Source organism: Notechis scutatus, chromosome 5 (genome assembly GCF_049901735.1).
Source record: "Notechis scutatus isolate UNSWTSFEM ecotype Mainland chromosome 5, rNotScu1.2, whole genome shotgun sequence".
Lineage (NCBI taxonomy): Eukaryota > Metazoa > Chordata > Lepidosauria > Squamata > Elapidae > Notechis > Notechis scutatus.
This window is the reverse complement of record NC_142013.1, coordinates 21,658,604-21,728,914: the sequence shown is the minus strand read 5'-3', so window position 1 is coordinate 21,728,914 and position 70,311 is coordinate 21,658,604. Positions and strand designations below refer to the sequence as shown.

Here is a 70,311-nt window from a genome sequence, read left to right as displayed (position 1 = left end):
ACCCAATCTGGGGCTGGAAGCTAAGGATGATACAGCTGGTTAGTACTTGAATGGGGGATCTCCAGGGATTATTGATGCTGTAGGTTGATTTGGAAATTTTTTAAAAAAAAACATCCTGAAAGGAGATGGCAAACAATTTCCATCTTGCTGCCAAGAAAGCAAAACAAAGCATCGCCCTTATGTGTTTCTCAATCTCAGCAACTTTTAAGATGTGTGGATTTCAACTCCCACAATTCCCCAGCCAGCATTTTAAAGATGCTGAAATCTTGGCCTATATGGACATCTCCATGAAGTCACCAGGAGCAAAGCTTATACTGAAGGAAAGTTGATTTCACAGTTTTAGCATCTATATGTATTACCAAGCAGACTAAAGATGGATAAGTAGATCATTGATAGCTTGAGATACAATTGCAATGCGCCTAGACATGGACTGAATCTACCTTGCAAGGAACCAAACATTCCAGATAATTCCAGATTATTAGTGGTGGTATTCCCTCTCCCTGCACTTTTTCCAGGGCCCCACATATACCTTGAATTCAAGAGTACAAATTTAACCATCTGGCAGCAAATGGTATCCCTTTTTAACCACTCACTTCCACACCAAGAGGAACAATTGTACTCATTTCAGCTCCAGTGGCAGTTCATGACAAAGTGCCAACAAGATTTCCATAGGAAAAAGGTTTGGTAGTTTACGTGATCTTGCCAGATGCTGGCTATAACATGGAAGAACATAAATGATTTGGATGTAGTGGGGACTTACAGCTCAGCAGCTTTCCACGAGAAAGTTTAGATATTAATTCAGCCAGGAAACTAGCACATTAATTAGGTCAGGGGCTCCCAACCTGGGGTGTGAGATATTCCAGGGTGTGCAAACACTTGGGTTTAGAAATTTCAAAAGCATAGTGTATATGCATAATTATATGCATATATTTATTTATTTTTGTAAGGGGTGTGAGAATATATCAGAAGTGTTCTAGGGGGTGCGGGATATAGAAAAGATTGGGAACCCCTGAATTAATTGAATGCTTCTTCAAGTTAAATGCATACACACATGCTTGAACACCTTGGCAGATGAGCCTTGAGAAAAAGCTTTTATTTTATCACAGAAATCTCATGTTCCAAAGGCTGTATTTTATGTTTTGCTTTGCATTTTCCAAAATTTCTCTCAGAACTTTGTATGATTCTCCATTCTTGAATACTCCAGCAGCAGTTTCTTACTGGGCTGCAAAATTCCATATAAGCACTGGATGGCATCAAAGAGTTAGGGTCTTCAAACCTGGCAAGTTTAAGACTTGTGGACTTCAACTCCCAGAATTCCTGAGCTAACATGACTGAAGGAGAAATTCTGGGAGTTGAAGTCCACAAGTCTTAAAGCTGTCAAGTTTGAAAACTTGAGTTAAGGTTTGAAAAATGGGTAGCAACAAATAGCAAGGAAGTAAAATTCACACCATAAAATATTTATTATGAAACAAAAGGTTTTCACTTGTAAGAATCACTCAAATGCTCTTTAAGAATTTTTTAAAAATTAAACAGAACATTAACAATATTTTACTTATTTTACATGACGTATAAAACACCACACCACAAATCATTTTTATTACAATTCAAAGCATTTCCCTGTATACACATACATACACATTATGTTATTCCCTTTCAGGGTTAGCAAATTATGCAGAGCACAGAAAAGACCTTATAAGTCAAAGAGATTAAAAGAATCACATAAAAAAAGGAAACACAACTAAAAATTAGCTTACATCAATACTATTCAGTTCATGTTTGCAGGCTTTCTCTTTGCATAGCATCTTTGCTTGCTTTATAATCATACGTTGCTTCATACATTGCCTTTGTTCCTTATACTTCATGTTTTTCTGAAAATCTCAATTCCAACCTAAGACAATTTTGTAGGAGCCTTTCTCTCAATCATTCTTACTTCATAGTTCATTCTGCAATTGGATCCTCATTAATTCTCACTATATATACATACCACCTCAATATACTACGTTCATACTGGTCACTCACTTTCATATTCAATAACATTCATTCATCACTCATACATTTAATTTCTTTTCTTGCTTTACCACACAGTTCTTCAGTTCATCACTCCTACCATATCGCGCATCGTTGAGGAAGATTTTATTTTCTGCTTAGTGTTGAACCATTTACTAAATTCCATTTATTCTCACACATGCTATTCTTCTATTGTATAACATTACTGTGACATTCAGAAACAATTTTCAATTCCACAATTCAAGCCTTTATCACATTTAATCTAAATCAACAAATATACAATGAACTTTCTCACATTCATACATTTCTCAACGAAAAACATTTCTCCCAAGTAGTTGTAAATTAGTTTCTATAATACTTTTGATTTTAACTTGTTTTTTTCCAAACAAGTAAACAAAACATTCACCTGATTTTCACCTAAGTTGCAGGACATGTGCAATGAATTTCAGGATGAGAAAGTGCAGCTCTATGCACTTAGAAGGAAGCCCAACTGATGTCAAATTGTACTTACTTCTAATTCTGTATATAAAGATTGCAGCCCAAGACCTTCAACTTCCGTTTCAGCTAGGAAAACTTAATCTACCTCTGAGATGATCGTGAATCTAATCCAGTTAGCTCCAAAGCACGGCATATTTTTAAGACAAATTGATCTATTCAGACCAAAAAGGTATTTTCAAGCTAAGGGCTAATTTATTAATCAAACTAGCTCGATACCCGTGCTTCGCCATGAAACTATATGGTCGGGCTTAGTTTTTGGGGAGGAAAATAAGGGGGGAATTCTGCCTCTGCCTACCAGCATCCATCCGTATTCATCTGGTTAGCATCCTGTCAGTGTCTGAGAGTTGAGGGCTGTTTGGAAAGTGAAACAGTATTTGCTGTGTGAGCAAGGAGCCCGCAAGGACCCTGGGCGTGGTTTAGCTCAACTGTTCTGTACTAAAGCTGCTTGGTGCTGTGAAACTGAAACTGAAACTCCTCTCCTCTGCTTGTATTTTGCATTTGGAACAGATTTCTTTTCAGCTGGGGTGGAGGAGTAGAACTCCTTAGCATCAGAGCGTGTTAATAATAATATGCTGTGATGGTCATTTCGAAAAATCCTTTCTTAGCGAGCACCTAGAAGCCAAGAGGAACATATGTGCCAAATTTCAAGTTTGTAGGCTTTACAGTTCTGGAGATTTTGTGATGATGCGTGAATGGCATTTCACTTATATATATAGATACAATAATGTCACTGCTACAATACAATAAGTCTCTATAGGAAATTATTAAGTATACTGTAATATTAGATAGATGAAATACTGTAGACGAGATTAGTTGGTACGGGGAAATATAGTTTTGATTTAATGTTGTTTAAACTTTTTAACTTCCATAAATAACTATCCAATTTATCAAAAATATTTTTACATGGATATCTGTGGACTGTTACATTCTCATTGTAATGTTTTATACTGTTATTGTTAATTTCTAATTATTCTTGTGGTTGCTAATTTAAATCTTCCTCTGCACTCCAATGTTGAAACTTGTGTAGGATTTTCCAAGCATGTGATTATTTGGCATGTTTTTATTCATATTAAATAGGAATTCCCCCTTCTCAGGTCCATGTTAAGTGTTGATATAAATGTGACTTTTGTATTGCATTCAAATACAAAAGGAGTTAGGAACATGTTGAATGAAGTATTGGCTACAATCAACAAACCTCACTTTACTGACATATCCCAAATGCAGTTTTCAAGGGATGCAGGAGCCTTTTGTGTCCAAACACTGAAATTCACAGATTAATAAAACAGATATTGGGGCTTTCATGGGTATTTTAATTAGAGTAATTTACTGTGATCTGAAAATGCCTGAGATAAAATAATATTTCTGCACTGACCATGACCATAATCCAAAGGACTGCACAGACATATTCACGCTCTTGAGGAGATATGTCACAGTGGCTGATTGGAAAGGAACTTTTATGGAGTAATGAGGACTTGCTATTTGGAAAAGAAGGTTATGAAATAAATCCCAGTTTCCTTGTTTCTGAATGAGCATGGCTGGTTTAGTTCCTTAAATCCCAGTCTATAAATCAAAACTTCAAGTCCATTGGAAAATAAATGTTATATGGTTAGGAAAAGAAACCATATGAAGCTGCCACGTGAACTCAAGATTATTTGCCCATTTTTATGGCTTTCCAGATTCTCCAGCAGAAGGTTTCTCGAATCAACTGCTGCAGAACTCAAGAGAAGTGGGGAGGAAGATGGAATTACTACATTTTTACCACTGAGCTAACCAATAAGTTCCTAGGACTGACACTAACAAGCATTGCACCATTTAGCCTACTACTGTGAAGCATGATTGTCGGTACAGCAATATGAAGAGTCATTGTACCTCGGACAAAAAGGTAAAACAAGACACTCCTAAAATATTGTCTTGTCACATTACAAAATGTCTTCTATCCACTAGGCAAATACTGCTGACTGGGAAGTACCTGAGGGGCATTTAATCACTTATTTATTGGTAACAGAAATATCAGTACCTCCTTCAGCATAATTCTTAGCCATTATAAATTATACACTGGAATGGAGGCATTACACCTAGAAATACCACTTCTAGGTATGAAGGTATCCAGTGAAAACCAGGAATAGACACTGTCTGAAGCACAGGTTTTCCAAAATTATTTACAAATTGTTGCTTTGTACAGTTTGTTGTTACTACTCCTTTGCTTGATGCATCGCTGTGACTCTTGGTTTCTTCCTTCCCTTCTTAGAGTTACACAGTCACTGCAGGATACATTTTCTGTTCGTTATTACTGTGGGGATATGGCGACTGAATTGGCCTGTACCCGCTCTGCAGGCTATCCAGGAAAGATGGGACGGAGGCCATGGGCATGGAGTCATGTTGCACAGCATACCCCACGTACTGGGGGTGCAAATACTGCCCTTGATGAGGCACTATCTGTGTGGCCTGTTGGCAGTTCAGTACTGAGAAATTAGTTGGCATGTTGACATATACATTATTCATGGTCCCCTCTGGTAAACAGCAGTTAGCTTGTGATCTGGTGGGGGCAGCCCTGGCACCAGAGTTGGCACTTGAATTGGAGCTGGCAGCTGTGCTTGATTGACGTGAGGATGATCCACGGGAGGTGCTGGCACTTGGAATCATGGGGATTGTCTCCATTATCCGATTCCCTCCAGGAGCCCGGCTCTGTTGCGGTTCTTGCTTGGGTCGCAGACATCGGCAACAGCAAGCAGCCACGAGGGACCCCAGAATAATGAATGCCACGAAAACAGACCCCACAATAAGGAATGGCACATAAATAGGCACTGCCAACAGAAAAAGAAAAAAAAACTTGTGAGGATTTGTTCTACCAGGACAAAATATAGCGTATACAATCGTGAGACATTTTTGGCTACCTTTTCTTACCTCCAACAAGACAACAACAAAAAACCCCAAGGAATTGGTAAAACAGTCTTCCCAACCTAGTGAACTCCAAGTATGCCAAACTAGAATTCCCAAACTAGCAAAGCCTGTGATAATTAGGGGAATTCAATATACCTGGAAGGTTTGGAAAAAGGCTAGCTTTTTGAGTTGTTTCACAAAATGCAATCAGAAGTGCTGGCAAAAATTGCAACAAGCATGACAAGTTCTTCTCTCTTTCCTCCCATCACTTATAAAACTGAAATAAATCACACAATATTATGCACTAATTTTCCTCTTACCACCTCATCTTATTGTTATTCCTACTGTTCCTCTAGCTCATGGCAAAACTCTTGGAGGTCTCATTTCATCTTTGTTTACTTTGTTTGTCAAGCATGTATGAGAAAACAAGCATAAGTATGAACATAACATATAAACATATAATTATAAACAGGTATGAGTATATACATAATAAATTCAGTACAAATAAATGGGAACAGTAGTAATGAGATTGGTCTGTATGTTGTGTCACCTGCAAAGTCATGGAATCAATCATTAACCAATCCATTACCCTCCACTTAAGAGTCTATCAACCTACTCTCTAATGAACAGTTTGGTTTCAGGGAAAATTTGTCCTGTAATCTACAACTCCTACACTGCAGAAACATTTGGACTACACAACTATATATATAGTTCGGTGGACATATCTATAATTGCATTATTCAAAGCAAAGATTAATAGTTAATAGTGATTTTTTTAAGTGGACTCCTGTAGTATGATCTCGTACTGACAATGACTTGGACATATATACAATTAAGTTAGGTTGATCCCCACTCCTCTTGAATCTAGAGAAATTTTACTTTGTTGTTACTAATGGGAAGGGGTTTGTCATTGTCTTCTTCCAGATTCACCATCAACATGAGTGTAAATGAAATTAATCACTTCTTGTAATATGCAGTTTTTTCAGGAATAGAAGAAATAAGGTCAAACACAGTTCCTGTTGACAACATACACAGTATCAGAATGGGTTGCTTTGGTTTTCTTCTTTTATTGGTTTCCCAGTTTAGTATACATTAAATGTTACGGTTAATATCTGAGACATTTTTGTAGCATGTTCATGCGACATTTTGTAGCATGTTCCATTTTAATCCATGGAAACTGGGCCATATCAGTTTCTGACATGTTTCTTTTAGGCTGCTCTGAGAATTGTCACAAATATTGTTGGAAAGTGGAACCAGATAATAACCTGTCCCTTAGTTTTTGAAGGATGAAATTTAACCTGAAACAAGAAAGCTTGTAATTATTACGCAAACTTTCACTCCAGCTAATACAGATATAGCCTCAGCATTAATTTTGTACTTTCCTTTTGGTATTCAACAAGGCTACTATTCTGGATTTTGTTTTTTCTTACTTGTTTATTTTCAGGTAAACAATGAATGGAGAGAGTCCATGAATAAAAAAGGAAGAGGAACTAGTTTACACATGCACACACTCCAAAAAAGATGTTTCTATCCGACAGACTCTATCCCAACTTTCAGCCAACATGGTATCTTCCAACTGTGGAGGAATAAAAATTCTTAAACCAATTTGTTGATGATGAAACATGTGATTGTTCAACCATCTCTTGAGTCAGACTTCCAGAACAATCAGGTCCCAAGAATATCAATTTTCTCCTGTGCCTAGTTACATAACAGTAATAGGATGACCTTAACTAGGCTTACAAAATAAACTCAGTCAAGCTTAGTTAATACTTTGATGGGACACCATCAAGGAATGTATACCACGTCCATATAATTGCCAACCCTATAGAGTTAGGATTAGGGTCAGGGTCAAGGTTTGCATATGGGATATTGGTGGCTTAATGTGAGGTCTCTGTGAAACTGCTAGCAATTGGAACTGTGGAAGGCATAGCTGAGAAAAAACCCAGTTGTTAAACCCCCTAGTCAGGATGGGTAGGGAGAAAGCAATTAGTGTTAAGTGACAATGTGAAGTTTCTGTGGCTGAAGGATTAAAACCTGACTTCTCAATCATACCTTAGCCAACATTCCACAATAGTTAATTACATTGTTACGACATAGCTAGCTTCTGCTTAAAAGTGTCCCATTCCAAATCTCTGTGACTTTTACTGTCTACTATATTCATAATTAACTGCATAATCCAGCAAGGGAGCATTCTTTTATATCTATGCCCTAACAGAGTATTACTCGTTTTGATTTTAGCCCGTTTCACTGACAAGTTGTTTTTCACTTTATCTTCTTAAAAAAAAGAAAGAAACCCTCCCACCATCACTTCTTTGACAATATGCAGTTTACTATACCAGATCATTAATATTACAGCAACCACTGTGGCATTCTCATGGTCCTGTGATCAAAATTTGGGCATTTGGGCATGCATTTAGGAAAAGTATTTACAATAATTGCAGCATCCTGGATTTATATAATCACATTTGTGACCTGCCCATTGGCTTCCAATGAACAAAGTTAATTCACTTAATGACCACTTGATTCACTTAATGTCAGGTGTGAAAAGACCAGACCCACAAGTGAAGATTCAACTCCTACACACAGGTGGAAACCTGCTTAGAGTTAGATATGGGTCAACAGCACCGAAGGGCCAGGGGCTTGGACTGTCTGCTTGTGGTTACCTAAGGATTCTAGGCTGAATCCCCATTTTCATTCCACCCCCAAAATTATGCCATCTCTTCTTATACACTTAGCAACTTCAGTGAATCACTTAACCAGGGCAAAAAAGACCATAAAATTGGGTGCCTTGCTTAGAATAGAAATTCTGGTCCCAATTGTGATAATAAATTGAAGATTACCTGTACTTTAAATATATGGTCCAGTCTGTTTCCCCAGTGAGGTAGTTTCAATAAGCTCTTAATTACATTTTTGCTAAGAAAAAAAATCAGGGGATGGCAACAGATCTTATACATACTAAAAATTAGATGAATTGGGTAAAATGGTACTAACTTCCAACTAAATGACTGCACCTTATAGGCATTTAAAACTGTGACATCATCAACTCAATTAATTGCCACCTGTGCTTATACCTATGAAAACTTTTTCATGTCTCTTTTTATGACTGAACCTTTTTCAACTCCTGCTCTTAGCACACAAAATTATAGTAACATTTTCAGTTGCCTTCTGCGTCATGATAATCTACATGCTGTTGCATTGCTCAACCCTGAACCTTAAGTTTTATTCCTTATGCCATCCATCTTATTAACTCGTAGGATTCTGGTATTTTGTTTTGTTTTTGCCATGTATATGTATACATTCGAAATAGACTACGATGTTTCTCAGTGTCATATATGTGTGTGTATGAAGGTATATGCATAATGATTATCCTTTGAGAACTAAATGCAATGAAATTTCAATTTAATGTATGCTGATTAGTGTATCAGTACATTTAAAGTAACAATATTCTGTTCTATTGCAGTCCTATTCCTATTGTATTTCTATTGTATTTTGTATTGTAAATTCAGAAAACATCCCAAAATAGTGACTTCTCACAGTGAAAAGTCTGCTGAGTATAAGTGTTGTAGAGTGCACAGACTGTTTTCTTGGGTTATTCGGGTCACAAAAATTTAGGAGCAATAAATTCAAAGCAATAAGTAGAGCTTTGTATGTGGATGGATGTTTTTTATGCACTGTGACGATGGTACAATAATTTTAAGGGATTTTGAGGAAAGCAGCTTTGGAAAACTTTTCTGGAAGTTTCAAAAGTTCCACAGGTGGGATACTTGTAGATATATATCACAAGAGGCTTGTTTTGAAACTACTATTCTTAAACTCTACACAAAGGCAAGTATAAAGGAATTCCTGAACTTAGGATAACTATACAAATATTAACATTGAATGTATTCGGCAGAATGCTCTAAACCTCTCGTTATGTGAATAGATACAAAGAGGCTAAATAAAATGCATTTCAATTTAAAGTACATGTTTTACACCTCATCGATACCCACATGCATGCAAATAACTCAAGCACTTTGTGTTAAATGAGAACCTGTTCTTAAGTCAATTTCAAGTTCTCTACATTTAATAACTTGAGTTTTTTAAACAGTGTCATTTTCCCCTCCATCCAAGAAATTATAATTTCTGTGCCACAACAAATACATGCACATGTGATATGCATTAAAAAGCTCATGTAAGACTCTGGATATTCTCCAGAGGAAAATATCCAGAGTCTTACATGGGCTCTTACTGCTGACTCAGGTAAACAGGTAGGTCTGCTTTGCTTGCAATAGCCCATCCTGGGCCCCAAGGTGGAGCTAGAGCTGGATCTAAACCTTGAAGTCCAAGATCCCCAAAGAGGATCAAGGACCAGAGCAGAAGCAGGATAATCCGGATATAAGCCATTATAGCACCCAGCCTGAAACATCCAAATTATTCAACAAGTTAAGAGTCCTAGATTGACTGACTGGGCAAGTACCAGTGATGAATACCAGAATATGATGGGTATTCTTATCATTTTTCTTTATTATAGATAGAATAGAATAGAATTCTTTATTGGCCAAGTGTAGTTGGACACACAAGGAATTTGTCTTGGTGCAAATGCTCTCAGTGTACATAAAAGAAAAGACACATTCGTCAAGAATCATAAGGTACAATACTTAATGATAATTATAGGGTACAATAAGCAGTCATATCTTCCATAATAAATGCATATTCCAAAGCAACACGACTAATGCAGGTAGTATTAGGTACAGGTAGTCCTCGACTTACAACAGTTCATTTAGTGACTGCCTGAAGTTACAACAGCACTGAAAACAGTGATTTATTTAAAGAATGATTTATGAGCATTTTCTACACTTATGACCACGACCGAGGCACCATCCCCATGGTCACATAATCAAAATTCAGATGCTTCAATATTTATGACCATTGCAGTGTCCCAGGGTCCCTTTGTGACCTCTCACAAGCAAAGTCACTTAACAACCAATTATAATAATAATACTTTATTTGCGGTCACAGACCAAAACACCTGCCGCACTGTCTGGCAAGTCTTTGTCCGGCCAGTTACTAACTGAGCTGCAGTGATTTACTTAACAACTGCATCCAGAAGGGTCATAAAGTGGGGGAAAACTCACCTGTCTCGCTTAGCCACAAAAAATTTGGGCTCAATTGTGGCCATAAGTCAAGGACTACCTAAACATAGGCTACGTAAAAGAAATACAGGCAGTGCTCGACCTATGACCACAATTTGAGCCCAAAATTGCTGTGGTTAAGTGAGACCTTTAAGTGTGTTTTGCTCCATATTAGGACCTTTCTTCAACCAGTTGTTAAATGAATCGCTGCAGTTGATTAGTTCATTGTCAAGTGGTTTTCCCCACTGACTTTGCTCTTCAGAAGGTCACAAAAGGGGATCACATGACTCTACAACGGTCATAACTATGAATCATCAGTTGCCGAGGGTGTGGATTGTGATCACATGATCACGTCGACACTGCAAAGGTTGTAACTGTGGGGGAAAAAACGGTCATGAGTCGCTTTTTTTCAGTGCCGAACGGTCACTAAAGGAACTGCTGTAAGTCGAGGCCTACCTGTGCGCACACGGGTCAGATCCAAAGGAAAAAGGGGGTAACTCGAGGGAGAGATCAGTGGGGGAAGAGCGGTGCAATCGTGGGGAGTATCTCAGGCTCCCCGCTCCGTACCTGCCGCGCTGTCTGGCAAGTCTTTGTCCGGCCGGCCGTGCTCAGCTCCGCCGTGTTGCCGGTCGTTGTCGCACGTGCCCTGATCCAGGCGGACCTCCGGCCGAGAGCAGCAATAGCGAAGCGCGCAGGTGCCGCAGCAAATGGTGGCGTCGCCGTCGTCGAAATGCTCCGGACACTGGAAACCTTCCCGCCACGACGCCCCGTCCTGCCAGCCGTGGCAATACTCGCCGCTAGCCAGCGCCCCCCGCGCCCTCAGTCCCACCAGCAGGAACAGCAGCACCAGAAGCCGCCCTCCCGGCCCCGCCAGCAGCTGCCAACGCCGGCCCCGCCACATGGCAACGCGACGCGAGCAGGCGGGAGAGCGGGGTGGGGTGGGGTCCGCGGAGGCTCCTGCCCCTGATTCGGGCGCTCCGTCAAGCGATGCAAGGCTTGCCCGTCCCGCTCTCTCTCTCTCTCTCTGGACGAGGCCACAGAAGTTCGTGCGCCCGCGCGCGCGAGAGCAAAAAAGAGAGACGAAAATTTCGAGAGACAGAAGCCGGCCTGAGGAAGGCGGGCTCCGCTGGGAAGTCGGGCGTAGCGTGCCAAAGGGAGGGTGGGGTGTTGTTGCTGCTGCTGCTGCGAATAGACGACCCCTGAACTAAGTGCCAACTGGTTGTCACCTCGCTGCAGCAACTGGCTGGGAACAGGGGGTCTGCGTTCGTGTGTGTGTGTGTATGAGAGTGTGTGTGTGAGAGAGAGAGGGGTCAAAGGACAAGATAAAGAGCCTGCGGTCTGCCGAAGGGTTTGGGGCTGAGGTAAACAGCCCGCAGTCCACCCGCTCCTGGCACCAGCGGGAGGCGGAGAAGCCCTGTGGGAAATCCAAAGCCGTCTTCTTCAGGTTTCCCCTCCTCGGCCAAGTCCCTGGGCGACGCCGGGTCTTCTAACCCCACTTGGTCGCCCCCGCGAACTCTTGGCCGTCGAGGAACTTCGGCATCTCGCGCGGGGCTCCTTTTGTCATGGAAGTCCGACGGAGACCGCAGACGCTGGAAACGCGGGCGCGACTAAATGGGGAACCCCGAGTGGCGCTGCTCGACGAAGCTACCCCGCTGTCCCCAGCCGGGTGAGGAGGGGGAAACGCCGCCGCTTTGACCGGGGAGGCAGAGCCCGAGACGACGAGCCCCTCTTAACAAACGGAAAGCCGTCGCCCCCCCCAAGACCAGTGGGACTGAACGAAGGACTCCGGGAACCATCACACGCCCGGAGTTCCCTCGGTGCGCGTGGCTGGCGGAGGTCGGAGGGAAGGGGGCTGAGGGGCCGACCTGGCGGAGGGCGAAGAGACACCGCCCCCTCCCCTTTCACGAGCGCCCGGCTTTCCCCTCGCAGCCGCTTCAGGGCCACCTTCAGCAGCTCATCTTCTTAGCCCCTCGTTAAGTCCGGAGAGGGAAGTCCCCATATCCGAAAGTCGAGATCCCGCTCGAACTCCTTGATGCCCATGGAGGAGCTTCTTCATGGAAATGTCCAGCAGCTGGAATAGCGGAGAGGGGGTCGGGAAAGAGCCCCCCCGCTGGAGCGCAATCTCCCGCTCGGGCTCTCTCTTCTTCCCCAAAATGCCCCGCACGGTTCCCAATTCGCCGCTGTTTTCCTCTGGTTTGGAGAGCGCAGCCGGAGCCCGGACGCAGCTCTCGCCGGTACTTTTCTGCCCAAGGGCCACTCTGCTTTCCGATCCTCCCAGCCGGCGAGAGCAAAAGAAAGAAAAGAAAAGAAAGAAAGAAAGAAAAACTCCTAGCGGAGGTTCCCGAGGCCGGCAGCCGCGGCAACCGCAGGAGCTCCTGGTGGTGCGCGCGGATCTCTTTCGCTCCCTCGCGTTCCCTGTTGTTATTATAGGCAGCCAGACGCTCCCCGGGCGCGCAGGCGCCCTAAGAACCAGCGCTTGCTCTCCAGTTCGCTGAGAAAGGAGGGGGTTGGTGTTTTTTTTTTTTTTTAATGCTCTTCTCACCTCGCCGAGCCGGGCGATTGGCTCACTCCCTCCCCCCCGCTCTTCCCAAAGACCCCGAGGGCGGGAGGGGGCGGGGAAGAGAGCCCGGTGGGGTTGCAAAAGCAGCGGCGGTTCGCTCACGAGATGGAGGTTGATAGCTTTCCAAGGGTTTTCGGGACAAACCACGTGCTCCCGGGTTGCGTTGCGTGGGAAAACCCAAAAGTGCTTTCCCCCCACTTCCCCAAGAGGCAACTGGACTTTCAAGAGCTGGTTGACTGAGAATCTCCCTAGGGATTTGCACGGGGGAAGGAAGCCTCGTCGGCCTGTTGCTCTGAGAGCTTGGTAGATTGGAAGGGGAGGTTGCAACTTGCTTCCCGATCGATCTTCTTGCCTCCCGATCGATCATTTCGCTGGTTGGAGACTCGGGTCATGATAAGGAAAAAGTGGGCGCTCATTCACTCTGCTGCTAAGAAGGGTGGCTTACTCAAGCTGATTTTGGCAACTGAGCCAATAATGGCGGTTGTAATCTCTCGAATCTAGAGGGCAACTTGAATAAGGCTGGTTTACAAACAGCTGCACAGTCTTTTTCTTCCTTCTTGGGCTTGTCTCGCCTAGGTAGGGATGTCACACAGTACCACAGTGAAGCTTTGATCCAGGCATAGGGAGTCAACCCAGCACACCACAACCCTGCTGGTGAGAGAAGAAGCCGAGGGGAACGTTAGTCCAGAGTGCCTGTTTGAAAGAATAAACAAAAGGAACCCATGGAGGTGCCATGATCACACCAAACTGGGAAGAATTGGGCTCATTAGATACAGTTTTGGGCTGCAAATATGATGGCTTCTGTAATGGCTACAGGTTCAGAAACGGTGAACCCTAAACATGGCATGGACCTGACCATCCATCTATCTATGGATGGATCTTTGTCTGTCTGTCTGTCTGTCTGTCTGTCTATCTATCTATCTATCTATCTATCTATCTATCTATCTATCTATCTATCTATCTATCTATCTATCTATCTATCCATCCATCCATCCATCCATCCATCCATCCATCCATCCATCCATCCATCCATCCATCTATCTATCTATCCAACTATTTATCCAACTTATTTGCTTTCTGTCTTTCCTACCTGCCCCCAAAATAGCTGCCAGAAATGACAAATTCCTGGTTGGGGCACCCTTCATGTTTTTCTAACCTCTACAATAAAACAAGAAAAGGGAGATACCACAGCTAATGTTTACTACTTGATTGCTTCTCAGCAGTAACAGCTGCTAAGTAGCTTCAAAATAAACAAAAGTGTTAAGCAGGATTACTCCCTGCATAGTGTTTTATGTAGTTTAACTCTGTATATACATCCATGTCCCAAAGATGTGCAAACCTATTAAATGGGAAAGATAACACAAGTGCTTTTTTTTTTTTTTTTAATCAACACAAATATCTGTGGTTTCTAGAGCAGCCCTGCCAAGTTTAATTTGCTTTAATGGAAAAGCACAGGAAATATATTGCAAGTTGATAGTATTTGCTTTGAGGTCCTTGGTGTTCTCTGAGCTTGCTTGGTTTTTGGTTTTTGTTCAAAGGGCGCCAAGAACATCACAGTTCAAGTATTCTCTTCTGTTAGTATTTGCTTTATTTAGAATCTGCTCTGTAAAGCATAACAGAAAAAGGTGCTCTTGTAAAACAACATTCTCTACTCCAAGGGTGGATAAAAAGTAGTTCAGAGTTAGTAGAATGGTTGCAGTATTAGGAATTCCTAAAATGATTTTTTTGTATTTAAGAAAATAAAGTAAACCCAGCTCGCTTCCAGTGCTCAGAATAAATTCCTGTTATCTCTGAGAGGGAACAAAATCTTTAATTATAAGGTATATATTTGACACCTGAATCAAGTGATTTATAAAACAGAAAACAGATCATGTCCATCCCAGCTTTCATTCCTGGGGAGTGGGGAGTGTGTAATAACCCAAAATGTTTCAAATTCAGCAGGCCTAGAATTCTGTCCCCCTTCCCTTCCTCCTCTTCCTAAAGCTTCACACATAATCCACCAGGCAGATTATGCCCTTTCCCCCTTGGGTTAACTGCTTATTCACAGCAATGTCCACAGCCATTATGAATCATTAAGATTCTTTTGTCAAATTCAGGACTCCCTTGCACCATTTGAGCTAAAACCAAAAATGACCTATTCATTAGTGATCAGGTATCCTGGTTGTTCCAGCATCAGCAGGTATGTTTAAAGCCTTTGTTGAAGGTGATGACCACTTAAGAGATTATTTTACATAGACATTGCTTTTTTGAAATTGTTACTTAAATCTCATTCCATTTATCCTCCAGAGAACTGGAAGAGACTCCCTTATTTTTATCTCTCACTAGTAGCAAGGTTGATGGTGTGCCATCAAGTCTTTTTTCAAGATTTCTCTTTTCCATGACAACCTATCCCTAATCTGTTCTTTCAACTCTCCTAAAGGTGTGATCATCACCATTATAATTGAGCATAAAGCAGGGAGAATGAGAAATGTGACTGATCCATGATACTCAATGAGTTCAATGACTCAAGATCATTCTGGGATGAAATTGGACAATAAAAACCATAATCTAATATACATTTGTTACTATTGCTAAATTTACAAGGGTTGAAAAGTTCACCTGCCTATTAAACTTTGACCTTTGATTGGGGATTGTTGCTTGGACTCAATCCTTCCACCAAAGGGATTTTTTCCCCTTTGGGTTTACACCTTCAGGTTATGTTAATGCAAAAGACAGCTAATTAATTCTAGTTCTGCAGTATCTAGGTCCACCTTGATGTCACCATGATGTCAATCTCTTAGCTGATCTCAAAAATCCTAAGTAGAATGAAAGTTGGTTATTATTTGAATGGGAACTCATCAGGAAATTAAATGGCAAATAAGCTATATTTGAGGATGGGGAACCTACCTGACAGAAACAATGGTCAACTCATTCAAGAAAACTACATGGATATGTTTATGAACTCATCAGTTCATGGTCAACTACTATAACTGTGATGAGTGAAAAATTACATACTCTGGAGATGTAATGCAGTACATACAGTGTTGTTTCCTTTGGAACATTTGGTGGGTGAGTATTGTGCTATATTTCAAGTCCTCATTATTGCACTTCTGGACTTCGTTTATGGTTTGGTACTCATGGAAATAAATGTGTTTAGATGATGTAAGAAGCTGAAATAGAGGACACCGTTAGAGCAAAATGGAAAGCAATAAAATTTTGCTAGATAAAGGCTGCACTATTTTGATGTGCATAGGCATTTTAAGAGATCCCTTCCCAACCCGGGCTCTCTAAAGTTGATGGTATCCATTCAACCTTTCCATGGGTTAGTGATAACTGCCACTGAATAATACAGTTTTAATCAACTGTCAGGTGTGCTTTTCCATTCTTCTATTACAGAGGTGTCAAAACAACGCTGCCCGTAGGCCAGATGCGTCCTGCGCTGGCCACTCCCACTCCCGGTTTAGCGAATGGGAGAAAAGTAGTCATTTGTCAGGTGACAACAATGTGATGCAAGTTTGATACCCCTGCTCTATTAGGTATTCATAGCTTGCTTTTAAATACATTGAGTGAAGGGGCACAGTTTAGCTGCATAAAAAATATGATGTAAAAAGTGGGAATATTTACAAAGCAAAAAGAATGGCAAGATTCACATATGTGCATTTCACTCAAACTGGAATGCTTCCTGCTCTGTGTACATAGTGAAACAGCCACACGTGCATTTGCAATGTGCACAGGGTTGATGTTGAAGAGGACTATTGTACAGTTGTAACCATGGTGGGAATGTTCATTTGGAAGGATACTGCAACACTCTCATCTTGCAAAGAAAGTACAAGGCAGTTCCATGTAGAACAAGGGTGCGAGCTTCTCTTCTTTTGGGCCAAGGTTTGGAAGAGTTTTCAGGAATTTCCCAAGTTTTGTATGTCAGGAATCCCAGCTTACAGAAAGTGAGTAAGTAAACCTGAAGTGATTGTGTCATCCTGCACTGTGACTTCCTCATCCAAACGTGTGCAGTCTTACACACACACACACACACACACACTATTCATGCATTTCTGCATAAGGGAGAAGCCAGTTTTCTCACATAGCAAATTATGCACACATAATACTAAACATACTAACTTTTAACCACATAGAGTTTAGCACACTTATATTCCATATGTTACACAGGTTCATGTACTCATACATTCCTACACATACTTCAATTACAGAATTCAACAGTAAGCTTTTTCCTAAGCCTAATTGCAGCTAGTTGGAAGAAATATTTGAAAAGAGGAAGATTAAACATTCCCTGGGCAGCTCTGCTGCCACACTGCATCACCCAATCCTTTTTCCCATACTGCAATTTACATTTGAAAAAAGACTGCCATTAGCCTTACTTTTCAGGTCTAATTGCTACATAGTTGGGAAGAGAATAGGAAGAAAAGGAATGGAGGTTTGGACTTCACTCCTAGAATTCTCCAACAAGCCATGTTGAAATCCATACATTTTACATTTATTAAAGTTGAGAAATACCACATTAGAATCAGCGCAGGTTATTTCTTGCTAATAGGTTGAAGTCTCTCCATTTCCCAACCTAGTGTCCTTCAAAGAGCAGTGAACTTCAAATTCTCAGTATCTTCAGCACATCTAGAAGGGGTGCCAGAGAACTCTCCATAGTTAAATCACAACCATCACACTGCCTTTATGCCACAATTTGTGTAAGAGTCAGAAAAAAAAAAATACAATTGAAGCCAATGAAAATTCTTTAAATGTTATGCATTGCACTTCAGGCACCAGCACAATGTCTTTTCAACACTTAAAATAAGTTCCAAGTGCAAGCTGATAGAAAGTTGTATGGCACTAATTATCACCAGTTTCCTTGTGAGTTAAGATGGGTGAAGGATCTAAACCAGTGTTTTGCAAACTTGGTGAAATTACCCAACATTGGGTACAGTCATTTTTCTTTTAAACAAACCTATTGCCCAATCACAACAGGAATATTTAAGAAGTTTAAGAAAGCATAAGAACTTTCTGATAAGCAGTTTAAAAAAAGATTTTTTTGATAGCAGTTATGGGTAATGAAGGAAAAAGTTTGAGAATTATTCATCTAAACTACCAGATTCTTGGGGTATAAAAACAAAGACTTTTATTTTTGGAACAAAAAAAGAACAAAAGGCTCTTGTTTATGCAAATGTTCATCTATTACACCTACTGCCCAAACCCTGTGTAATATCATTGTTCTCCATCATTCCTTCTTCCTAGCTGGCTGAGTTTAATTCATGTGTGATCTTGCCCTACCAGTAATCTTCTAATAAACATAAAGTCATAATGAACTTTAATGATGATTAGACTGGATACCAGCAAATATTATGACTGCCGATCAAATTTGGCAAAGTCTAATCAGATTAATTAATTAATACATTTATTTGGCTGTTCAACTCATACATGGTGACTCCTAGTGGTGTACAGCTTAAAAATCAACAATATAAAAACCCCAGGCATCCCCATCCCCCACAAACAGAATCATACAAGACACTTGATCAGCTCTGAAACAACACAGGGTCCCCAGGCCCACTGGAAGAACCATGACTTCAGGGCCTTCTGGGAAAGTAACAAGACGGGGACTTATTTCCAAGGAAATGATGTTCCAAAGGAACCCCTACAGAGAAGGCCCTTTTTTTAGGTCCCATTAGGTGTCCATTCTTAATAGATGTTGTGGACTGCCGACAGCCTGCAGAGACGGTAGCAGAGTTGGACAGTGGGGAAGAACATGAGCCAATCTGGGGACGACTCAGACGATGGTCCTGCGTCCGATACAGAGATGGGGCCAGGGCCATCTGGGAGTTGTGTGCTGACTCCGGAGCTTCCAGAATCTGACAGCAACGAGGCAGATGAACAAGGAGAGCCTGTTCCCAGTGCGTGCGTGCGCAGAACTGCCGGAAAGCAAGAGCAGCTAAGATAAAAGGGGTTACTCGGGAGTAAGTCTTGGAGGCGATTGCCCCTCCCATAATATATAAAGGAAGTACAAAGGGACAGGAACCTTTGCAGGAAGCAACGTTCGCTCTGGTCAGTTTGGAATCTGAAAGCTCTGTGGTGAATTTGTGCTCTGGTTTTTAAAAACTAATTGGTACTTTAGTCTTTGGCAGCACTTCAAGAAAGATAAGGTGGGTTCTTACCAGACTTCTCCCAAAGAACTTTGGCAGACTTCCATGGGACTATTTATAACTGGTTGAGACTCATTATGGACTGTGAATGATGATAATTCACAGTCGTTGAACTAATATAAAAGGGTTTTGGATTTAATTTTTTGTTTGTTGGTGTCTCAGGAAGCCTTGGTCAGAACAATAAATGGGATCCTCAAGATACCCTACCTTCCCACCTGGTGGGCTGGATAGATGTAATGGGGAAGAGGTGGTCTTTTAAATACCCTGGCCCCAAGCCAGGTAGGACTTTAAAGGTGATAACTTTAAAGAACTTTGAATTGCACCTGGAAGCAAATTGGTAACTAATACAGCTCCGACAGAAGAGATGAGACATGGGCTTCTGGTTTTGCACAGAACTGTGTGGGATGCTGCATCTTGGACCAACTGAAGCTTCTGGATACTCTTCAAGGTCAGCATCATTACAGTAGTCCAATTGGAGGTGATAAGAGTATAGCTGATTGGGCTTGTTGGTCCAGGAATGAGTGCATAACACACAGATTGTTGGTTGTCAGTGCCTATTAGATACAGACAAACACAGTTAATATAATAAAGAAGAGACGAGAAGACTTTAGATTATTTGGACCTGTTTCGTTATCTTAATAGGTCCCCTAGAACTCTCAACTAGAGCTATTTGACAAAACAAACTCAAACATAACTGAAAGTTAAAATAGGTCTGAGCCTACCTCTTTGCTCCACATTAAACATCAAAACTGAACTGCTTTGGAGCCCTTCCACAGGGTATCCCTACTCACCTTAAATAAGCAGGAATATCCTGTGGAAGGGAGAGAGATTATTCTGTTGCTATTGCTCAACAATTGAGAAGAAAAAGTTCTACCTAACACATCGCAACTTATTCACAGCAATACTTGATGTATTGGTTTTCCCTTTTTAAAAGTTTTATATAAAATTGATTTTCTCTCTCTCTCTCTCTGTCTCTCTTCCTGCCTAGAAGATACTGAGGTACAGGAGGTGAGACTGCTTGACTTTGAAATGGAAAATATATTAAACTTTAATTACAAATAACTCACCAAAACCAAGTTCAGTTTTGTTGTGATTATAAAAAATATTGGACTTGGATTTGTGGTTCTCTTTTGCCTATGGAAGGCATGTGCCTTCTGTATAAGGACTACCTATTCATGCCCAAGGCAATATTAAGAGTTTGAGACAAGACTGGGCAAAATGTTAATTTGAGCCTAGCCTCCTCTATATTCCTCTCACAACATTTTCTGTCAATGTAATTTTTTCTTTCTTTTCTTGTACATTGAAGTAAGTGGTCCAGGGAACAAGTGTGTGAAGAAATGAAAAATACTGAAATCACTTTGGGGATTAATTTTAATTTATGGTTCATATTGATTGAATTAAAAGCATCTATCTAATCGTTTCAAATACTGAACCATAGTTTGGAAAGGATCCTATCCATTTACAGCACCTGTGGGAACTGATGCCATTGTAACTCCATATCCATATGTTCCATTTTAAAAAGAAATGTAATTATTGTGCAAACTCTTACACAAGGGGACTGCTGTAGTAATTGTCTTGTACCTACTATCTGGATCAATGTAGCTCAACCTTGGCAACTTTAAGATGGGTGAACTTCAACGGCCAGATTTCCCCAAGCAGCATAACTGTTTGGGGAATTCTGGGAGTTAAAATCTGCACATCGTAAAGTTGTAAATGATGTGTGTGAAAACAAGATACTTTGCTTATGAAATTAGTCTGCTTTGCTTCTATTTTGTGGCAAATGATAATAAAGGGAATTCTCCCACATTATTTTGATTTTACCTGGAGGAAATATGAAGGAATTGTTATCATGCATTTTGTAAAACTGACACAGTGACCTGTGGCTAAACTAATCCACTTAATATGGATAAGTCTAGTGCTACAACAATGCTTGCCCCAGCCCTGGCACAAGTCACATAATAAATTGGAGTAGTACAAGATAAAATACGATGCTCTCACTTGGGATACTTTTACTATATTTGTCGCAGAATCAAAGAATTAAGTCATCAAATATAATGTTAAGAAATAAGTGTTTTTTTACACACACACACTCACGAGAGGGGGGGGGAATTATGAAGAAATACTACATACAAAAATGAGAAATATCCCAGTTTCCCCAAATCATTTCAAGTACTCAGTATAAGGACTATTAATATATAATAGTAATCAAATTGTAATTGAAATGTGCAAGAGTAATATTTGAATAATACAGTGTGTTTCACAGTTGTTCCAAGGATGGACACCCTGCTAGATACTTGGGTAAAATGCACCAGACATGCAATTTACACTTTAAAAAATGTGTGAGGTTTGTGTAAATGAGATTACAGTGAATTAAGTTCCATAACAACCCAGGGACATTTCTATATGCAATATAGATATATACAATCTACATAGACTTCTGTAAAGCCTTTGATTCAGTGGTACACGACAAACTACTCCTAAAACTAAAATCTTATGGTATCTCTGGACACCTGCATAACTGGATAGAAGCATTCCTGTCAAACAGACAACAAATGGTCAAAATTGGGAGAGTCCTATCAAATTCTGTACCTGTCAATAGTGGTGTCCCCCAAGGCAGTGTTCTAGGACCAACTCTTTTCATACTCTACATAAATGACCTCTGTGATCATATCACGAGCAACTGCGTTCTCTTCACGGATGATGTAAAGCTGTTCAATACCACAGACAATACTGCTACCCTTCAAAAGATCTTGATGATGTATCAGAATGGTAAAACAAATGGCAACTTCAAATCTCAACAAATAAATGCTCTGTCTTACATATTGGCAAAAAAGTCAGAAAATAAAATACAAGCTGAATAGTCAAGACCTTGTTGATGATCCAAGCTCTGTAAAGGACCTTGGAATACTCATCTCTAATGATCTAAGGGAATACTCTACCTGACTCTGTGGTTTCTTCCCCAAACCCCAAAAACTTTAACCTTAGACTGTCTACTATTGACCTCACACCTTTCCTAAGAGGTCTGTAGGGGGCGTGCATAAGCGCACCTACGTGCCTACCGTCCCTGTCCTATTGTTTTTTTTATTTTTCTTATATGTACCCATTTCATGTATTCATAACTATGTATATACTTATACCTATTATTTTGTAAGCAATTGACAAATCAAATAAATAAAAATAAAATAAATAAATACATAATAAATAAAGCAGTGTAAAACTAAAAGCTCTTTTACATGGAATCCAGCACGCTGGAAAAAGCTTGAGATATGGTTGTGCACATTTTCATGGAAGTAGTGCCTTTGTAGACCTGATCAATAAGCAACAGAGTTATGTGCCTGACTGTAGAATCTTGATTCATTGATGAAAAGAACTCCAAGGTGTGGGGAGGACATATGACTTTTAAGCCAAGATCAGAAGACTTTGAGATAGGAGCAGAATGTGTGCATGGATGTATGAAATGAACTGAATTCAAGAGAAGCTGCACTTGGATTTTCATAATCAGCAAATGGATTTTGTTATATAATTCATGGCAACACATGCTTTTTAAAAAATTACTTTTATATGAAAAATGCAAGTCTAAGAAATCAGTGTAATTAGAATCCTTCATACTATATTTATGTTTCAAAAAATGTCCAGGGTATAGAATTAAAGCAACAGATTCTGGAATCATAGGGTGTCTTTGTCATAATGCAACACAAAGGGACTGTCTCAAGCTCAAATTTATGTCATCTATGTCATCTTATCACAGACTGACTTTGGGGTAAAGTGTTAACTCTCAACCTAACCTATATTCAGTGGTGGGATTCAAATTTTTTTACTACTGGTTCTGTGGGTGTGGCTTGGTGGGTGTGGCTTGGTGGGCATGGCAGGGGAAGGATACTGTAAAATCTCCATTCCCACCCCACCCCACTAACCTGCTTTCCAGCTCCAGTCTCCTGTGCTGGACAACAAAAGAAGACACAGCCGATCAGCTGGCACTTGGGAGGCAGAGAACAGATGAGGGCAGGGCCAGTCAGAGGTGGCATTTGCCAGTTCTCCGAACTACTCAAATTTTCTGTTACCGGTTCTCCAGAACTCGTCGGAACCTGCTGAATACCACCTCTGCCTACATTATACAGTTACCATTATTTCTGGGATTGAAAAAGAATTCTACATAAGCTGTTTTGAACTTCTTTAGGTGAAGAGAACAGAAATCCATCACTTCATAAATAAGCAAGAAGGCAGTTCTGGGGAAGAAATGGCAAACTAAAGACAGCTCCATTAAAAACAAAATGTATGACTATAACAAAATAGAGAATCAGCAAGTAGACCAGGTCTTTGTAATTCCCTTTGGGACAAAGAAAAGACTTAAGATTCCCTACAAGTGTTCTGTACAGTTGCTTCTTGAAATATAGTGGTCTCAGATAGATTTAGAGCTCTGGGAGATGAGGGAATAGTCATCTTTTTCCTCAGATCATGGGAACAGCCATCTTTTTCCTCAGATCATGGTCAACAACCTTCAAGAAGACACTGGAATCACTTATTTCCTTTTCACTCTTGGAAATTGCTTGCTAACTGCTTTTCAGCTATTAGCCTTTGCATTAATATGATTTACAGCACTGATTAGTTTCTTTCAATCCTTGACAAAACAATTTTTAAATACATATTTAAGGATTTAGATGAATTTGAAGTATGATTTTTAATTAAATGTAAAAATCTTTCCCATGAGGATTTTTGTTTTGTTTTTAATTCTCTCTTTAAAAAAAAAAGATAGGATGCAGTTTGAAGTGTGGACACTAGCAGAATCAAAAGGAACTAAAGATTACAATTAAAGGAGAAGAACATTTAAAACTTAAATTTGACTTACAAATTACAGAATGAAGAAAACTATTTTAACATCAGATGTATTGAAGGATGCTTTTGAACAATGAGCCTAGAAGTTAACTTTAAGAATGTCTGCCTCTATAGGTAATGCTTAAAAGGTATTATAAAAGAGGAAAAAATTATATCTGAGAAGATTGAGACTGATCTGAAAATGGATTCAGAAATGACAGGCTACAAAAGTGTTTTAGAAAAATACGCTAACTGGATAAAAAAAATAAGCTGGCTGGTGATATACAAATAAGAGATATACAAATAAGAAACCAAGAGAGTGATCAGGACAAGTTTTCTATACTGAATTTACAAAAGAGGCTTGTTAAATCTTTGAAGAATTTTGTGAGAAAAGACAAAGAAAAAAATAAAAAGAAATCAAGTTTTAGGACTGTGATGGTGAACCTATGGCACTTGTGCCAGAAGTGGCACGCAGAGCAGGGGTGGGATTCAAATTTTTTAACAACCGGTTCTGTGGGCGTGGCTTAGGTGGTGGGTGTGGCTTGGTGGTCATGTGACTGGGTGGACATGGCTTGGTGGTCATGTTATTGGCTGGGTGTGGCCAATTCAATATCACTCACATCGAGGCATGCATCTCCTCGCCTGGCCTCTCATGATTGTGGGGATGTTGCAACAGTCGTAAGTGTGAAAAATGGTCATAAGTCACTTTTTTCAGTGCCATTGTAACTTTGAATGGTCACTCCACACAAGCAAAGTACCAGCAAAGGAGGGGAAAAGAACTCCAGAGACGTTCCAGAGACAGGAAGTCTAGTCCTGCCAAGAATACAATAAGGCTTAATGGAGAGGCAGTTTCTGTAAGCAACATCAGAATATTTCCTTCCTGCCTTCCTTACAGGATTAGGCCAGTAATTTCTTCTAACAACCGGTTCTCCGAACTGCTTAGAATGTTAACAACCGGTTCTACTGAATAGGTGCGAACTGGTAGAATCCCACCCCTGACGCAGAGCCCTCTCTCTGGGCATGTGAGCCGTCACCTCAGCTCAGCTCCACCGTGCATGCACACATGTGCCTCCCACCAGCCAGCTGGTCTTCAGGTCTCTGCCAAGGGGGGGGCATGGGCATGCGGGGGATGCATGCACATGCACGGGGCAGGGCATGTACGCGGGGGACATGTACACATACGCAGGGTGGGGCTCATACATGGGGGACACACACGCATTGTATTTTGGAAATGTGCGCACGCACCGGGTACTCGGTGCCAAAAAGCTTAGCCATCATTGCTCTAGGACATAATCTACAGGGATTATAGATCAAGATTGTTAAAAGGATGGAACATAAAGTTGATTTATTTGATTAAGGTGAAAACAGATACATTATTTCTAGTAGCCTATGCTCCCAATATGCTGAGGAAATTGCTTCTGCTTTCTGCCATCTTATATGAAGGTGTAGATTAATGCATCCAAATGTTTCTTGTTGAGCAATAATCTGAATGAAGGCAAACAAGATGAAGATTAGTTAGGAAAAGTTGACTTAGGGATTAAGATTCAGTTAAAGGAAGTGTGCTCCTCCTATAATATCAAGAGTGCCACAAGAGGGGCTTAACAGATTTAAGAGGACCAAGGTCAGCAGGAAGAGAGGAGTGGTGCAACATGAACATCATGTTCTATATAAAAAGCTTATTGTGAGGCTCTTCTGGATTTCATCTCTTCCTACATTAAAATGACAAGGACGTGTGTTATTTGTTTTCAAAAGTTGGGCTCATGGCACTTCAGAAATGCTGAAGAGATTTGAGGATCAGTTTTTCAAATCTACTGCAACTCAGGAAAGCAACAGTTTTCAGCCCAAGGCTTTTGTATATAAAAGACCCAATACAGACAGGGCAAAATGTTCAATAATGTGTTTCTCCAAAAATAAGACTGGGTCTTATATTAATTTTTGCTACAAAAGACGCATTAGGGCTTATTTTCTGGTTAGGTCTTATTTTCAGGGAAATAAAGATCTAAATGCACCTGTCTGGCTGACATATCTTAACTGGGGCTAATTTTCAGGGTAGGGCTTATATTACGAGCACTCTGGAAAAATCATGATAGGGCACATTTTTCAGTTGGGTCTTATTTTCAGGGAAACAGTACATTTTTAAAAGGGTAGGCTTGGCAGCTTTAGGAATAAAAATGAATAAATATAAAATATTTATATTCTAATTATTCTATTCCCCACTCATCATCTAGTTAGCAGTGATTACAAATAGATGCAATTAAACAGCAAAGTCTTTTTCTTTTTAAGTTATTTATATGCATTTCAGTAAACACATATTCTTTCCCCAGCTTTAATCTCTTTCTGTGCTCTTTAGAGAGCTAAGAAAACAAACATGGGGATCCTAAAACACTTACCTGCAAAAAAAAAAAAGCCACAATGGAACACAATGGAATAAATTATAATCTGGCCAGGGTTGCTGTATGAAATTGCCATGAACTACCCTTTTTTCTAATTCTGATAATTATCACACTGTCTTCCTTTTGAATTATGTGCTTCCAACTTCTGCTACCTTCAATCAGATTAGTAATCTAATGAATAGCTTTCTCAGATTTTGTAGATCGAGGGGAGGGGGTTGCTGTGATGCTGGCAACTGAAAAAGCCTGCTGGATGCTGATTGCTATCTGCCAGATGGGAGAATAGCAACCCCCAAACAATAATACCATGTTATTAGTAGTATAATTAAATATAAGATGATTATTTGGTTATGATACAGTTTCTCCTTGGTTTTTCTTCACATTTTTTCAGTTTTCATTCATTTAATTCTATTATTTATGCTGGTGTATTATTTATTACAAAAAATACTGTAGTGTTAATACTAAAAAAAAAAAACTTTTAGTAATAATCAATTCATTCAGGATGTAGGGAATCTCGAATTTTCTACATTTTATTAACCATTCCCTTTTACCCCTGGGAGACGATGCTGGAATTTGTCATTCAGTAACATCATAATTATGAGGATTGACAAGAGAATTCTGCATGTCAGAAATGCTACAAAATATTTATGTCATTGATTAAAAACTATAACTGCAGATGGGCTACTAAACATCTTTTAAAAGATATCCTCTAACTTCAGTGTTTTCAATATCCCCACCATAACAGATTAACAGAGTTGGAAGGCACCTTGTAGGTCATCTAGTCCAACCCCATACCCAAGTAGGAGACCCTACACCATTTCTGACAAATGGCAGTCTAATTTCTTCTTGAAAGCCTCCAGTGATGAAGCTCCCATAACTTCCGAAGGCAAGCTGTTCCATTGGTGGATTGATCTCAGTGTCAGAAAATTTCTCCTTATTTCTAGGTTGAATATCTCTTTGATCGATTTCCATCCATTATTCCTTGTCTGGCCTTCAGGTGCCTTGGAAAATAGCTTGACCTCTTTCTCTGTTGGGCAGCCCCTCAAATATTGGAAGACTGCTATCATGTCTCCCCTGGTCCTTCTCTTCACTAGACTAGCCATGCCCAGTTCATGTAACCATTCTTCCTTGTTTTAGTCTCCAGTCCCCTAATCATTCTGGTTCTCTTCTCTGTTCTTTTTCTAGTCTTTTTTTACAGTGTGGTGACCATTAAACATGATTACTGTATATTGAAAAACTTCACTATTTTGTGATATTTGGATTCTGCTAAAGAAGGCATTTTCCTGCTGTGGTTTTGGTATGACATATGACGTGGCATTATCTGAACTTCAACCTGGTATATGAGTAACTGACAAAGTACCATACTCTACATTTTCCAATTGAAAATGAACTTGGATATGTGTGCTGGGGAGGGGAATAGGAAGATGTAATTTTGTCTTTATTAAATAGCCTCAGAGCTTATGAAAAGTGTAAAATGGAAGGACCTTTGGAAAGATCTGTTTCCCAATAAAATAGCTAAAGGATGGGCCATTAGCTAAGCGAACATAAATCCAGCTGCAATTTAAAATGAACATCAACAATATCTTAATATTTGTAATTAATGCCAAAGGAATATATCATAATTAGTTTTAACACTTTTGTGTGTTGCTGTTATTAAAACCAAGCATTTCTTAAAACACACAAAATCTTCAGAAGAAAAAAAAATCAGATGTTACAACCTGATTCATTCCAAACAAGAGCCACATCTTGAAGGAAGGCTCTGTAGCAAAATGACTAAAAAATACGGACTTTTTAAGAATCAGTATTTGGCTCTTCAGCAATAACAAAGCATATTTTATTTCTGTTTCTTCTAATTTATGTAAACATTCTTCACAATTTAAATGGATGCCACTAATTTAACTTATTTCCTGGCCCTGCAGATAAGTTCAAGACCCTTGGAAAAATATAACCATTCAATCATACAGTTTGTCCTTTGTTTATCTTTGAAAATATATATATATATATTGATAAGATCGTATGCATGAAACAAAGCACTGATGGAACTCCTTTTTGAGACAGGCAAGAACCAGCAGGAGCTTTGGTAACAATGTCACTAGTAAAATCAAATTAACCCAGTAGTAGTGTCCATAAAACCTTGACTGCTTTATTCTGATCTTCCTCTGGGAAGGAAAAGGCCTTGGTTTTCTTGGGACAGGAGTTTGGAAGCCTATGGCTTTTCAGATGTATAATAGCCTGTGTTAAAGACAGGCAAATATGGGCGTCTTTCTGCTTTTTTTTTTTTCCATGGTCTCCAAAGGATGCAAGCAAGTGGTGTGAAGCAGACCTTCAAAGAAGGCAGACCAATTATGGGAAACAGAACCTACATAGCTGATAGAATCATAGAGCTGGAAAGGGCAATTGGATCATTAAATCTAATCCCCTGCTCAGTGGCTGCCCAGTTAACAAGCTTAGTCTCTAGGCTTCCTGGTATAATTAGTTTTGGCTCCAAAGCTATTTCCTAGAACCCACTTTTTGGATTCTACCACTAACTGTAGCCCATAGTTTTCTATGGGTGTGGTTGAGCTCTCTATCAGAAATGCTTCTGGAGTCATATTTCATTTGCACTCTAATCAATGAACATGTGAAGCTTGCACTCTAATAACTGAAAAATGAATAAGCAGCCCTATCCTTTTACAATATACATACATGTATATGCAGTGGTGGGATTCAAATAATTTAACAACTGGTTTGCCCAGAATCAAGTTGGCTGTCATGGGAGGCATGGCCCATCCACATCCTCCAGCACATACAGGATGAGCCTCCCGTGATGGCCAACCTGACCTTGGATGAACCCGTTGTTATATCCCCTCCCTCCCCAATTAACAAAGTGGATCCTGGGTGCTGCACTGCACTAAAATGAAGAAACGGAGAGGTCGGAGAGGCCGGCGCGAGGGAAGGTTGCTTTCCCTCTTTCTTCTCCCTGCTCCTCCTCCTCCCCTCCATTACCCATTTCTCCATTGCAGCGCAGCGCCCAGAATCCACTTTGACAGTGGGGGAGAAGGATAATTTAACAGTTTGTGTGAACTAGTGTGAACCGGCTGAATCCCACCACTGTGTGTATGTATATGTGTGTGTTTGTATACATACTATGAGTGTGTGTATGTGTGTGTGTGTGTGTGTATGTATATCTATATCTATATCTATATCTATCTCTATCTATCTATCTATCTATCTATCTATCTATCTATCTATCTATCTATCTATATCTACACACACACATTAATTGCCTAATCAACTCTTGAAGATTCAGCTGCTATTAAAAGCACAGAAGGGGCAAATATGATGCCTTTTCCCTTTTCCAGAACCATTTGGAACCACGCTAACTTTATTTAATGTTAAGTACAATAATCCCAACTCAAATATGAAAAGAGAATGAAAATGAATAAATTCAAAAGCTGATTTTGGCGGAAATATGCAGTGTTGCTTTACCGAGTCTAGGAAGAGGAGCTTTTCCTGAAGAGGAGCTGAAGCATTGGAACCATACAATAATTAGTCAAAAGTGGAATTTGGATGGTATTTCACTGTTTTCTAGGATAGTGCTGAGCCTCACCCGTGTAGGTGACTGTCTCTTATCAGTGCCTACCAAATAGAGAATGAAAACAGCTTAGACAGACCAAAGTACAGTACATATTACATTAATGAATCTGTTTTGTGCTAGCATTTTTGTCTTTTTTTTTTGTAAATTTTATTTGAGTTTTCACAAAGAGAAAAAAAATACAAATAAAACATCTTTTTTGAAAGTAGCGTAATCCCGGGTTACATTTCTTCGTACAGACACAAATTCAGGTTCATGCTCATTTTTATATTCTATTCCATATCTTATTACTATGTTACATTTTCTGCATAGCTTCTCCCCTCTTTTAATTTTCACAATTTTATTTTAATTATCTCATCTCAATTCAAATCATTGTACTTATATTTTTTGTCTGTCCTGTTTCAATTATCTATTATCTTTTCTCATTAAACAAAATTTCTCCTGTAGTTATTGATTGGAGTATGACGCCTTTGTATCTTTTAAGTTTATCCATTTAACTCTTATTTAGGCTTCAATATATACCCTAAAGTTATAACATTCAATGTAATACATAACTTCCATTCGGATTCTGCTTGGTACATTCTTAAAATGCACACTATATTCTTAAAAAAAGAAAAAATTATAAATGTATTAAAACAACACATTCCATTCCAATTCAATTCTATCATTAATATTAATATTCATTAAAGTCTTAACTTCTTTAACATTACTTTTCAATTAAATATCATACTTCTATGGGAACAATTATAAGCTTTCCATAACTAATTCCCCCCCTCTTCACTTATATTTTATAAAACATTAACTAATTAAAATGTTCCTGTTCCTTCCTAATTCAATATTCTCATTTATTTTATTTCACTTATTTTATTAACAAACATTTCACTAAATTACACTAACTATTTTATCCCTCATTTTAATCATACGTTGTTTCCAATTTTCTAAAGTTATTTCTATTACTAATATAACAATACAATCTTATGTACCTTTACAGAATCCCTTTTTCAGTTAGATTTTCACCCATTATCTCTAAATAGGTCCTGTTTCTCTGTATCTTGCTCCGGTCCTTTCTAACTTCTTTTCCTTTCCTTCTTCCCTCTCTTCTTCTCTCTCCCCTTTTTACCCCCTTGTCTCTCTACCTCTATTTCTCTCTTCTGTATTCCCCTTTTCTGTTGCTTTCCAGTATTATACTTATTTTTTGAATTATTTTTCTTTGGTTGTTTTTTTAAATCTTAAATTCTCCATTCTCTTTTCCCCCCTTTCCTTTTTCTTCCCCACAAAAAATTACTTGTTCATTAAAGATGGCTTCTTCTTTGTCCCACTCTTCTTGTTTTGCAGACGTTTCTTGTTGTTTCTCATAGTTCCAAATCTCCATTTCTAAGAATTGAAAGACGAAGCCAAAAGAACCCTTCCCTTCTTGTGCATCTTCTTTGTACTTTTTAAGTTCCATTTTCAATTCATCCAGAAGTCATGCCATTGTATAAATTTTTAAACAACCACCCGATTAATTTTAGTCATTCAAATGTAATAACCAAGAATCCAAAGATCACCAAATAATCCAAATACACGCAAGCTGTTTCTTTTTGCTCTTTTTTTTCACTTTCTCTTCCTGGGGTTACTGTTTAGTCACAAAGTTTCAGTTAAAATGTATCTTTTAGAAGTCTTGTTGACGCACGCATCTCCTCGCCTGGCCTCTCATGACTGTGGGGATGTTGCAACAGTCGTAAGTGTGAAAAATGGTCATAAGTCACTTTTTTCAGTGCCATTGTAACTTTGAATGGTCACTCCACACAAGCAAAGTACCAGCAAAGGAGGGGGGAAAAACTCCAGAGACGTTCCAGAGACAGGAAATCTAGTACTGCCAAGAATGTAATAAGGGTTAATGGAGAGGCAACACCAGAATGTTTCCTTCCTGCCTTCCTTACAGGATTAGGCCAGTAATTTCTTCTAACAACCAGTTCTTCAAAATGCTTAGAATGTTAACAACCGGTCCTAGCGAATAGGTGCGAACTTGTAGAATCCCACCCCTGCTTAAGACTGTTTTTCACACTTATGACCATTGCAGCATTCCCCAGCATTCCCCTGGCCACATGATCAAAATTCAGACGCTTGGCCATATTTATGACGGTTGCCATGTCCTGAGGCCGTGTGATTTCTTTTTGCAAGTTTCTGACAAGCAAAGTCAATGGGGAAGCCATATTCACTTAACAACATGTTACTTACTTAACACCTGCAGTGACCCACTTAACAACTGTGGCAAGAAAAGTTGTACAATGGAGCATAACTCACTTAACAAATGTCTCACTTAACAAAATAAATTTTAGGCTCAGTTGTGGTCGTACGTTGAGGACTACCCATATTATCAATGAGGGTTAGTTAATCTATTTTGTGCTAGATTTCTTTTGTCTCTAACAACTGCAGGGCAGTCCAGTGGGAAGAAACTATGATCCTGGTAGCCATTTGATAGATGGGAAGAAACTATAACTTGGTTATTTGGTTAGGCCCTGAACTTCTCAGCCCTAGTAGCCATTTTGCCTCTCCCCTACTGTCAACAGGTCTTACCATTAAAAACTTTCTCCTAATGTTTATTTCCAAAACATTAAGCCATACATTTTTTCAGGAGACAACAGGACTTTATGGTTTTTCTTTGAAGATATTTCGCTTCACATCCAAGAAGCTTCTTCAGCTCCATTTATACTCCATTCCCCACCATCCAGTTCCAATCAGAGCTGAAGAAGCTTCTTGGATGGGAAGAGAAACATCTTCAAAGAAAAACCAGAAAGTCCAGTTGCCTCTTGAAAAAAAAGCACCTTTGGGACAACCAGGACCTGGATGGCTGAGAATCTCCATAAACATTAAACCGTACACATTTCTTATTTATTGACTGAATGTATATTTTGCCTTCCCTTGAGGGGATGCTGATCTGAAGTTATAGAGCTAGCTCTTCATAGGAGCAGACTACGTGACAATAGGTCTTTAGCCTGATCTTTGGATTGGTTTCGCCTGTGATCTTTGAACACGGCCTGTGATGTTGTCGAACTACAATTCTTAGTACTATTCACCATTGACTGTGGTAAAAATGAAGTTGGCAATCTCATTTAAAAGCAGAAAAGAGGACTTCTTGATTAGAAATGAATGTTTTGGCAGAGTAGAAGAAATACTTTGCCCTCTTGGACTGTCATATATTCATATACGCATGCCTTACATTGTGTCCAAAACAGATAGCTGGGAAGAAAGCTAAACATCTGTGTTGCTCCAATTCAAAATATATACATAAAGTCATAGAGAGCAATTTGGCCTCAAGACAGCTGTCCTATGTTTTAGCACATGTTCAAGGTGAATAAGAGTTTTGGTGTAGCTAACAGAAATATATACAGCCTCTTATAGTAAGGTAGAGTTTTGTATGGAACTGGAAAGCAAAAATCTACGGTACTATAGTAGCCGTTCAGAATTTTGATTTACAACAAGCAAGCACTGTACATCTGCTTTTATGCATTTATATTGATATCAACAGGGAAATAACCTGGTAACCACTGCCATCTAGTGGAAATGTAGATAAATGGTAATACCCAGCTTATAAAGCTTATGCTTCAAAGAAAACTAATTTCTTCAAGCAGTTGTTTTATTAAATATACCAACAACATTTTAGTGAAATTTTAGGTTAATTAGTTTTTTCTCCTTTTTTCTTAGAAATAATATATATTCCTATTATTTTAGATTGCTTTGACAGCTGGAACTTCATTTGCTTGAGGCCATCCAAGACTTTGGATATTTCTTCCAAATATACATTTGACAAAAAAAATTGAACTTTTAATGATATTGGCTAGATTAGAACTGTTAGATTTAATGGATGAGAATTCCTTCCTGTAATAACAAATAAGGCTCAGAATGCTTTTATGTCTATAAGCGTTGGGACAAGAGTATTGCATATATACTTAGTAATAAAATTACGGTAATCAGTAATAAAAAATAAGGTAAATTTCAAGATGGGTCTTGAACAAAGCAGCATGTTCAGATCCATTCGCTGACCCACTTTAGTTTGGACTCCCAGGACAGGCAAACTGAGTTTAAGAAATGTCCCATATTTAACAAAAAGTCTAACACCAGATTTTATAGGTCATAACCAGCACTATGAATTATAATTGCAAATACCATGGAAGCTGTTGCAACAGAAATGTTACTTTTCTATAGTAGCACCGCTTGCTTGTCAACAACCAGTCTCCACATTCTAAGTCAACTGCAGTTTTGGGGAATCATAGGCAGCTCCAACAATAATCTAATCTTCTGTTTATGGTGGTGTGATTTGGTATCATCAAGGCTTTTGAAACTTGCATATAGGCAGAGCTAGGTGAAGGACTCCTGGCAATGACATTCAACAGGTGATCACTCAGAAGCTATGACTCTAGGACAGAGGTCTCATTCTCGTGGCCCGCGGGCCAATTGCGGCCTGCAGGACGATATCCTGTGGCCCCCACCGTGATATGAAAGTATAATATTAGTGCGTTCTCCATGCGTCGCTAGCTGGCTAAACACTTCTATGTGCGGCCCAGCCTCACCCAGCCTCTGCCTCCAGCGGCCCCCAGGTAAATTGTGTTTGAGACCCCTGCTCTAGGAGAACCCTCAAGTCATGGATTTGCTCTTTTAGGAACAAAAAACCACAAGCCATTCATACCTGTCATTAGTGGGCTGGTGATTTTTGAACAAATTCCATCTTGTCTGGGTTCAGTTTGAGCTTGTTTTGTCCCCCATCCATTCTCTCACTTCTTCTACACTGGGTTAAAAACATCCATAGCATTTTCTGCTCTGGATATATTATTACTGGGTATCATCTCTATATTGATGACTGATCTTTCCAAGCAGATTCATAGATGGTTTGAACAACATGGGGCAACTAAGTAAAAGCCTGTAACATCACAGAAGAAAATGGCCAAAGGTTTGAATTTAGTAGTTAGTCCTCCACTTAACAACAGTTCATTTAGTGACTGTTCAAAGTTACCGCGGCACTGAAAAAAGTCATAAAATGCAGCAAAACTCATTTAACAAATGTCTCACTTACCAACAGAAATTTTGGGCTCAATTGTGGTTGAGGATTACCAGCAATAAAGAAGACCTCGGTTGATGGCCAGTTTTAGATGTAGAAGCTCATGGAGGTCTTTGGGCCTGTCACTGTCTCTTAGTCCTAACTTATGGCATAGGATTGTTGTTGGAAGAATAGGCCTTGTATTACACTTAAATATAAACATATATGAAATGCAAATACTTATAAACACTAGCTGAAGCCTTTCACTCAGAAATAAGTGAAACCATCCTCAGTCGAGATTAGACCCTGGGTGGAAGTTGTCCAATACGGCTGGATTAATAGAAAGGATCAAGAAAAGGTGCAACAGCATCATCTCTATCATAGCAACAGAGATTATATACTTCCTCAAAGAAGTATTAATCACTTTGATCCAATAAACCATGCCTCCCTTGGCTAGCCAAAGGAGCAAGAAGGCCCACTGATCCAGCATGTAGGTGACAAGGCTCACGTTGCCAAGATTGCTGATCATTTCATTTTGCTAGGCATTTGAAGTAGACCAGGTCAAGAAATAGGCGAGGCAGAGATACCAAAAATACTCTTTATTGTACAGTAGTAAGGTAAAGGCAGAATCTTGAAAACCTGCCTAGGTTTCTCCATCTTGTACTAAACAAAATCAAGATGGAGTTGTTTTTTCTCCTCACATTTTCTTCTTTGTTAGGACTGTGTAACCTTTTCTGCAAGTCCCTCTTGGTAGCTCACACATGCCTTCCCTATCCAAAGAACAGCTCTAGATTGATTTCCTATCCCCTAAACCAGTTCCTTCATTCTGCAAGGGGCATCTGATCAGACTGGAGAAGCCACTTGGAGCAATCACTGAAAATACTCTTTTCCCCTCAAGCATTCCAGAAATGGACTAGAGGTGTGCAAAATGACCCACTAAATTACTAGGAAAATCTTAATGCCTAGATGGAAACAAGCACAGGGCTTTTTGAGGCAGACAAACTCAACTCCCACTCTTATAGAGCTTGATGGTGCCCACAAGCCGTACGCTGACCATAATAAACGCCACATTCCTCCAAATGCATCATATCCACCAATTCTATCCTCTATTCACTCCACTGTTCAGCTTCCTTCCTTTTCCCAATACCAAGTCCTCCTTTGTCTTCTACCAGCGTTTGAATGACCAGCACCACTGATATGCCAAAATCTTTTCACACCATTACAGTGAGGGGGTTGCATTCAGTAAATGACAAATGATTAAACTTATTTTATAATTTGACAGTATTTTCACATGGACACCATGGTGGAAAAAAGCCCTTATTATTTCATCCTTAAAGCTAATTATTTTTAAATATCATTTTGGCTTTAAATCCACCTTATAAAATAGACTAGGCTGAGAATGTTTAACCCAATGAGCTTTATAGATCAGATTTTTGAAGCCAGCTTCATTTCCTTCTGACAACCTATTTTTCCCCAGTTCCCCACATACTGCTAGTATTTCTCAGCCTTTGCAACTTTTAAGATGTGTTCAATTCAACTCCAAGCTGACTGGAGAATTCTGGGAGCTGAAGCAATGTTCTAATAATTTTAAGAGCTGTTTGACAATGTAAAAGAATCTCACTGCTGTAATGGGCTCTTTCTAGGAGATGTATGTAAAAGCTAGACAGTCTATTATGGATGTTGCTTTTACAAGTTTGCTAAACTGAGTTGGCCTCAGCAATTCTAACATTATCTTCCAGTACTAAAATTCTAATTTTGTATGCATTAATACTTTTTTCCTTTATCTAGAGTGATTTTTCAACTTTTGGTTTAGATGATTTCCTGACACTTGATATTTCAGGTTTTTAACTGGAGTTGCCAAAACTAAATTTGGACTTCTTAATCAGACACACAAGCATCCAGATATAGTGTCTTCCTTGAAGATATGAATTGCATCGCTATATAAACTATCTATAGCAAACCATTTTTCTTTTAGCTGACTCTACAATCCTGGGAAAGCTATATGGGATTTCAAAATAATTTACACAATCAAGAAATCTTCAGAATATTTGAAACACTTCATGGAAAGCATGGAAAATCCAGAGCATCTGTTTCACAGAAAATAACTAACCAAGGGCATTCAGTAATGAGAAATTGTTCTGTGCAAATTCCACTGAAGTAGGAGCTGAAGAAGTGATGCATTTTCTGGATGAACTCCATTGCAACAGAACACAAATATTTCATTTTTACAATCCAGCTACAAATTAAAAGTTACATTATTTCAACCTACTGAATCTGACTATATAGCAAAGGAGAAAATTCATTATTTTTATTATCATGTCTTAGTTGTCCATATAGATGCGTCATCTGCATGAAAGACACAATGATTTCAATAAAAGCAAGAGTTCTGAAAGATGCATTGATTTAAGTGACACATCCCCATTCATAGAACAAATAGATTGGGTTGGCATATTATTAAAACTAATAATATGCCAATTATTTTAAAATATTTATCAGTTAATACACACTCTCTACAAATATATATGTGTGTGTATATCTAGATATGTATATGTATGAACAAGATGTTAGTGTCCAAAGAAACCATGGAATGTGATTTTGTGTCTTAGAAAAAACAAGAAAGTCAAGTTATTAAGGCAAATGTCAATGACAGACTTCCTTCAAACAATTTTATTATTTGAGAACAAAAAGTTGCACACACAGACAAAGACAGCAGCACTGTTAGAAAATAGCTTCACAAATTATATACAGTAAAGAACTCAGTGGTTTTAACATTGTAATTGTGTAAAAAGCTGTAACATACATATATCAGGTTTACTAACTTTAACTGAAGCACAATGCAATACAAATTTAAAACAAAATTCACTTAATCCTCCTTAATTCAACAAAAATTAAAAACCTCCTCCTTCCACAATGAAAAAAGAAAGAAAATAAAAACCTTCAAACTTTGGTGCTATTCACAACCAATATGAAAAGCCTTGTGCTAAATAGGCTCCGAATCTATCACATTCAACACTCACATTTGCCAGACAACTCACTCTTCTTGCATGACATAAAACATTCAGAACTTACAAAAATAGTACTGAACTGAAAGCAGCCAACTTCATAACCAGGATATATACATACTCCTGTTTGTTTTTTGAAAGGCGCCTCAGTCTAATTGTGAACATTTATTTGAGTTATATACAAAATATTCTCTGTGTAAAAAGGTTAGACTTCACCAAAATTCTGTACACACGTGCTGTTGAGATTTACAATCTGACCCTTAAAAAAAAAAAAAAAAAAGGCCCTAGCACAAACCCTGTGGAACTAAATGGGCTCAGCGCTAGCAACACAGTTCAAGGACTGGGGTTCTAACCCATCATTTAAGGCAATAAATATTCCTGTTGCTTCTCTTTTAAACATTCACGTAGTTGGGAATACAGCTCAACATGCAACAATACTATAAACTCAACTTCAGAGTAAGAATTGTTCTGCTGAAATTGTCTGAAAACAAATTATTAATTAGCAAACATCTTTCATCCTATGATTTGTAAGCTAGCAAGAAACCTGCTATCTACTTAAGGATAGGCAAAGCATCAATCCCAGATTAGAGATCTTATGCATCTGTTTGGAATGGTGCGATTAAGGTCAGTTGGTCTTCCTCATGATGATAGAAAAATCCCTCAGCATAAATTGAGTAAATCTGGTTTACCAAGGCCATGGCCTAGGCAATTTCTACTTGGATGAACTGTACAATATGAGAAAACAAAATCCATGGGAAATGCAAATTAGATTTGCAGGGAATTTTATGCAGGTTTACTCTCCTGAAAAATTGTCACAGTGTCATATACGACAATTCTCTGTCCACGTTAAACTGTGGGCACCCACCAATCACTCACATGAACCAAGCTGAGGCCATTCCAAAATTCTCACAAAGCCTTCTGAAGCCTTTCTCTCTAAAGATAGATCACGATAGTTCAGAAACCAATCCACATAGAATGCTTATAGGGAACACCAAATTCAGTTAATGCTTTGAATGGAAGGAAAAATGAAATGAAAAAAAGAGAACCCAAAGAGGCCACAATATCTTACATGCAGTAGATATTACAACTGCTCTTGCATATGCTAACAGTACTTAAGGACATGATAGAATACCCCAAACTTGCACTTAGAAATAACCCACATGGTTTGAAATGCATTATATATAATTCATATACGCGAGTATTCATTTATACTGTATATATTTACATACATATACACAAAACCACCCTGATGTTTTTAAAAGGCCATATCACAAAACAGAAGATATGGATTTAAGATTCTGAATATTAGAATCTACTTTCACTTTAAAAAGAAACAAAATATGCATACCTATGTATGGTGTAAATCATATTGACAAAAATAGTTTGTTACTACCATTACATTAAATGGATGGTTTTATAAGTTTCCTTAATAATTACATATATAGAAGACAAAAGAAGCTTTGATTCACAAAAAATAGATAGCCTTTGTAACAATTACAGTTTTTAGCCCAGAATGGGAAGAAGTAGCAAAACGTTATAAATCTCCAAGGACACAGAGCACCTACTATATCAGTTTAAAAAAATATATATTTTCAGGATGAACTAAATGAAAGCATCGTCCTTTTTTTCACCTGGCCCTATCCCACCCATCCTTTTTTTTCATATTTATCTTTTCCCCCTTTTGTTTCCAGCTGGGGGTTTCTTCAGCTGGAGAAGTTGTCCTCCTGTACCAAAGCTCGCAGAGGCTGGATTGGACACCCCAAATGTCAGGCCAGCAGATGCTGTGATGCCAGGATTGCTGAAGTTAAACCCTGGTGTGCTCGAATTGCCAAAGCCTTGTAAAGGAGGGGAAAACATTTCAAAGTAAAAAGATGTGATCACATAAAGGACAAAGGATTTTGAGTTTTTTAAGCATGAAGTGCAATTTGAAAGTGCTGCCTGATAAGCTACAAGGTCTGTGGGGAGCTCTAAAATGACGCTAAATGAAGTATAATCTATATAATATGGACAATATTATTGGGAGGATGAAAGAAAGCTAGTATTATGTCTACTCAATTTTACCATGAGCGGAACATAGGTTTATAGGATTTGGATTTTTAATTTAGAGACATTAAACTTTTCAAATTAACTTTAACCTTTAGCTCAAAAGCCATGTAACTCTCAGAAGCTTATAATCTTATTGACAAAGCAAAATAACACAGAGAGTCAATCTTTGCTACTTGAAGGCCTCTATATAGGCTGAAATCACAATTCCCAATGAGCCTGACTAATCCAAATTTTGGGGAATTGCAATTCTAACGCACCCAAAATGTACCATGATATCTGGACAGTGATTTGGAAAAAAATAAAATGCTTCAAACACTGAGCAAGCAGAGCACCTCTCTTCCAATCAAGAAAACTGCCCAACTATTTGTTAACCTTTTGTGCAAATCTGGAAAAGGTGCTATTGTTTTAAGAGTCACGTTAACACTAAAAACAGAAATGAAACCTGGTATTTTGAGAACATTCATTACAAGTGGCCCATGTGGAAGCCTGAAAAAAACCCAGACTGTGTTAATGAAAAGGGAAAAAAAACATGTGAGAGATCCAAAGTACTTCTTTAGAATCATTTTCAAAGCGTGCACAGAATAAGTATAATTATAGACACATTAAATATATTTAAAGGCCTTTTTTATTCAGGGGGAAATTGGTCAAGCACAAAGAGACAGTGCCATTTAAGTGTATGGTGGGAAAGCCCAATAAGATTATTTTTTTCCTTAAAGCAGAAAAGTACAAGAACAAATGTTCTAAGACCAAAACATCCCCCCTTTTCCATTCTGAGACTGGAACATCTGGATAAGCAACTGAAAATTTCTGATATATTTTAGGGTCAAAATTCTTCATAGGACCCGATTTGTAAGAATGATTCTAAATTCCTACATGGAAAATATCAGTAACTGAAAATATTTTGTGACCAAAATACTTTGTACAGAAAACTTAACTGCCCCATAAAACATTCAGAGTAGAACCAACCTGCACTAAGGCTTCCCGAAGGCTTATTTGCCGCTCCAAATCCAAATGATGGTGCAACTGGAGCACTGCTTCCAAAACCAGCACTACCTGCAAATCCTAGGACAAAGAGTAGTAAAAATAGGAAACACTAGTTAAGGTGTACAGGTTGAATTGCTTTTAACCACAACGTGTTGAGTGAAGTTTATCACACAATATTTTATCAGTGAGGCTCTACAGCCTAACTAAATCAACATCCCTTTGATACTCTGCACGGTGTCTGTATTAAAAACCCACTGATTCATTGCACATACTTTGCAAATCTGACAGTGGTCAGCCATGTTAGTTTGTATTAATTACTTACACTGTGGTTTTAATTCTAGACTTCACACCTTTTCATTCTTTTTTTATGAATAAGGAAATACCTTAAATGTTCCCATATGAGGCATCAGCTGGCAGTCATTGGTTTGCAATTTTTAAAAAAATGACATGAGCCTATAGATAATTTTGTCATCTCTTTTTGTTGTAGGTAACCTATTTTAATAATTCTGCCTTTGCTCAACCACTGCTTGCAAAAACCGATAAAATTGAATTGTCCATGACTAATGACCCTAAAAGCTATAAAACATACTAGAGAAATGAATTTTCACTAGATGCAATATCTTTGGTAGGTATGTATATGTATAACGTGTATAATAAAAGTTGCATGTTGGAAATAAATAACACCTTTACACAGAAAATCTTCTTTAATAGTGAATGTGGCAGAGGCAGAAATCCCTTCATAATAATTCATACTCTCAGGAACTTTACAGTGAATCCAGATGAAGTCCTACTTGCTAATCAGATGCCCTTTGTACTTTTTATGTACAACCAAGTAAGAATCTGTTTGCACAAGCCTATTTCAGCCCACATTGCTACACATGCTTCAGAGAACATTTTGAAGCAACATTGAAGAAAGGAAATATTTTTCTTACTTAAAGCAAGGCAGAACTTATGGTAATTTCTTTTAACACTGACCAAACTTCAAGTATTATAGGTTTTTAAAATGTTTCCTAAGCCTACTCTAAAAAGTACTGCTAAAACCTGTGTGTTCTTCAGGTGCTCTGGAAAAAAAAAACCAGCTATCCAAAGGAAATCTTATCAGCATTTGTGACTATTATTGTGAATTTTTTTTCTTATGTCAGTTTAAACTTAGATGCTATAGACAGGCTAATTGTGCTTCCTAATTAAATGCCAAACTAGTCACGTAACAATTGAAAACTGTAAGAACCAGATTTCTTCCATGCTATGTGTAGACAATTGAGAGTTGATTGACTATTTTAAATAAATAAAATTAGGAAGTAAAAATATACTTCAGATATACCAAAAGCTTAATCTTTTTAAAAACTCCTGTCATTCCAGCAGTCATACCTTTAAGTACATTGCATCATTAGCCCACTTATGGCCCCTTGAAAATAAATATAGACTTGTCTTTTCTGCCAGCAGCATTAGAAAGATTTGTGATAATAAATGGATAGAGCCTTCTGCTATTCACTGACATTGAGCCACAGCAATGAAGTGCTTAGAGTGCTGTACTGCAGGCTACTTCTGCTGACTGCCGGCTGCCTGCAATTTGGCAGTTCAAATTTCACCAGGCTCAAAATTGATTCAGCCTTCCATCCTGCCGAGGTGGCTAAAATGAGGACCCAAATTATTGGGGGCAATATGCTGACTCTGTAAACAGCTTAGAGAGGGCTGTAAAGCACTGTGAAGTGGTATATAAGTCTAAGTCCTATTGCTATTGCATGTAATGCCAAATACTGAATCTGAAAAAAGGCTTTAGGTAGGTTTTGTAATGCATTACATTACCTCTACATTGATGTGTTAACTCGCAGAACAATTGAAATACTAAGAAAAGTTGTTTTACTGCTTAATTTCTTGTAACCAAATAGGAAAGTGAATGGAAGTTTTAAGCCATTTGACTTTTAAGAAACTAGTCCTCTGAAAGGGAAAATATGATTGCAATATAATACAAATAACAAGATGATTATTTGTGAAGTCTGAACGGAGTTAATCTTTTAACATTTCTTTGATGTCCATATTTGCAAATTAACTCCTATACTTCTATTTATCCTTGATTACATAATAATATAATTACACCACTGCTGAGGTTGCATTTTGCATAATTTTTAATTTATTTGGGTTTGTGGAAAGAAAAAAGATCTCCAGGCTTCTCCACAATCTTAGGAAAATTAATACATTTCTTGAAGTGAGAATTTCTGGATCTGCATATTAACCATGGACTAATGGTTACCCAAGCCACTTCCCACTGAAATAACACCAGACAAAGAAAACTGGTAGATTAATCTATTAACTTATTTTGGGATTTTTTTAAAATCAAAAAATTAAAGTGCAGTTTATATGCATCTTATTCCATAAAATTTAGGCACACAACAAACTATAAATTATTTAATACGATTTATGCAAACATGCAATTCAATAACATTTTAGGAAATAATCTTTGCCTCCCCAAATGGATACTTACTTAAAAATGTTCATTTAAGTTAAAAAAAAGTTTAAAAACCTAAATAAATTCCAGGGGGGAAAAAGGTGACTCCTTAGTATCAAAAATGTTTTCCTCAACAGAGGTCATAATGAAATAAATCAGGAATAATAATTAACAAAAAGAACAATGCAAATAAAACATGTTTGTGAACTATAAAAAGTCCAAGGGCCACTAAGGTTACCATTTTCCCACTCTCTCAAGAAATGCCTTCAGCTGCACTGTGGCTTTTTGATGTGAGCTGCACACTGAGATTAATCAGGGGCTTGTGGATATTTCATATCCATTAATAAGGAGTCCAACAGGGTGGACTTAGACATGTAAAGATTACTAACACCAGTGAAGTGTGCTACTAACTCAATTCAGGAAGTGCTGTAGAGTAATTCAGTGAAACATTAGGAAAAACAAAAATGAAAGAAGGGTACCTCCAAGGCCTGAAGAGCCTAAGCCACTTGACTGCAAGCCAGTGCCAATACCTGAACCGAATGGCGTTCCAAAACTAATTCCCAGAGTCGGCTGTGGCCCTGGTATGAAAAAAATGAAAACAAAGCTTGCCTTACTGTTTCACAACAGAGACTCACGATGCAAACCCTTCATTAAAGCTAAAGCATAGCTTAACAAATGCTTTTTAGAGCACCCAAGCTTTCTTAGTGTCTTCAATGGCTAAATTTTAGATTTGGAATGCAATACAAACTGAAGCTACTGGTGAAACTTTTATGTTATGTCAAACCATGAGACCACGGTTTTTATGGACAACTCAGCATGTCATTTTAAAATTAAACTGTCAGCTCCTTGACGGGAGTATATGCGAGCAGCGCTTCTTTTAAAATCAAAGTTTATATTAACACAAATAAAATCATCATGTTACCAATGTCTGGTATTAAAATACTCAGCTGAGTATTTTTATCCAGTTTTTTTTAAAAAACAAAGGAAACAAGTGGATAAAACACAACACAATAATTTTATTTTATTCAATTTATTTTTCATTTTTGAGCAAGTCAATTACACAGTAACATGACAATTCAAACTGGTTCACACAAAAAATGATAGTTACTGAGTTGTTAGAACTTTGCTACATTTACAACAATTTTTGCCTGTTTATTTAAACATTTACAGAAAAGGCACAATTGTGTACCTTGCCCAATACATTCAAAAAAATTTCAGATTCAGAAGATTGGAGACAGTGGTTTTCCTACATAAGCAAACTGTCAAAATAGGCTTTATATCATTGTTAAAATGTCTAGCATCAGTCCAGGGTAGGAGTAGTAAATAAATCTCCTTATTAACCCCAGGTATAAATAATGTGAAACAAAAGTTCTAGATTTTTTTCTACTAATTTATACAAACTACTTGACAGTATTCACAGTACACTGTTTAAGTCCAGCAATTAGTGCATTAATTAAACTTGATTAGTTTGTCAAGTTCAAATACTGTGCCTGCCTTTTTATATCTGTTTATTATATCATGCTGAAGGCCAACAGTAAAATCTAGAAAATACTGTTCTAAGACAATGCAGAACAGCACTTGGTGGATTCCCTTCTAATAATGAATGTCCTATTGTTACTTATAAATCCAATGGTGCAATCATCAAAGTGGAAGGTTTAATCAATATGATAGTGTTTGCCATCAAGTGTTTTACTTAAAACACTCCCAAGATTTTTTACATTTTTTTCCTGAATATTTGTATTCTCTATTTAAAATACCCCCTCCCAATTCTACCTCATTATTGCATTATAATACATTCATCTACCATGATTTCAATTTAAAATAACATTAATACTGATAACAATTGCAGACTTTGATGTATAGGTCAGACAATATGCACGGTCCCTTTCTGATTTTGTAAAGTTATAAATACTTGAACTTCAAGTTCTCACAACCATTACTTAAAGAAATAATCATATATTAAGCAAAAGGCACTTTTAAAAAATCTTTTGCCAAGGGACGTCTCATTCTAGATGACCCAATGCAAAAAAGAGGTTGTAATATTCATGGTAGCATAAGTTAAAGGGCAAGTAGTGCTGTGAACTTGCAATTAAAGACTTATTTTGGCAAGCTGAGGTTTCATTTATATTTTAAACGCATATTATACATATTATTTGAAGACTTTGGGTCAGTTGAGCTTGGTTTTTATTTTAAATTAATGAGAATGAGAAAAAAACATTGATTTCAAAGAATTAGTTAATCTAATTTTAAACGATGTTTTGCATTTAGAAATGAAAGTATATTTCAACAAATTAATGTTAGTAACCAGAAGCTCTATAAAAAGTTCTCAATCTGAAGTTAGTTAGGTTCTAAAAACAAAAAGCGTCCAGTGTTCCACTTTTAAGGAAGTATATCAGTTTTCCATCTGAGGAGGAGGCACCATTGGTGGAAGACCTTGAAAAATAATAATACCACAGTCCTCCAAGCCAACCTTGCATCTGAGTAGGTTTTTTCAGATTTTTAAAGTAGTTCAAGACAGACTTTATATTTAAACTTTATAAGTATAAAATTTCATAATTCAAGCTGACAACCTTTCAACTAAATAGCAATTTTGAATTGGCACAATTTTGTATCAGAAAATCAAATAACCTCATTCAAGTTAGTTATCCACACATAATTTAAATAATACTACAGATTATCCATGCCAAAATAAACTTTGTCACCTTTGGATAACGTTATGAATTATTTAAAATATAAGTTATTTGCTGTAAGTTATTTAAAATTTATTACCCTAAAGAACAATTTAAGTTTAATAAATAAAGCTCACTACTACTATAAGCAATTTATTTGTGCTTTTCAGTAGTAAGTATCACTATTTTCAATTGGATTTCCCTTAATAATTTATGTTTGGGATCGCAGCCTAAGAGCCCCGACAGAGTAAATATTCTGTACAAGGCTTGCCAAATGTCGTTGTCCAAACTGATATTAAAAAAAAATAAAGGTGAAAAGCATAAATTCCAAACATCTGGCCAAGAATCTGATTAATACATTTCTTTTTAAAGTCAATTTATGTTAATTTAATTTAGCCAACATTTGTTGAAACAGAAGATCCAGTTTAATATTCATGCTGAATAGGTATTCATTCCAAGAAGTGTTTTAAACTGTACTCTCAGGAAGATCAAATTACAAAGTAAAGCTTTCAATGCTGAAAGGTGTTAAAACTACAAGACCAGAGGGAAGCAACCTTGAGACTTGCTGAACAACTCCAAAGATTCCAAATCCTCTGGCTAAGACTGGCAGAAGTTGCAATTCAGTAACATTTGCAGGGTGACAGTTTCCCCAACCATGAGGCAAAGTAGCCAATTCTTTAATTGCTCAAGATGGAGAAACATGATTGTGTCTAACCATCTATATTAAACCTTCTTTGCCTGAATGGTTAAAAAAAGGAATAAGATTTTAAAAGGGAATCAATAAATTATTAATTTAATTTCTAAATAGCGAAAGCTGGAGCTGGCCCAGAATTTAATTGCAAATGTTTTAAAGTAAGTCAAACACAATTTCCTACAAACACGTAACCATTCCCTACGCATTGGCTTGAAATTACAAAAATGCTTTAGGACTTTAAAAATGCAAGCTCTTTTAATATTTCAAATGTGATTAATCAATGATTTTCAATGGCCTTTCAAAGAAACTTATTTATCTATTATAAGAAGTCTCTTCAACACCATAAACACAAACATTTTCACATATATCTAATCTTACTAACACCAACCTACCATATATTATTTAAACACGAAATGAAAGCCTACTAAATATTACTATTTGTTTGCTGCTCTTGGATGAGCATAACAAAGTTTAGATATGGGCTGAAGGTCACAGCATTGCAGTGCCAAACAATCACTGGTCCATCTGGCCAGTGATTGAGTGGTTTGCTTGGTTCACTGTCACCCTTCCAAATGTTGACACATTTATTCACAGTTATTCACAACTAAACAATATTATGGTACTACAAGCCAAGAACCTGCAATTTCTTATTTTCATAGCCTAATAAATTTGGAACTGAAACATAAACCCAAACATTAAGCTCTTTCAGCACTCAGTTAAATACAAAGTATTGGATGAAAATTAAGTGCCTTTTGCCATGCGCAGGCATCTATGCATAGAACTATATATAATCTGAACAACAGAAGTGTGTAAGAAATTTAAATTAAACCCAATATCATTCATATTGCACAACCACAGCTAAAGAATTACATTTTCTTTCCATAGCAGAAAGCCTAGAGTGATGATGCTTACTCATGAGATGGACTCAATGAACCATTCTTTCTAATGGAATTCTTTCAGTCAGCCACCTGGGTTCACAGAAATTACTTCTCATACCTAGAAACTGTCTTAATCTTCTCCAGAAGGTTGGAGAATACGCTGGAGTAAACTTTTGGAGAAAAGTATGTGGGACTATGAAATCAATGTATTATTTTTCCCCCCTAGATAAAGGTATTTAGGATTGTAACAGCAGCTTCTGCAGCATCACCAGTTAACTTAAGGGGGGGGGGGGGAAATCTTAACATACAATTTTGGTGATTAGAGTTTAAGTATTTTCCCCCTCTGCAAAAAAATGTAAAAGCACTATAACATTATCACATATATGAATACACTTAGAACAAAAGGTTTAAACTATAACAGATTAAATATGTAGCTACAGTAAAAATAAAAGGATGTATAAACCATGTCACTCTCACTAAGCTTCATTTGATTTCTCCAGCTGTCAACACCTATTATGTCAATGCTGGAAATACCCTGTAGATCCCATTATTTAACAGCTGTACCACAGTTAAAGGCTGTTCTACATAGTAAAGTATGCATACATATACTACGCTATTGTCAAGTACAGAAGAAAAACCCAAGCATATTCTTAGGTATGTCTGGAAGAGACTATTCCAGTATAAACTAGGTCCTAAACTAGTTTGAGTTGTAACCTGTAAATCCAGAACTCTTAAGCAGTCAACTACTATTTTTCAAGCACAGACTACATTGGATGGTCAATAGAGTGTATTTTAAAGAGGAAATCAATACCTCTCCTTAATTTCTATTCATGCCTATTTCCCAATGTTGTAATTTTAAAAATATTTTTCTATACATAATTTCAAAACTTAGCATCTTCCTGCTGGATCTATAAAAATGGCCTTTATGTTCTTCTGTGAGGTTTATGCCAACAACAAAGTGCTATGTAAAAACAAATAATAGAAAAGCCCTCTAATCTTCCATGAGAAAAACCATTCTAAATCAGAATTCAAAACAAATTATCAGCAAAGAGAATATTCAAGACAAATTATAAAAGTTCATACAATGCATCCTAATTTTTGAAGGGTGTTATCCTATGCATATTCAGAGGTGACAGACTCACATTTGAAAGGGCTGAGTAATACAGTAAATAAAACTGTTACAAAAAAAATCGCAAGATTAAATACCGGATGTGTAATTATTGCTAAGTATAGCCTGCATTTTCTATTACCAATATTTAGATGTACTGCTATTCACAATGTTTATATTTCCAAAACAAAAGGAAGACCTGATATAAAACATCACATCAGCTTATTATTGTTGTAATACTAAAAGCTATAACTTGAATGCACTCAGACCTGTAGCAGGCTGTTGCTGCTGTGTAAGTGTTGCAGCCATGGCAATGGCCGCTGCATTTGGTATATTGCTGAAAGGAGTCGGTCCAGTTGTAACACGTGGGGCAGTCTGCCATTTCTTTGCTTCTACTCGCCTTGCCTCAAACACATCCACAGCATCCCCTAAAAAGGTTTTTCTGTATCCAAGATACTGGTCTTTGAGCATCTGAACAGAGACAAGAAAACTATTTTACACTGCATCCACCTTACAGAATTTTCCTATTCTGAAAAAAACTGTTACGTATTATAGTTTATTAAAATTATATGCTATCATAATATAATATTTATGTTGCTAATAATTTTGAATTAAACTCTTTTTACAGGCAGGGACCATAACTATGTAATCATTTTTGGACACTAGAGACACAACAAGTGTGGCAAAAAATAAAGATGTCCTTGGGCTCGAATTTTCAGATTCTTTTCCACTGATATTTCAGTTGTGTGTATTTTCAATAAAATTATGATAAGGATATCTGAAGTTTAATATACATATTGCATTGGTTATTTTACTTCCAAATTGCAGAAAATCATACTCCCTTTACTCAAGACTTGTTACCAAATTTTGTAGCCTGTTATTGGGGCTATCATTGCTAATGCAACCCCTAAGTTTGATACTTTCATTTAAAACAGTGTTATTCATAACCTTTAGTTTGTTCAATGTTCAAGCCCCTTTAAAAAAAGCTCAGATTTTATTTTCTCATGTTGTATGTATAGCGACTCCAATATTATTTATTAATTCATAATGAGAACTAATTGTACACATTTGCTCTGTTTCAAGGATGACTTAACTTTCCATATAGTCTGTTTAAAACAATAAATCAATTATAATCAGATCGATTTCAATAACTTGTTATACATTAGCAGGCAGATAGAGAACTTCTGACCACTATTCTCTATGGAAGCTTTATTAATCTGTCTATTCCTAGTCCTTACCACATACACATATACAGAGAACCATGGAAAGGTTACTACATTTCATATACTCATTTAAAAGCACATCGAGAAATTTATCAGTTCTCTATTCCTTGTTTTTTTAAAAAAGGTTTATGTATTACTAACGGGTCAGTTAGCACCCAAGATGATACTATCATTTTCTTCTTCCAAAGAAATTAAAAACATAAGTCAAAAAGCTGAAATGGGAGCCATTAAAGAATACAAGTTATTCATAGCTATACATGTTATACAATGTATTAATGTAACTGGAAATATATTTTACCTTGACATTTTCATGTATTGATTGAAGCTGTGCAGCTAGAGCTACAAACGTTTGAAAAATTTTCTGCATAGCCATGGATAAATCTGTGAAATATGAAAAATTGACAAAATAAAGCCTTGTTGCAGTATAAAATCATAATTCTTATTGCTGTCAACAGAACTAACACACTTTTCATCAATCGTCATGAAATGTATAACCATAGATTTGGAGTGCTGAAATGATAGGATAATTTAGCCCCAGACTTCCACAATGTGCAGAAAATACTTTTAAACCATCTACTTCTTCTTAAAGATTTCCAGAGAAAGCAAATCCATAACCTCCATGGGGAGGTTGCTCTACTGTTAACAGATTTCTCTGCCAGGATTTTTTTTCTTATATAAATGAAATGTAGACCAGCAGTTCCTAACCTTTCAGGCCTGATTGTGCGGCAGGAAGGGGGGATAGTTCGGTATGAGTGTCAGGCACGCATAGCTCCATTTGTGTGGAGCTGAGTGCGTGCTTGCTTGCTGCTCGCGTGGCCCAATAGTGGGCCACAGCCTGGGGATTGGGGAACCCTGCTGTAGACCAAAACTTATATATCTGGTTCTAGTTTCTAGGGCCATGAAAAATGGTTCATGACTATCTTCCTCTTGTTTCTCTGGGTGTATCTGAAAATGGCTATTATCCTTCTTCAGACTGAACTTCCCACCTCCTTTTTTATTTTTTTTTGGTCCACAAGTCTCTCTATCATTTTTGCCGCATTCCTCTGAATCCTCTCCAACCTAACAATATTATTTTGGAAATAGAATACCCAAAACTATACATAGCACTCTGCATGTAGCCTCATTACTGCTGACACATATATATGCTAACTTATGTCATATATGTATAAATAATCTGGAAAAAAAAACTTTTTCTTGTGCTGTATCTGTAATTGGACGTTGGAGATCATGTTGGAAATCTATTTTGATCAACAGCCACATGAAAAAGTACTGAGTTTTGTCCAAACCAATTTTTTTTGGTTTTAAATTTTTTCTAAAATAATAAATGCTAGGGATCTATGAAGGAACATTTGTGTGAAAAGAGTGAAATAAAAATGAGAAGTTTTTAAAATAGCTCCTTAACTTATAATCACAGGCAATGTATCTTCTACTTATACTATTCTTATATTAAGCAACTATTTCATCCTTTAAAGGGCTTACAATTATAATTATTACAAGTCAAACATAGTAATGCCAAGTTAGCAGTCTTACACAATACTTATCTCAGAGATTGCTGTTTGCTTACCAAATGGGTAAAGGTCCTGAATAATATAATTAACCAAGTTATTAAAACATGTATTTTTACCTTGCGGAGTTATGTGTGAATTGTTTGCTTGGGTAGCAAGATGATTTTCCAATTCTTCAATCTGCTGTCTGTACTGCTGCAGTTGTACTTCAAATTGTTCAATCAAGATCCTGAAGTAGCTAGATTAAGTATATTTCAAGTGGAATTAAGTATTGCTCTAAAAAATGTAATTATTTTGAAGACCAAGATTACAATAATTACATTTGCTTTGTTTTTCCTCTTATATTTTTATTTGTATCATACCAAATAAGTAACACATCCAACAAATCACTGGTTTGTGATTTGTCTTATATAAGTCATGGTTAACACTTAGAGAAACACACAATGAAAATGGTTTTTTTTAAAGTAGTTGTAATCACTTCCAAGCCACCAGATGCAATTATTCCTAATGTGTATAATTCCTGCAAAGAATCCAAGGAAACACTCAAACCAAAGTAAGTGTATTTCTTGCATAATGAATTATGGAAATTGGCTCTCTGATGCAAAAAGAGTGTTTTTGGCACATCTCTATTAAGAACAAACCTTTCAATTTTCTACTTACTCTGCTGGTGCTGTATTTTCATGCTGAAGGCCAGGAGGAGTTTTCTGTGTCCTTAGTGCTATCTCAGCATTTTTAAGTTCCTGCAGAAGAAGGAAAGGGAAAAACAAGTTTAAAGAATAAATTTTGTCCATGTGTTTTAGTGAACTATTTTTCCTGATTATTAATCAATATTCTCAACAGTAAATTCTTGCAGTATTGAAATCACCGAGACCAATGGAAAGAAAGCCAGGTAAAAACCAGATTATTTGCACAATTAGTAAGTAGAACTCCAGATACCAACTATATCCATTATAACAATTATATCCATTATAACAACCTTAAACTATAAATGTAGAATGGAATCACTAAAAAAGTGATTTGCAGGCATTGCTTTTCCATCCCCAAGTTTGTTACAGCATTATTTATTTCACCGTGACCATTTCATTCACTCCTATCTATTTACCCCAATAACAACAAAGGCCTGAATAAGATTATGTGCTATCAAAATGTTGACTTTTAGCATCTGCAAAGATAGATTTTCCACAATGATCACTCCCTAACCTCATCCTAATAGTTCAAACATTGCTACTATAATCAATTCCAGCCATTTCACTGCTTGTTGTCATCTTCCATTTCCCTCCACCTTCCTACATTCATGGATTTTTCAAGGTCTTTGCATAGTATTTTCAATATGCGAACATGTGACCCTGGCCATATGTTTCTCAAGTGAGAATTAATAACTGATAGTGGAACCAGTCTTAAAACTGACTGCAAATATGAAGACAAAGAAAAGGACAAATAGATATACAAATATCTTGAACAAACCGATCATGCTAAACTCCATATATCAGCATAATTACACTCATATACTGTGTGAGAATACTAGCACCTGGGAGGAAGGTTAGAAATACATAATTTTACAGAAATCAAGGAGTAAAGAGATTAAAACTGCCAGCTATCAAATGATCAGTTCCCCAGAAATAGCACACTAAAAGTTAGAACACACATAGTAGTGAGATAAACAAATGTTTCAACAGAATAAACATGAAGCAGAACTATTATACAAACAAAACCACATTTTTTTAAAAAAGCAGTTAATGTTATTGCATTAAAATTAGAATAAATTAGCTTGTTTAGAACTATACCTGAGCTGTCTCCAGTTTTAGTTTATCAATATTAAGAGTGTTTCTCTGTAATCCACTTGCAGCCACTGATAATAATTGCTTTAAAGCTTTTATATCTTCTTGCACTTTAAGCATTGCTTTGGAAGACATTCGGCTGATTTCTTCCTGAACCTGTTTTTGTTCTTTCACAAACTTCCTAAGTATGAAAAGAGGGAAGAAATCAGAAAAAAGAAACCCCCTGCCAAAATAACCACCAAAAATGAATGATTAAGATTAGAAAAAGCAATGACAGCATTACTCAATGACATATGAGAAAATGTATGCAGATTTTTTAGTTATCATTTAATATTTTAAAAATGCAAACACAACTACTTATCAAAATGAATTTTAAAGGAATTCAGAATTTTAAAAACATATACCGCTATGAAGAATTGCAAGGATCAAGAAATTACTTACTGGAGATTTTCTACATCTTGGCAGATTACTGGAGGTAAATTTTCATCTTTTAGTGCTTTGCTATCCCTGTTAACAGATTTGTTCTATTGTCAGCAAATTAGTGCCACAGAAGAATTTTTTACATCACAGTGTAGAAATAAAAAAAAGTTCATCTGAGTTTTTTTCATCTTTTCTTTTTCTGAGTTACAATTTTTTTAAGTTTAAGGATTATTTCATTCAATTTTTTATTGAATCTTAGCATTTTACTTATATTTTGTATATTTCTTAAAAGATTTTAAAAAGTAAAACAATCTAGAGATGAAGAACTTCATTCCTCAGCTTTCAATTCCATATAAATCACATGCATTGAATATCATAAACTTAAATAGGAAAGTTGGGTATATGTTACTTCATATTTTTTCAGCTCAGACAAGCAGAAAAGACATTACAGTTAAGAAGTGTCAAAAATGAACAAAGCATTCCAAGCTGTATTATCCTGCTTGAAATAGCATCAGACGTTTTATCACCAACTTCACTCTTTTACCTTTCCATTGAAATTTAATTAACATAGACTATTAAGTCATTATGTTGTATAGATATGGAAGTAATTATAATATTTGATTTACTTACTCTGGTCTTGTTCCTGTTTTGTCACCTAGAAATAAACATTACAAGTCAGAAGGCCCTTCTTAGCTTTATGTATGAGATTCTCAAATAGACTTTTACCAACATTATTTTCTGTATTTCTTTAAAAAGGACATGAACAGACATTCTGGAAGAAATGGTGAACTGAAGACGGCTCCGCTAAAAGCGGATCTGATGACTGTGGCAGAATGAAGAACTTGTTGGACGAGAAGATTTGAGATTGTTCACAAGTGTTCTGTACAGTTGCTCCTTACGAGAAGACTGCAAAACAGCAGTCTCCAGAAGGATTTTCTATTTTTCCTTTTCTCCCTTTTCTTTTTACTCTTTTTAGTTTACACTATTTTTTAATTATGAACTTTTAAAATAAAATCACTATAAAAAATAAAAAGGATACCAACAAAATCATTAGATTATTAGATATTCAAACAAATCTCATGTCACTTTTTAATTAAACTTCTTAGAACAGAACAGAACACAACAGGAGGAGAAACATTCTATTAGAACCAAAACCTCTTGTTCAGGGAATATAAATCCCAGAACAGTAATAGTTTAAATAAATATGTTTGAAATATATGTGGCAATATTTTGTGCCACACAGCCCAAAACACATCAATAGCAAAGATATCAGTCATATCCTGGGTGCCTCAGAATTTTGACTGAATTCCTCTAAGTTTATCTGAAAATTAGTTCCCGATAGCTGTTAAGTGATAACATGACATTAAAAAATGTTGAGGCACATTTTCTAGTTTGATTTATACCACTCTCTCTTAAGTCTAATACTTGCCCATCTATACTACAGGAATTATGCTAACTTTTGTCATATACTTGTTTATTAAGTAATGAAAATGAAGTAATGGGTAAATGAAGTAATGAATATTAAGTAATGAAATAAAACCATTCCACCTGGCTTCTAAGTTTGAAATCCTTGTAAAACTGTAACCTAACTTGGATAATATATTAGCAGAAAAATACTTCCACCATTAATATTTTCTTCATTTTCAATTACTTTGAAAAACCTGTTTCACTTCTTAAAAACTAATACCCATTGGACAACATCTATAAGTTACAGGGAATCCTTGGATTTTGATGGCAAGTGCTCTGCAATTTGTTTCACTACACGAGTAAATACTTCACAAGTCAAAAAGAGGGCTGTGAAAATATTTACAGATCCCCTCACATCCTGGACATAAACTGTTTCAACTCCTACCCTCAAAACAACACTATACAGCTATAGAGCACTGCACACCAGAACAACTACACACAAGGACAGTTTTTTCCCGAACGCCATCACTCTGCTAAACAAATAATTCCCTCAACACTGTCCAAATATTTACAAAGTCTGCACTACTATTACTATTAATCTTTTCATCACACCTTATTACCTATCCCCTCCTACTTGTGACTGTATGACGGTAACTTTATTGCTTGTATCCTTACAATTTATACTGACTGTCTCCTTGTATGATTTGATTGCTTATTGTACCCTATACTATTATTGTTGTACCTTATGATTCTTGACGAATGTATCTTTTCTTTTATGTACACTGAAAGCATTTGCACCAAAGACAAGTTCCTTGTGTGTCCAATCACATTTGGCCAATAAAGAATTCTAATCCCAAAATATTCCTGATTTGGTATAACTACAAAATTGTACTTTAAAAAAACATACTTTTTTTATCTGAAGAGCTACTGAAATCTATGCCACCAAGACCTTCATTAACTGTAGTAGCAGGTGCTGCAGCTGTCCCAAGGGTCAAACCAAAAGCATTCTGTCCAAGCCCTGAAAATAATGCAAATATTTTTGGGTAAGATTCAGGATTTTGTGAAGTAAGATGTATTATCCATAAAGACTGAAAGAATTTTCTTCTAATGTTATCAGCAGAAACTCTGAAACTATAAGCTGATAGAAACAGAAATCTGAAATTAAAATTTGTCCTTATCACTAAGGCTGCTTTCCCACCATCAACACCACCACAGAGGGCTTCCAAAGACACAAGCGTTCAAAGATTGCAAACAGTGAGATACAGAAGAATGGTGTTGAGCTTAAAAATTATTTCTAATTTCAAAAAGGAGTACAATAACTGAAGCTGTAACTACATTCAAACGTTGCTTTTAAATCAGATTAATTACTACTTGTTTCAGTTTGAAGGATTAGCATTATTGGTAATCCTTTAAATTATTACATTAAATCCATGCATAAGATCCATATTCCGAACATTTTAAATAATAAATATGAGCAATATCACCTGCTGTAGCTGTGCTTGCATTTGGGAAAAGTGTTCCTCCTAAACCAGTCAAGGCTCCCCCCAGAGAAAGTCCTGTAGATACACTGGTGGTTGGAGCAGCGGTGCCTCCCAAGTTTAATGTAAAACCAGAAGAACCTGAATTTTAAGCAGAGAATGCAATTCAGATCCTCAATTTTGATCAAAATAATACATCTTGGGTTTTTTATCCAAACAACTATTTAGTTGCACACTTATACTATTTTAATGTAGTTATAAAGACTACAGACACAACTTCCATTTTGGTGTTCATTATTTAAACCAAACATTGTTAAGCACTTGTTGAAATTTAAGGAGTCCTTGGTGAATGTTCTAGAACCCTTCCATATAGACGAAGTCATCCAGTGGTAACCTCATATACTTAAAATTTTATCAATTCCTTTGTGATGTTCAAACCTTCAAATGCTCAAGGGTTCCAATAAACCCACAAAAAGTTTAGAAAGGCACTTGGCTTTCTACTGAATCCGAGTCACTACTGAAATCAAGTGCTTTTAAGTGAATCATTACTTAATCTTTTTAAGTATATACAAAGAACTTGAAGCCATGTTAGACAAATAGTGTGACATTGTTGAGCCCAATATTATCTCAGTATCGCAAGTAGATTCAAATCCTGTACCCTTGGTTTTTTATTACTTAAAAGTATCCAGTTATATGTACTGCCCAAAGTCACTTTTGGTGACATAGGTGGTTATGCAAATTTAATTTAAAAAGCAGAGTTTTCTGTGACTGTCAGAAAGTCACAGAAGCTTCTTTTAGCTCAGCTACAGTTATTAATACTGTAAGTAGCCATTAGGAGTATTTAATCAGCCTCACGTGATATTGAAAAGACAAGATTAGTATTTGAATGGGACTCAACCAAGGAATCTCAGGATTTTAGGCTAAGCTGGACAGTTAAAAATATCTCAGAAAGTGGCAGTGGCAAAACATTTTTGCTCAGTTGCCTATGACATGCATGCATAATGGAGTCTTCAGGAGTTGAGCTCAATTCAAAGACAACTTTACTATATTTGTTCAATAAATGTTTCAGCTTAATAAGCTTTAGAATTCCTATCATCGAATTTTCACATAATTATTTAATACTTTACTAAAGTATAACAAGTTTTTGTAACAATTGTAACTAGGAAATTTAGGCAATAGGAAAATGAGAAAAAAACTTGAAGACAAAACTATTGCAAGCTTACCTGCTGCTGGAGCAGAAGTAAGGGCAGAAGATAATGCAAGTCCAGAAGAAGTAGAAGTGATCGGTAAAGCAAAAGGAGTGGCTGATCCAGCAGGTTTACTGAAACCCAAACTAAGGCCCGTAGTAGAAGTAGTAGTAGAAACAGGCGCACCTATAAAAAATAATTTGTTTCATTTATTTATACAAATATACTTTTATGTGGTTTCTATTCTTAGGAAGTACACACCCAACACATATATTTTAATATTCACAACAGCCAGGCAAGGCATACTGTGATAAAGTTTCCCAGTTCAACATTGATTCCACCAGTATGGCTCTCAGTACCTACTCATGTTCCTTTATATTGAGGAAAAAATAACAATACATAAGTAATACATATTTATTCAGAAATATATATATAACTATTCCCATTTAAGAATTCCAATCACTATCCATAAAGAGAAGCTAATCTGAAATTCAAATGGTTCAAAATCTTTGCTTCACATACACTAGAACCCCAAATAAGGCCATCAGTTATAATTATACACAATAAAAATCATTACAAAGTTATCATGATATGAGAGTATACTTTTTCATCTAGCATTTGTTTACTTTGTCATCTTTACTACTAGTTTACAAGAGGAAATAGCTGAATTATACTCATAATAAAAGGTTACCAATCATTCCTAAGCCTCACATCGTTGAAGCCCAATGTTTTTCCTTTGGGCATTTCCAGCTATCATTTCTCAGGTAAGGAAAAGGAAATGTTAATAATTATATAATACTTACCTAACGTTAATCCTGCAGCAATAGTTGTAGCTGTTCCTGTGTAGGAATACAAAATAAACAAATTTATGCCATTATTAAAGAACATGGAAAGGTACAAAATTCAAAATCTTCAGCACAGAAGCAAGCAACCTCGTATATCCAGGTGTTCTGGCCAATTCCCATAATCTCTACCTACTGGCTGTGCTGCCCAAAAAGGATTGGAATTTGCCTCCAAAACAGCCAGAAGGCAGCAGCTGCTTTCTACACCAGCTACTTTAAAAAGGATAATGATCTATGTTGGGAGCAAACATTAAAATTCAGACCAAAGTAGAAAACACTATTGTTTTATTGCATTACACAATATGCTTAGCCTTTAAATATATCTAATAAATAGTCACATGTATAATCATATTATTTTAGTCAAACCATTTCCATGCCTTGTAGCTATAATCTCAGTCCACAGGTGACTATAGGACTATAGGACAGACTGGCAGGAAACTAACCACCAAACTGTAAGAATACAAGCAAGTGATCATATGAGGAGACCCGAACTCATTGGTAGCCTCACACTGCATGAACAAGGACACACATTCAACGTTGCAGCTACTAAGATTGTTGGACAAGCAAACACAAAAACAGCCAAAGAAATGATTGAAGCCTAGGAAACAGGCCTCTCATCAGTCAACTGTGCTGATTTACCACTAGGATATCAAGTACTTAAGAAGGCAAGGACTGGACAGCACAAGCAAATGACAGCCAAACGACTTAAAACCCAGCCATCAACACAACCCAAACAACGTCTAAAAAGCCACATACAACAGGCACCATATAAATACCATACACAGAACAGCACACACTCTGCTAGAGAAAAGTTCTCTGAAGATGGGCTTTAGCATGAGTCCAAAAGCTCAGAAAACAAAACCTCTGGTCCTGGTGACCAACCCAGATTGGAGCCTGCTGCATTATCCTGGGACACATATATTTGTCTTCGTTTGGAGAAGTTATCATAACGGAATTTATGTTTTATTTGCCTATTCTGCTATTAAGTCAGTTTGGTCTAAAGGTTAAGGCATTAGGTTAGAAACTGAGACTATGAGTTCTAGTCCTGCCTTAGTCATGAAAGCCGGTTGGGTGACCTTGGGCCATTACTCTCTCTCAGCCCAACACGCCTCACAAGGTGGTTGTTGTGGGGAAAATAAGAGGATGGTATATTGGATAGGTTCATTGCCTTTGTAAAAATAATAAATGTGGGATACAAATAAATAAATAAATCCACTTTTTTATTTTTTATAAAATTTATGTAGCTGTTCATCTTATACTGATCTAAGGGTGGCTCTAATCAACAATTAAAATACCAGTAAAAATAGAACAATGCATGTCTATTAAAACCATAAACATTAAAAACCTAACACCAATGTCCAATTTCAACATGCAGTCCCCTTGTTAAACTCACCCTTTCCCAGGGCTTGGGGGTAAAAGCCAGGTCTTAAGTGCTTTTTGGAAGGCTAAGAGAGTAGAGGTCTGCCAAATTTCAAGAGGAAGGGTATAACTAATTCAATTCAATAACTAATTCAAGCTAATCAATGTACATTTTGATAGGAATAACTGAAATATGTTTTACCTGTATTAGTCCCTCCTAAGGTAAAACCTGTGGTAGGCTTTGAGCTAAAAAATCCAGTGCCAAAACCCACAGAAGGAGTAGTTGTAGTAGCAGTAGCTGTTGAACCCAACGTCCCAAAGTTAAGGCCTCCAGTTGAGCTAAATCATAAAGTAAAAAATTATTAAGAACATGTTCATTTTATTTCTTCACTGCTAGTTTTACAAAATAGCATAGCTTTAAATGTATTTAAATGTAATTAACAACATTTCATCTTCAACCAAGTGTTTGTAACAGCTAAGATTGTTTAAACTTATTTAACATTAACTATTAATGCTACTGTATTTGTATGTTATCCTATCAGTTGTTTAAACCATGTACTGAACCCCAACTTTGTACAAGGCAAATTAATGATTTGTTTGGTTAATTTATTCTCGTGGTATCCAGAAAAAGGGACAGAGCACATAACCAAATAAGATTTCTGTGTTCAGATATAAGCCATAATTAAAACAAACTATAGCCTCATACTGTCGAGAAAGAAATTAACCAGCCGCTGCCCAAGAATGGGCTCATATATGATGCTGATCTGTAAATCAAACATGATTTGGCACTGTGTGTGAACCCTGCCTTAATTTTTATTAACTTGCTGCACCTTCTATTATATTAAAGGATTATGGAAGACTGTTATAAGTACATCTCCTATTTTGAGGAGATAAAATTTAATACTGCTTCTCAAACAAAATCTTTAATTTGCAGAAAGTCCTAAGGATCACATTTTTCTCTTCACTGCCTGTAAATCTTGATATTCCAGACATCAGGTTAATTTTGTCTACAAGCTAACTCAAATATTTACAGAATTAAGTTAAAACTGACATTTCAACCTAAACTTCCAAAAATAACTGTTAAAATAAAAAAAGATTGCTAGATATCAATAATTTTCTTACATATCTATTCCACAAAAATATGCCAGCACAAGTTATTCTTAAAAGTTGCTACTTTATTATAGCACATCCTTGTAGTTACTGCTATTGTCCTGGTATATTGTTAATAAACACATGCACACACCAAAGTACAATGAATTATTTCATGTATTTCAGCTGTAAAAAATGAAATTAAGCTCACATTTTGAGTATTACATAATGATTGCAAAATTAAATTAACTGATACACAGAAGAGGCATCAGCAGATTTGATGAAAATGACTGCCAATATACAAAAATCTAAGGAGGCATAAAAACCAGTCAAAATGCTCCAAATATGACAGAGCACACTCATCCAAAAATGCTGACTGTGTTAATGATGTACTGAAAGGGGACATGGAAAATATGCAGTCTGGCCTAATTTGATGCCTTCCAGAGATAATTTGTTAATAATAATAATTTGTTAACAACTTACATCATCTCCAATCATTGATAAATTTCAGGGCAAGTGAATTAGGGAAGGTTGCAATCAACTACTTAATGTTGTGTATGAAAATAAATTTTAAATGGATCACACACACCCCATAACTGTATGTATATAACATAACATTATAAAACGGGTGTGTATTACAGCTCTCCTATAATTTGTTCAAGAAAATGAGAAGGGACAAACCAGCTGGAGGAACTAAAATTTATGATGAGAAAAAAAACAACTTGTGCATATAACCCCATAACGAGTAAAAACTCTGTAATGCTTGGTTGTTGTTTTTTCTTAAGCTGACATGAAAGCCAAAATCAATTGCCTAAAATCTCTTGGAAAAGCCATATAATCAGGCCATACATGTACTTCATCTTAGATTATTTATGTTTTTAATCATTGATGGGCTTTTACTGTTTTCATTTTAACTGTTTAGCCATCTAGACCAGGGGTCTCCAACCTTGGCCCCTTTAAGACTGGTGGACTTCAACTCCCAGAGTTCCTCAGCCAGCTTTGCTGGCTGAGGAACTCTGGGAGTTGAAGTCCACCAGTCTTAAAGGGGCCAAGGTTGGAGACCCCTGGTCTCTCTAGACAGTCACTTACATGAGTTGGGAGTCATACATATACTTATTTAAATAAATTCACCCTAAAACAAGACTCACTAAAAAGGGCCTGATGGTCAAAAAAGATTCTCAGTCCTTTGAAGTTATACGAAATATAAATTTGAATTTGACACTCTCTCCAGCTTGGAACAGCTGTTGCTCATCCTTTTGTTTCCAATTTCTAGTTAGGATTCTTGTTCTTATCCTTATGTTTAATTAAGGGGGAGCTAGAGCAGCTTTCCCCATCTTTGGGACGACCCCGACGGCCTCCAACCGTCGTAAAAGAAAAAGAAAAACCAGGCACATGTGCGGCGCCCAAGTGCCCCGTTTGAAGCGATGAGGCTTCCCGAGACTCCTGTGAAAACCCCTCCTTGAACTCACCTCGGGGTGCCTCCGAAAGAGAAGCCCCCGCCGCCGCCTCCCCCGCCGGTGCCCGCAGCAGCCGCAGCAGCGGAAGCCAAAGTCCCGGCTCCGAAGGAGAAGCCCGCCGACATGATGGCGGCGGCGGCGGCGGAAAGACCTCAGCCGCAGGGTCTGGCGCTTCGCCCCAGGGAGCAGGCCCGAGGGGCTCTCCCCACAGCCAGGGCTTCAGGCCCGGCGCGGCAGGGAAGCCGGCAGCCCTGCTCGCCCGCGCGGGAACTTCAAAGAGGGACGTTCGAGGCTGCGCCAGAAGCGCAAGCAGGTCAAAGGCGCGCGGATAAACGACGGCGCAAAAAAAAAAAAAAAAAAAAAAAAGGGTGCCGCGCATGCGCGCCCCCGCGCGCTGAGGCTGCTGGTCGCCAGGCCCCTCCCCTCCCGCCTGATGGAACCTAGTAAATCAGCGCCATAGGAATCAGATCGCATTGAATACGGGCAGTCTTCGGCTTAAACAACAGTTCATTTAATGACCGCTCAAAGTTACCACAGGCACTGAAATTCAGTGACTTGTGACCATTTTTCGCACTTAAGACCCTTCCAGCACCCCCATGGTCATCGGATTTATATTGATATATGCTTGACAACTGACTCACATTTAAACATAGAATAACAAGAGTTGGAAGGTCATCTAGTCAAACCCCTGCTGGAGCAGGAGAGTCTATTCCAAATATTAGCCTCTACCTAGGATCGAACTCGCAGCCTCCTGAATATGAAGTGAGAGCTCCACCTCTAGGCCACTGCACTGGACCATTTATGACCAGTTGCAGAGTTGAAGTCCACCAGTCTTAAAGGGGCCAAGGTTGGAGACCCCTGGTCTCTCTAGACAGTCACTTACATGAGTTGGGAGTCATACATATACTTATTTAAGGGGAAGCATGTAATTCCCCTTTAGTGACCTTCTCACAAGCAGAGTCAATGGGGAAGCCAGATTCGCTTAACAACCGTGTTACTAATACAACTGGAGTGATTTGCTGAAGAATTGTGGCAAAGAAAGTCGTAAAATATGGCAAAACTCCCTTAACAAATTTCTCACTTAACAACATAAATTTTGGGCTCAATTGTGGTTGTAAGTTGAGAACTACCTGTACTTTGCTTAGCCAAGTGTGATTAGGCATACAAGGAACTCCCGCTTGGGCGGGGGGTTGGACTAGATGACCGACAAGATCCCTTCCAACTCTGATTATCTGTTATCTGTTATCTGAACTTGTCTCCAGTACAGTAGCTCTCAGTGTATACATGCAAAACAACAGAATAATAGTAATAATACCAATAAAAGGGGAATAAAGAAAATATTAAGAAGGATAATAGGAATGAACAGATCAATTCCTATAGTACAGATAGTCCTCGACTTTCGGGGGGGTGGCTGAAGTGACTCGCGCACGTGTTAGATTCCTTGGTCCGTGTTTCACTTGGATAGTAACAGGTGTTGCTCCTTTAAGTAGTCCCACTTCTGATGCATCCCAGCCCCATAAGGAGGGTGGCAGGCTTTTTAAATCTTCATGAAACCCTCTGTTGCTGGTTATCAGCATGATTGTCTTGTGTGTGCCTTTCCCTGGGATCTCCAATTGCAGTCCCTGTTTGCCACATGTTATGGTAGCTCCCATTTTACATAGGAGATCTCTTCCTAGTAGGGATAATGGGGACTGGGGGCAAATAGTGAAGGAATGGTCTACTGTGCAAGGTCCTAGTTCTACTGTTACATTGTGGGTAAATTCTACAGGGATTATTCCCCCCCCCCTCCCATTATGCTATCCCGAGCCCCTTCAGCCACTGAAGCTTTATATGGTGGTTCAGTAATTAATGAGGAGGTGGCTCCAGTGTCAACTAAGCAATTGTATTTTTTTTCCTCCTGTAAGAATGGTGACAATGGGTTCCCCTTCAGGGCCGTTTTTTTTAGGGGAATAGCCAGCCCGTTAAAAGTAGCCATGAATTCAGTGTTTTCATTCTCACGTTCTAGTCAGGAAAGCGGCAGGTCATTTTCCCTTCTTTGCTCCCATTGAGGTCCAATGTTATGATTTATTTGAGGAAAAGGAGCGCTGGGTGGTGCATGATGATTAAAGCTTTGTTGCTCAGTGTAATGGATTGGATTATTGCCTGGCTTCATGTTTCTAGGTGGTGGGTGATACCGGTTGCGGGAAAGGTGTTGCCTACCTGTAAAGTCATGGAATCAATTATTAACCAATCCATCATCCTCCACTTAGAGACAAATAACCTACTCCAATAAACAATTTGGTTTCAGAAAAAAACTATCCTGTAATCTGCAACTCTTACACTGCAAAAACATATGGACGACACAACTCGACCAGGGCAAAGCAATAGACGCAATCTACATAGACTTCTGTAAAGCCTTTGATTCAGTGGTACACGACAAACTACTCCTAAAAATAAAATCCTATGGTATCTCTGGACAACTGAATAACTGGATAGAAGCATTCCTGTCAAACAGACAACAAATGGTCAAAATCGGGAGCGTCCTATCAAATCCAGTACCTGTCAATAGTGGTGTTCCCCAAGGCAGTGTTCTAGGACCAACTCTCTTCATACTCTACATAAGCGACCTCTGTGATCATATTAAGAGCAATTGCGTTCTCTTCGCTGATGATGTAAAGCTGTTCAATACCACAGACAATACTGCTACCCTACAAAAAGATCTTGACTATGTATCAGAATGGTCAAACAAATGGCAACTTCAAATCTCAACAAATAAATGCTCTGTCTTACATATTGGCAAAAAAAATCAGAAAATAAAATACAAGCTGAATAGTCAAGAACTTGTTGATGACCCATGCTCTGTAAAGGACCTTGGAATACTCACCTCTAATGATCTAAGTGCTAGAGCCCACTGCAACTACATAGCCAAAAAGGCATTAAGAGTTGTTAACCTAATCCTACGTAGCTTTTTCTCTGGTAATATCACACTACTAACCAGAGCATACAAACATTTGCTAGACCAATACTTGAATACAGTTCATCAGTCTGGAACCCACATTATGTATCTGATATTAGCACAATTGAGAAAGTCCAGAAATATTTCACAAGAAGAGTTCTCCACTCCTCTACTCGTTGTAGAATACCTTATGCCACCAGACTTGAAATTCTAGAACTAGAAAACCTTGAATTACGCCGTCTTCGGTCTGACTTAAGCATGGTATATAAAATCATACATTGCAATGTCCTACCTGTCAATGAATACTTCAGCTTCAACCATAACAACACAAGAGCACACAATAGATACAAACTCAAAGTAAACCGCACCAAACTTGATTGCAGGAAATACGACTTCAGCAATAGAGTGGTCAATGTCTGGAATACTCTACCAGACTCTGTAGTTTCTTCCCCAAACCCCAAAAACTGTAACCTTAGACTGTCTACTATTGACCTCACCCCTTTCCTAAGAGGCCTGTAGGGGGCGTGCATAAGCGCACCAATGTGCCTACCGTCCCTGTCCTATTGTTTCTCTTATTCTTTTATTTTTCTTATATGTACCCATTTCATGTATTCACAACTATGTATACATTTATACTTATTATCTTGTAAACAATTGGCAAATCAAATAAATAAATAAAATAAATAAATACATTGCCTGCTGAAATGCCCTTCCTGTCCGCACCTATAGCAATGCTGGCATTTGCCTTGCGACCATCCTGCTTTATCACAATGCCAGCATTTCCTTGAATTATAGGGGTTTTTACCTGGCATTTGTCTGGCATCATGTTGCATTACAGCAAACATTTTTAAGTCCTCATGTCTTTCTATCCTCCTTTTTCTATCTTTATCCTCCTCTTTCAGTTTGTCTCTTTGATCATAGACAAAGTTAGCGATCCTGCGCAACTCTGCTATTTCTAAGGTTGGCCAGTTAGAGACAAAGCGGTGGAAATGCTCTTTGATATCCACGGTGGACTGGTCCACGAAGGCTGAAGCTAAAATTCTTTGGTCTTTCAGGCAGCTAAGGTCTAAATGGGCATATGCAATAGCTGCTTCTGACAGGCGGACCCAAAAGGCATCAGGGTTTTCCTTTTCTCTTTGTGTTGTTTTTTAAAATTCTGACCAGTTTAAAGGCTTTTTACCTATTTCCTCTAAAGCTTCTAGTAAGTTATTTTTTGCTCTTGTGTATTCATCCCAGTGATTGGTATCATTGTAGTCCCAGTCAGGGCGATGTACTGGCCATGTGATGCGGGCTGGGGCTGCCTGTCCAGGGATAGTTGGTAGTTTAGCTATTTGGTCTGTTTTTTCAAATAGTTTTAATAGTTCGTCTTTAGTTAGAAAGACTTGTAGCAGCTGGGTCATATCACCCCAGGTTGGATTATGGCTGTCTGTGATAGATTTCAGGGTTTGAATTACTGTTTGAGGATCAGCCCTGAAAGCTGGGGTATCCTTTTTCCAGATGACCAAGTCAGAGGCAGAGAAGGGAGTGTGGGTTAAAACGTATTCTAATTGTCCCCTATGTCTGCCTGGCACTGGTTTGCTTAAAAGGGGAGCCATAATCCGTGCCTCAGTCTTTCCTTCCAGGGAATGGGTTTCAGGTTTTTCCTGATCTTTTCCCTCGGTCAGGTCTTTGGTCCTAGCCATTTCAGTCCAGCAGTACCAATAGGGTATTTGGCTGGGTTTAATGCATGTTCTAAGTCAGGGGTGGGCAAACTACGGCCCGGGGGCCACATCCGGCCCGTTGGTCTGTCCAATGTGGCCCGCCCTGAAAAAAAATCGCTGCCATTGGTCTGTCCAATCCGGCCCGCCCTGAAAAAAAATCGCTGGGCGTGGCATATTGCCCTGTGCCGCGTGGCCCCCAAAGCTGCAAAACAGTGCGGAGCGATCTAGGGGTAGGAAAGAAAAGAAATTTGCAAAGGCCTCGGCTGGGAGTTCGAAATCACTTTGAGTGCGACCTCTCCGAAGGTGAGTCCCCGCCGATCCCCCTTTTTTTCCGGGGCTTCCAAGCTTAAACTTTGCAAAGGCAAAGCTTGCAGGCTGGAGCGTCTTCCGCCAAGGAGCGGGAAGGGTTCCACCCGGTGGGCGGGCGGGCTGCTTGGAGCCACCTAAAGCTAGGCTGCTGCTGGTGGAGCCTTGCCCTGCCTTGGTGCCCCGCTTCCCGGCTCGGCGGTCCTGCTCGGGTGGCACTTTAAAGCCTGCTCCCAGCACGCGAGCAACTTCCCAGCAACTTTCCGCTTCGTTTTAACTCGCGGGCGCTCGCGCCTGGCCCTGAGCTGCGCGGCGGAGGGAAGCCGGCGGGCGGGCGGGCAGGTGGGCTGCTTGGAGGAGGCAACCCGGCGGTGCTCCGGGCTTCCCCTCCCCGTGCAGCTTGGGTGAGGCGCAAGCGCCCGTGAGTTAAAACAAAGCCGAAAGTTGCTAGGAAGTTGCTCGGTTTTCCGGGCTTCCAGGGGTTTGCAAAGGCAAAGTTTGCAGGCTGGAGCGTCTTCCCGCCGAGGAGCGGAAGGGTTCCACCCGGGCGGGCGGGCGGGCTGCTTGGAGCGGGCTGCCGTGCAGCTCGGGCGAGGCACAAGCGCCCACGAGTTAAAACAAAGCCGAAAGTTGCTGGGAAGTTGCTCGGATTTCCGGGGCTTCCAGGCTTAAACTTTCCTTGGGCGGCACTTTAAAAGCCTGCTCCCAGCACCCGAGCAACTTCCCAGCAACTTTTAACTCGTGGGCGCTTGCACCTCGCCCGAGCTGCACGGCAGCCCGCTCCAAGCAGCCCGCTCCAAGCAGCCCGCCCGCCCCGGGCGGAACCCTTCCCGCTCCTCGGCGGGAAGACGCTCCCGCCTGCAAACTTTGGAAGCCCTGGAAGCCCCGGAAACCTGAGCAACTTCCCAGCAACTTTCGGCTTCCTTTTAACTCACGGGCGCTCGCGCCTGGCCCCAAGCCGCACAGCGGAGGGGAAGCCCAGCGGACGGGTGGGCGGACTGCTTGGAGGAGGCTCCGGGCTTCCCTCCACCAGGCACGAGCGCCTCGCGAGTTAAAAGAAAGCCGAAAGTTGCTGGGAAGTTGCTTGGTCGGGCTTCCAGGCTTAAACTTTGCAAAGGCAAAGTTTGCAGGCTGGAGCATCTTCCTGCCGAGGAGCAGGAAGGTTCCGCCCGGCGGGCGGGCGGGCTGCTTAAACTTTGCTTGGGCGGCACTTTAAAAGCCTGCTCTCAGCACCCGAGCAACTTCCCAGCAACTTTCGGCTTCCTTTAACTTGCGGCGCCGAGCCGCGCGGCGGAGGGAAGCCCGGCGGGCGGGCGGGCTGCTTGAGGAGGCGACCCAGCGGTGCTCCGGCAGCAGCAACAGGCAGTTTCGCCCGGCTCCGCTCAGGTGTCCGGGGCTGTCAGGAGTTGCTACCGCCGGCGCAGCATCGCGGCTCCAGTCCCACGTTGCCTTGGGAAGGAAAAGGCAAAACCAGGAGCCGCTGAGCCTGAGCCTCCGGTGCCGCTGCTCCCGTTGCAAAGCACCGCCGCGGCTCTTCCTTTTTGCCTTTCCCTTCCCGAGGCAACGCGGACTGGAGCTGCGCGGAGCCGCGCCGGCGGTAGCAACTCCTGACTCAGGGGCCTCCGAGGGGAGGGGAAGGAGGAGAAGGGGGAAGGGTAGGGGGCGATTCCCAAAAATCTTGTGCTGACCCGGCCCGTCTGTCAAATTTTAAAAGTCAATGCGGCCTCCGAGCCAAAAAGTTTGCCCACCCCTGTTCTAAGTGCTTTCAGGGTTTTATAATCTAAAGTACCGCTATCAGGCCAAATTTGTCTACCCGTGTCATCCTGCAATAAAGCCCACTTTTTGCAAATTCTTTTTGCTTCTTTTTTATGCATTCCAGTCAGGACAGGCACTCACCTTTCGTCCCAAGCCTCAAGTAATTTATCCAAGGGGGTCTCTTCCATTGCCCTCGAGCTACAAGTTCCCATATTCCCTGCTTGATGTGGGGATTACTTTGGTTTAGCCGGACTACAGCCGTCAGTTTTCAGACAAAAAATATCTGGAAAGGACTCCGGTTTCCCTACACATGGAGTATGGGCCCCTTTCTTTTAGGGAAACTCAGCCGTCAGTTTTAAGACCCCCCTAAAAACAGGGATCTCAGAGGACCGCCTGCCCCCTAGCAGCTTCGGTACGGGCCCCTCCCTACACTCAGCCGTCAGTTTTCAGATCTCTCTTAAAGGTGGGGATCTGGAAGGACCTTTTCTGCTTTTTTGACATACTATTTCCAATTTTGTTTGCAAGCAGCGGTGCGGGCCCCTTCTAAATGCACAGGGCTTTGCTTGCGGATGCACCGGGAATATTTTTCCTCTGCTTTTTTATTTCCTAACACCAGTTCCTTTTGCAGCCCGCTCGGTTTTCTTCGCCCTACAGAAGGACTCACACTCCGTTATCACCCCTTGCGTTCCCAAATCCACCTGGTCACGGCTCGTGTTTGAGCTAGCAGCTGGCTGGGGTGCGGCTGGCAATCACGGAGGAAGTGAGGTCCGGCTGTTTCCGCAGAGGAAACTCCCACAATCACACACCTGGTCCACTCACGCTTCCACTCCCCCCACTAGTAAGATTATAAATTTGAAGCGGTACTCACCTGCTTTCAAGCAGCTGTTGAGCAGAAAAGCCCAAGGACTCCATTTACTACCCTATACCTTCCGGGCTGGGTGGGTGGATGTTGTTCCTGGACAAAGAAGGTCCATGCCGGCTGGGTTTGGATCCACGGGCCCGGTCCGGTGGCAGGGTTGGCTGGGAAACCTTCATGGTCGCCAATTGTTGAAAGGTGTCAAAATGCCTTTCTT

General features: G+C 38.6%; 2 protein-coding genes across 3 annotated transcripts; both read right to left on the bottom strand.

Annotated features, from left to right (window-relative positions):
• Positions 1–1,441: 1,441 nt before the first annotated feature.
• SHISA2 (shisa family member 2) lies at positions 1,442–13,022 on the bottom strand. Its single transcript, XM_026675004.2, has 2 exons — positions 11,063–13,022; positions 1,442–5,309 (listed from the first exon to the last, which is right to left on the bottom strand). Exons 1-2 carry the CDS (start codon positions 11,394–11,396, stop codon positions 4,756–4,758), a joined length of 888 nt encoding a protein of 295 aa, XP_026530789.1. The 5' UTR covers positions 11,397–13,022; the 3' UTR covers positions 1,442–4,755.
• A 24,600-nt stretch (positions 13,023–37,622) lies between these two features.
• Positions 37,623–62,930, bottom strand: NUP58 (nucleoporin 58). 2 transcript variants are annotated; one of them, XM_087966281.1, is made up of 16 exons: positions 62,555–62,930; positions 60,199–60,335; positions 58,599–58,634; positions 57,832–57,981; positions 56,615–56,749; positions 56,038–56,148; positions 54,354–54,378; positions 53,745–53,810; positions 53,310–53,484; positions 52,186–52,265; positions 51,645–51,763; positions 50,319–50,401; positions 49,067–49,268; positions 43,928–44,026; positions 40,985–41,080; positions 37,623–39,807 (listed from the first exon to the last, which is right to left on the bottom strand). In XM_087966281.1, the coding sequence occupies exons 1-16, from the start codon at positions 62,665–62,667 to the stop codon at positions 39,638–39,640; spliced, it is 1,797 nt and encodes a 598-aa protein (XP_087822407.1). In that variant the 5' UTR covers positions 62,668–62,930; the 3' UTR covers positions 37,623–39,637. The 2 variants fall into 2 exon arrangements, with proteins under 2 accessions (XP_087822407.1, XP_087822408.1); XM_087966282.1 differs by lacking the exons at positions 37,623–39,807; positions 40,985–41,080; positions 43,928–44,026 and adding an exon at positions 44,463–46,855.
• Positions 62,931–70,311: the final 7,381 nt, after the last annotated feature.

Bases quoted from the DNA above. Each gene is read 5' to 3' on its own strand.
- NUP58 (XM_087966281.1), bottom strand. From the start codon at position 62,667: ATGTCGGCGGGCTTCTCCTTCGGAGCCGGGACTTTGGCTTCCGCTGCT. The intron at 53,485-53,744 runs GTAAGTAATTTC...TTTCATACTTAG, and splicing joins CAAGATGTAGAAAATCTCCA to GAAGTTTGTGAAAGAACAAA. The intron at 50,402-51,644 runs GTAAAAATACAT...CATATTTCACAG, and splicing joins TTCACACATAACTCCGCAAG to ATTTATCCATGGCTATGCAG.
- SHISA2 (XM_026675004.2), bottom strand. From the start codon at position 11,396: ATGTGGCGGGGCCGGCGTTGGCAGCTGCTGGCGGGGCCGGGAGGGCGG. The intron at 5,310-11,062 runs GTACGGAGCGGG...TTCTGTTGGCAG, and splicing joins CTTGCCAGACAGCGCGGCAG to TGCCTATTTATGTGCCATTC.